The sequence below is a fragment of the Ornithodoros turicata genome, chromosome 2 (genome assembly GCF_037126465.1).
Source record: "Ornithodoros turicata isolate Travis chromosome 2, ASM3712646v1, whole genome shotgun sequence".
Classification (NCBI taxonomy): domain Eukaryota; kingdom Metazoa; phylum Arthropoda; class Arachnida; order Ixodida; family Argasidae; genus Ornithodoros; species Ornithodoros turicata.
This window is the reverse complement of record NC_088202.1, coordinates 5,049,806-5,121,894: the sequence shown is the minus strand read 5'-3', so window position 1 is coordinate 5,121,894 and position 72,089 is coordinate 5,049,806. Positions and strand designations below refer to the sequence as shown.

Genomic DNA, 72,089 nt, shown 5'->3' with positions numbered 1-72,089 from the left:
CCGTGTCGTGGCATCTATTTATATTTATTTGAGTTATAGCGTCATGTTTTGACCATAGCTGACAACACTGTGTACTGAATCATTCATAGGAATGAAGAAAAGTAAACTTGTAGTCCTACAGTCAAAATCCACGCCGTGACACGAGTGTTCACTGTGACGGTTATGCCGGCGTGACGGCAGTTCCTCGTACGAAATGGCCTGTGACGAGTTGGCCTCCTTGACGAGTTCACCTATGACCAATTGGCCTGTGACGACCGGGCTTGTGACGAGTTCTCCTAAACCCCTTCTGAGGAAGATAAGGAAAAGCTCCGGGTCACTGGGGATTCTCCGCTGAACTAGTGTCTACGCTGAACGAAAGGTCTGGTGTAATGTGAAGTACCCTGTAAAAACCAAGGAGTGTCTAAAAATATAGCACTGAATTTTCCGGGTAATAATCAGCGCAATTATGAAACGGAAATCGTGCTCAGAGACCTCGTGCGCGTGAAGTTCCTTTCATTTTATCTTGTTCATTTATACATAAAGATGGAGTTCAAGGAGTTTTAGGAGCTTCCTCCTTCTCCTTTTTTTCTTTTTCCATTTTTTTAAATAGCTGTTGCTAAATGTAATGCATTTATTTAGGCTGATTGGGCCTATCAAAAGACAAAAAAAATCATAACGCCGGACTGTCAGAAGGCTGAAAATGGAAAGGCCACAGAGACACAGGGTGAGCACTCCAGTGAATGACCACTGAATGGGATGGTGTAGATTATGAAAAAGTTTTGTGGCTATTATATTAGAAATCAAATAACTGGAATGCATAGCATTTGGTGCTCGCAAATAGACTAGCCAGCGAAGATGAAAAACAATAATCTACATCATGTGTACTACGAAAAGAAAGCGTGTGGTGGGTAAAGTGAGGATAAATGTGTATTAAAAGTCCCTGAAATATAGATGCAAGTAAGAACTGAAATCTAGACAGCCGATGAGGCACATCACAGCCGACCGAGTGTTATCGTTCGCTTTCCGGATTTCTTGAAATTGGGAGGCATAGGGTTCTTTTTATTTTTTTTTGTGTTAATAATCAGTAGTTAAATCTACATTCCATTCAACAAGCAACATAAAATAGATATACAGGGTGTTCAAAATTAAGCTCTCACTAGCACTTTATAAATAGGCGAACAAAACAAAACTGGTGCTATTTTTCTGTTCCTTGAGAAAATAAACAGGTGCTACATAATTAGAAGCACCTGTTTCTTACACAAGTAGCGTAAAATTATCATCCGGTTTCCTGTCATCGCTGTGTTTGCGTAGCGCTCGTGAAAGCGTAATTTCGAACACCCTGTAGTTCGCTGTATTAGTTCGCTAGCGATATCGTTCCCTGGATGCTAGTATTTCTCTACTGTCGGCCAGACACAGGTGTTACAGTTGTCCTTACATCTTTTTCTGGGCCGATGTTTATGGGTTTTAAAAGCTCTACACCCACTTATTCAGGTGTTTCATTGCGGTTTCATTGCATTGAAAATACGGTTCATCAACATAGAAAGTATTAGACAACAACTACAACATCATTGCCTGACCGCCACCAACAACAAAACAGAACTATATATGAAAATACTAGTATTCCGGTTGAGTTGGGAACTACGTCCCACGATATCCACGTTCAACGAGCGTGAAGTCAGAGCCTGAGGATAGTGGACATTTGCGTTTCATTTCCTTGATACGAATACAGAAGGTAATGCGTCATTGCGCTCAGGATTCTGTAGTACTCCCCTTTATAAAAGAACGCGGCTAACATATCTTCCAGAAATAAGTAAAAGGTAGCAGGACCTTTGAAAATCACCAGTGATGAATCATCTCGTGTCATAGTTTATTTGTTGTTGGAGAATCGCTTCCTAATCTTACCGCGTTGTCTGCAATCAGTAAACTTTGCGAGAGAGGAACCGGAAGAACAGATGTAATCGGCACAATGCAAGCGGCGCAGTAGGTGTAACCGCAGTTATGTTCCTTGTTCAATGGTTTTACTGTGCATTAGCATGCATGTTAATTAAAAAAATTCCGTCTCCCAATTTAAACAAATAATGTGATAGCGCTTGATCGGCTATGATCCGTTCCCTCAGCTGCTCACAACAGCGCTCCTGTAATTTCCGGGATACGGAAAAATCGTCCCCGGTGGGAACCTGGATTAGAGCCGGGTCCTAGGTTAGTTTTCAGGGTTAGGTTAGTTTAGGCTTGTTTTTGACAGTTCACCGTCCACAGACCATCGCATCGTCCTCATCACATTATAACTGGATATTCCGAAATCCTAAGCTGATTGGAGAGGTCATTTGCAGACCTTTGTCATTCACGAACACTGCCGTTTTCCTGTTCGTGCTTACTCAGTCAACTGTCTCATCAGGCGAACGAGAATCTCTCGTATTTACGGTTAGTGGAAGGCCAACTTCACAAACATTCCAGTAACGTTCAACAGGACTTCCCTGTAATGTTCGTAAGTCCGTAATGTTGAAACAGCAAGCAAGCGGATTACACGCAGATAAATGTGTCTTAGGATACGGCTCTTAGAGCTGCAGCTTTATTTCTTCTTTCTCTTTCTTTCTTTTATTGATCGATCTATTTTTATTTTTATCTTTATTATTTTATTTCATTTTTTTTTTCATGAACGCTCCACGTGAACCAATAAGAAAAATCGATCAAGCGGCCGCTGCACAATTATTTCCGCCCACGCAATGAGCAACAGTCTTTTCCGAAACCCAAATTCACGTTCGCGAAGCAAGGAAAACCAACGACAACCAACGACAGCGACATGGGAGGGGGATATATTTACTAGACAAAAAGGAAAAAAAAAAAAAAAACACGGGCTATAAGTCAGCCAAACGGGACGTCGGCTTGCTATTCCGGAAATACATAAATAAATGAATAAATAAAATTAACAAATAAGAGATAAATGAACCGGACGCGACGGAACAGCACGTTTGTTAGTTGATTATTGGATTAGTAAAAGTTCGGTGTTTGCCTTTTCATGTTCAGGTTAGTCCAAAGTGGGCTTTGGTAGTTTCCGCGCAGGAATAGCCAGATAACATTTATTTACAGTAGTTTATTTTTCAACGGGGACTTCGATCACGTTATTTTGAGATACGGCCAATAGGTACCGGTTCCCTGGATTTTCCATCTTTGGACAATCCTTGCTAGTTGCACGTTGGTGACTCAAAACCTGTACCCGTCTGTCTTTGCATGGCGAACAAAGGGAGGCCTCCTGAGGAAGATAAGGAATTACAACAAATTTATTTTGGCTTTGAAGAGTGGGGAGGTTCTCTACTCTACCCCATTGCTGGTGGGAATGTGGGGAATAAAATAACGAGCCCCGTCACAATAACGATCGAAGTCCGATGGTGTCCAGAAATGTCAGAAGAGCTTTGAGCGCAGAGCGTTGCTGGGCTCGATTAGGCCAGGGACCAAGCAATTTCGATAGGGAGAAGGGGCAAGAGTCCAGCTGACGAAGAGGCTCTTGAGAGTGTGGTTCGGGAAGGTTGGTAGTGGGAGCAGTGAAATATGCTCTAGATCCTCAAGCACACCACAGTGGCAGCAGGTGGGAGAGCCAACTTGTCTCAAGCGGTAACGCCACTGAGCTCTAAAGGCCATATCGAGACGCATTCGGTGGATTAATGCAGCATCTTGACGAGAGGTGTTTCGTGGCATGCGGAAGGCGAGCGTTGGATGAACTCTGCTCAACATAGCGGGGGGAACAATGTCGGTTGTCCATTGGCGGGAAGCCAGGGGTGTCACCAGGCGTCGGAGAATTGAACGCCGGTCTCCTCTCAGCAGAACAATACTGGTCCGTTTCCGATACGAGAGTGCTGCTTCTGCGGCGCTCTCGGCCTGCTCGTTCCCCACGACACCACAATGGGCTGGAACCCACTGGAGAACTAGCCTGTGGCCTGCTGCGTAGATAGTGTGGTACGCCATTAACACATCTGTGACTAGGGGTGCGGATGGGCCTCGTATGCCGGAATTTTCAATTGCTTGAAGTGCAGATTTGGAGTCTGCGAAGACTGCCCATTCCCGCTGTGTAAAATCAGCGATGTGTTGTAGAAAGAAAACGATGGCATAGAGTTCCGCAGCTGTGGAGGAGGTTGGATGTGAAAGGCGTCTTCCGTGCACTACTACTTCGGATGGTATGACGAATGCTGAGGCGGACTTGTTGTTTCGGGATGCGCCATCGGTATATGCTGCCGTAAACGTAGAAAACTTCTCGTCTACCAGAGCATGAAAACAAGCTCGCAGGACTTCAGGGGGGACCTGATCTCTTCTTTCCAGAAGGTTTGGAAGGCGTACAAATGTGGGCGGTACCGGAAGAGACCAAGTGGCTTCCGGCGGTAAAGTGTAATTAGTTATGAAGCCAGTGAGAGTCCGGCGTGTCCTCTGCGCTACTCGATAGAAGTCGCTTTCAGTGCGGTATCGAATTTTCCTGAGGAGCGGGTGGCGGGGAATGTGAGCACGCAAACGGAGGAAGTGCCGAGCCGTTTCACGTTCACGGAGAACCTCAATCGGGAGCTCACCAGCTTCAGCCGGTAAGGAAAAGCTCCGAGTCACTGGGGATTCTCCGTTGAACTAGTGTCTACGCTGAACGAAAGGTCTGGTGTAATGTGAAGTACCCTGTGAAAACCAAGGAGTGTCTAAAAATATAGTACTGAAGTGTTCGGGTAATAATGACCGCAATTATGAGACGGAAATCGTGCTCCGAGATCTCGTCGCGCGTCAAGTTCTTTGATTTATCTTGTTCATTTATACGAGTACATAAAGATGGAGTTCAAGGGGTCATTCCGTAATCCTAAGCTGTTTGGAGAAGGCGTTTGATCGAAGACCGCTTGCTCGCAAGCCGTTCGATCGAAAGCCGGTTGATCGATGTCGTTTGTTCGAAAGACGTTTTTTCGAAGGGAGTTCGAAGCTCGCAGCGTGTCCTTAGCACCTCTTTTTCTGTAACTTTTGACTCGAGCATATGGAGCATGAGGAAATCAGTGTTCTCTCCTTTTTGTTTGTTTGTTTCTTGCTTTTTTTTTCGCTAAAGAGGGGAGACCACTGGTTATTTGCAGACCTTTGTCATTCACGAACAGCACAGCCTTCTTGCTTTTTACTCTCTCCATCCGAAAGAAAATAAAATCGAATAAAATTGAATTGATTTGAATACAACAATGCGGAAGTATCCTGCGTAGCAGTAGGACACATACCGAAGAAAATGTCTTTAAGTTGGGAGCAGCCAATAGTCTGTGCTTCCTCTGGGCAACCTTTTCATTGCTGGGATCCGAAATGGGAGAGTGATATGTGCACGAAAGGTACTCGAAGCCTGAATGCTAAGAAGGAAATTTCGCCATAGTATAAAATACAGATATTGTATTAACAGCCATATAAAACTTTAGTTCAATCTTGTATAGAGTATGCATCTGCTCCAAACGAAGCAATAAAAAAATCATCAAACGACCGCTGCCGTTTCGATCAAACGGTGTTCGATCAAATGGCTTTCGACCAAATGTCCCGCGTTCGATCAAACGGCTTTCGTTCTTGCGGAGACGATTTCTCCGGGGGACATTTTACCCTGGGGACGGTTCATCCTGGGGACATTTTTTTTTTCCCGGGGAGGAAAATCCGGCATCTCGGGCGAGCTTTGATTATATGAAACGACTTCTCCTTGATCATTCCTTCATTTGGCAACTAGCGCTCATATTCATCTCTGGAAACCCCAAATTTGTAATTGCATCTGTGTTGCGCTTCAAGAATAGTGATTTTCCTAAACTACGCATAAATTTATTCAGCTTTTCCACGATCGAATTTCACGTTTTCAAGTTTGGAATGAATTAACTGAGACCTCAGCATCCAACACAACGAAATGTGGAGTAAAAATTTACGCTACGGAAGTTCTTCTAAAAAAAGAAAAGAAAGCATATATTATTCTGTCCCACATAATGAGGAGGCCGAACTGCACATACAGTAAGTATGCACTAGTAAAAAATTACGAAGAGTAACTAAAAATTCCATAATCAGTCAGTACCAGCGCCAGTAACTTGTGAAAACAGTACTTGTAGCATAAATATATAACAACAAAATAAAAATAAAGTACTCAAATAGCAATAGGAGATAAGCAAAAAGACGTGAATGTCTCGAATCAAACTGCGAACCTTTTGTGGCAAAGTCCGACACTTTACCTCTAGACAACCAGCGCAGAGGGTGCGGGCAGCCTTATACTCGCGAGTTCAGCCATGCACAATGGAGATTATTTCGGGTGTCGGAGGCGAACGGCGTGATAAGGACGGCGAGCGTGGCGCCATCTAGAATCGGGAAAATCGTGAATCAGAGTTGCTCCCCGACTGGTATGGCCTCTTAAAGGTCAGCTACGCCGATTTCCCGGTGCGTTGAAACGGTTGTGATATTCAGAACGAGCACATCCAACTGCCCCCGAAACGCACCTTCGTTTCTCAATTTTGTCTTCCTATTACGAAAATTAATTCATCAAAGAAACCAAAACAAGCCATGGGCGCAGCCATTTTTGTGACGTAGATGGGATAAACCTGCTCCATCTACGTAGATAGAGAATCGTGCGTCTGATTGGATGAAAGCTGAGGCTTTCTCTGACTTCTCTGGCGTCTTCTCCCGTTTGCGAGGAAATCCAGTTATGGCCGCCGGCTACGATGAGCGTTTCGTCCGAGGTAATCCCGAGAACTATTGAACGATGGAAACAACAACCGCGAACTCACCTCAACATCATGTTCGGCGTGAAATTGTGATTATGTGCTCGAGAACTTCGCAGTTCAACCGTTCAGCTGCCATTCACGTCAACCCGTTTGCTGCTTTCACTACAAGTACAGGAATGGGAGCGATTGAGCAACAACGTGAGACTTTATGATCGTTTGAGCAAATACCTGCAGAGGACTGGTCTTCAAAGAAAGAAAGCCGTATTTCTGCCCATGCACATCGTGCGATTGCCAGGCTTGTTACACGAGATACATATATTGTGCATCATCATAGCGCGACTGCAATGAACGACGTAGGAATGTATCGTCACCACTCGAACTGCACTCGTTGAACCATTCGTCGGTTATATGTAAGTGCTCATTACAGTTGCCCCGCACAAAAAGTGTTGGATGTAGTTTTGTAGTGTGTTGTTTATCTCGTAGAGCGCATCGCGGCATGTAGGACGAGAGCCCTTATACGTATTTTTTGCATGTTTACTTGAGTGTGCGCATTGTTCTATACCACACAGGCCATATTTCATTCATAATAGTTTCGCAAATAAACACGCACGGGTCGATCTCATATTGCTTTTGAGTTAGGCATAGTGTCTTCAGATCAGGGTATGTGTATCCTCTTTGCTGGGCCCAACAGATGTTATTAAGGGTAGTGCAACATTTCCCACTTCTTGAACCATGCTAACATTGCCAGAATAAGGAACATTACACTGTGCTGTGTATTCCACACTCAGTTGTCTCGCGACGTAAACCCCCAATTATTATATTGGGTACTCCACATGTTCAACCAGTCAGTACTTCCCATATCCTATTTTTTTAAACATGTGCTTAAAATTGCACTACTGCACTCAAGTAACTTTGCCACCAAATTAGTATATGTACATATACAAAAGGTATATGTACTTTATCACAAATTTAATAACCTTGGTGGAAATGGTTGATGGTGTCCTCTGCCTTGTACGGTGCACTTCATAGCAAAATACACAGTAGTCCAAATGTTTTCCTTGTCCACAAATGCCCTGTCAAAGCTGAAAGACTCTTATCAAAATGGGGAAGCGGGCTTGTTTGTCCAGAGAAACAAATATGAAACTGCACTGCTCAACGTAAATAACTGCATGCTCAGCAACTAAGGCTGGTGATGCCGAAGACCTGATATTTCTAGGTTAAAAGGAACAAAGGAGAAAAGACCACTGCGTCGTATTAATGTTGTTTCAAAAGTATAACACCACAAAATTTGTGAGAGTCAGTTGGTGTATTTAGTTATGTTGGTCACCTCCTGCGCCAATTTTTAATACGATACAAATGCGTTGCTACCAACCAGGACCTAAGCCTGACCTATGATCTAATAATAATAATAATAACAATAATAGTATCTATCTATGACCTATATGGACCCTCACCACTAGTTTGGTCTAGGTTTCACACGTGGCTTCTAGTTAAATTCGAAGCTGCTCTGTAGAGCTAACAGGAGACTTGCAGAGTAGAGAATTTTTTATTTATACTTTCCATAGAACATGTAAAAAACAATGTGCTGTACCAACTGTATTCAAAGAAATACAAATATACTTTGTTTTAGCTATGTGCATATTAGCAGATTACAGGTGACCGATGACACACAATGGGCATCAAGGGTGAGAACACAAGAATACTACCACTGCAGGCACTGTCCTAAAATTCTAAGTCACCACTTATCGGAAAGCAATGACCACGCGCAGTCTAGAAATCATATTGAGCTCCTTCCATTATCCTTTTTATTGACAGCATGTTGGCTGCCATCCAGTCCATGAAAGTGACCCTTATCGTTGAAAGAACGGTTCAACAGCAAGCGAGCTGGTGATAATGTCCACGATGGCGAGACCTGAAGAGGAGATACAAGAAGGGACATAAACACGCTATGTTGAGACATTGTGTATGTCCCTTCCTATCCCTCATCTCAGGGTTTTTCGCTATGGACCTTCATGATCTTTCCTTCCGGAAACTTGACATATTTTTATGTAGAATTGTGAAGGTACAGCTAGGTGCTGTTAGCAAATCACACAGTACTTTTCTTGAAACAAGAATCCATAGAAGGTACACAATCATCTTCAGCATTGCACACATCTATGGGACATGTTAATCACTTTGGAATGTCACAGACACGTCATGGAGGCCGGCACATGATTAGTGGTGTTGAACAGACAACTATTTGTCATATTTTAGGCACAAAAAGCAGTTTTGGCACCTGCATGGTGAGACAGATGTATCTGTACGTACTTTGCCATGACACAAATATATGAAGCAACAAATGTACTCTCTAGTTCATTATGGTTATTAGTCAACACTGCCAAGAATGTGGGAACACAGTCTTTTACCACCTACACGCTTCAAAATGACCTTCACACACGACACATTGTAGGTCAACGAGACTCCAGAATGATGTCCTCTCCCTACCCATTAGCTGAAAACATTTTTCTACAACCTTGCATAAGGGGAAGCTAGTACAAGAAATGCACACATTCCTTTTTTGAGCAAATCAGTATTCAGAGCGTTACCATACTGTGGTAGGCCTGAAGTGCATTACGTGGTACAGCACACTCTGTAAAAAATTTCACCGTGGAACATGTCCCCCATTCTAATGACAGTCTTCTCCAGTTTTTCAAACTGCCATTTTCCATAGTGCTTTATGGTATGACACAGTATTTCTAAATCTTTACTGTAGTTTACTGGTTGTAGCAGAAAAAAGACATCACTGTTTCCGATCACAGGACGCAAGCCATAAGTGCTATACGGAAACAGTACATGCTGCTCTCTAGCAGTTGTTCGTGTTTAAACATGGTATGGTGCATGCAGGGTAAATTCCATGGTTATAATATCCAAACGTGAACAACTGTTAGATTACATGATGTAGAATGCTCTATAGTACAGTAAGACCTCCAAAAACCTCCCTACCTCGGACAACTCCCCATGATTTCATTGCACGGGCAGGCTCCCATTGAAACTACATGGGGACGAAATTCTCTATGTCGGACACCTCCCTATCTTGGAAGTAGGAGAGGGTTTTCCCTGCAAAGTCGTACAAAACCCTGGCCAAATTACCTCAATATCGGCCCATCTTTGCACCAAAAAGACCCAAAATGAGCCAGTGGCCTTGACTTTTGCCCCCTTTTTTCCCTATACTGGTCACAGCATTTTGTTGCTTTAGTTTTTAGAGTCCAAAAACAAGTGCTGTCAGTCTACATTGTAATTCTTTATGTGAGCACTTGTCTTCAGTTTGTCTAGAGCCTTTGAACGAGCACTGCACCAAAGCTATCAGAAGTGGGCTGACGCTTCAGAGACAAGTCCTTGCTGCTCGAAAAGCTCCAGAGGTAATGCCATTGAGTAGAATCTGAACGGAATTGAATATACTAAAATCAGTAATAATTATCAGTGAAGAGTGGGTAGAGGTACCACTACCAGGCACCACCACCAGGTACCACTAAGGACCTTAAATTGAAGTAGGGGGACATTTCTCACAGCTGTGATCTCTTCCATTTTTTGTTGCCATCATATTCTGTAACTCGGACGCCTCTATAAGTAGGAGACGCTTCGGCTGCACTGCGGGTGTCCAACATAGGAAGGTTTCACTGTATTTATGTTCCGTGTCATGTGACCACAAACAATATATGCTTTTGCTCATGCTGCACAGCACAGGCGAATTGAGCTGCATGTGAGGATAATAACATGAAACCCGAGGCGCGGAGGAAAAGGCATGTCTTTACGGTCTCTGTGTCAGTTGTTTCATGTTGTAATTGCTCACTAGCTGGCCTGTACCTGAGAATAGGTTTGATGCATTGTACACGCACCATTGACATGCAGTATGTGGTGTGTTTTGATAGTAATGCCACTGCTAATTGAAGAATAATGCTCCAGGTGGATTGTTTCGGTACAATCTTGAACTATGCATACCAAGGGGTAGGGCATCTGCGTGACAGGTTTACCTGGAAGTAAGAATGTAAATGGTAGCTGAAGTCATTGAATAATTGACATTATCAATATACTGCTGCAGATGATACAAACAATAGCACACATGATGCTCCGATATGTTCTGCATGTCTCTGTACTCACAATATTAGTACAGCAGCTACAGAAAGGCATAAAACAAGTTTTTGTATACATGATACCACTTGAATGCAACACAAGCTTCTGCTGCACTGCCAGAACACCACGGCGGACAGATTTACCTTACTTCACCTCAGAAAAACTATGTACTGTTGCACACATGATGCTGTTTGAATGTCTCGAAAAACATAATTTATGACCGAAAGACATCAACTGGAAGATTTCGATTTACCTTAGTCAAAACTGAGAAAAAGGGTGTGCTGTTGCACACATGAAACTGCTTGAACTGCCCTTGAGCGCTCTGGAAAAACACCTTATTTGTGACCAAAATACAACAGCTGAGCCAACATTGAATTTATACCTTACTCAAAATACACAAGATTTGCTGCCGTGCATATGATGCGATGATACTGCTTAAATGTACTCTGAAAGCGCTGGCACCTCAGGCATGGTTGCTCTAAGCTAGCGAGCAACAACAAGGATATACGAACACAAGAAGTCGAGCACAAGTGATGGAATGCACTTGATTAATCAGAAAATGAAATATCTCAGTACCAGGTGTCACTGTTCCGTTAACAAAAACAGATGAACTTTGAAGGGGCGTCTGGTTGGCACTGGTGACAGCCTTCAGCTTGAAACCAAGACGGTGATAGTTGAGACGTGGAGTGCAAGCTTTTCGGTGGTGCCAGAATGCCTGCGAAATCATTTAACAAATAAGGCAATTACAAATCTGTACTGAGAATACACCCGCTGGGGCGTAATCTCTAAAGGATGAAGCAGTAACCGACAGATAGCGTATTTTTCTCTCCTACGTGATGCAAATTGCACCGCATGACTGACTTGTCTAACATTACGAGTCTTACCTTTATCTGCTGCCTAGTCCTGCATGTGTGCGTGTGTAGGAATGTGTGTGTGTGTGCTTAGAATGGTTTGATGTTGGTTTTCTGCTTTGGTTCAAGTGTTTCTCTGCACTTTTGTTCCCCTTGTTGTCTGACAAACAAGCGATTCTTCCTGACGTGTCCTGACATGTCCAGACCTGTTCAGTCATGCTTTCCTTCTACATGTAGTTCTGCTTTTCTTTTGGAAAAGGAACATCCTTGTCTTGACGATAGTGCTGCCCTGAATGGCAGTATTTTCTGCAATAGTTTTTCTGCTTCTTATGCAATCATTATAGAAAAATAAAGGAAATAATCTTGGGATAGTGATTCATTAAGTAACAGGTCCCCTGTCTAAAGCGTACGCGCATTTGAACCGTACAGATGCAGTCTTGGGTGATGACGTCATGCTGCGGCTCTATTGTTTCAGGTGGACCTTGTCCAGTTGAGCATTAGTGGAAAAAACAGCGTAGCCCTGAGACAATAGGCTGACGTCACGACCAATGCCTGCAGAGGGCGCTAAGATTCACTTGTCTCTTGGATATTAGCGGGTGGGGATGCATTAATTTTGTTCCTAGCAATTGCGTTGGCCATTAGTTGAAAAGCGTAGCCTCGGTGGGATTCAGTTTACCTCTGACGGGGTACGGATGTATGGTTCGTCACTGGCGTATGGTGAGTGACGATTCTCGTGGATTTCGTGTCGAGGGGATGAACAATGACGGAATGCAGTGTACGTGAATGTCCAATGATGATGTGTGTCTTTTTCACTCTGTCCACGTGTTTTTCTGCATTTGCTTTCCTCTGTTGCCAGGCAGTCGTGTGATTTTTCCTCCTTTAACAGCGCTCCTGACATGACCTGCATGCTTTCCTCTGTTGACACTCTGTATTTTCTTTTCTTTTATGGACACGAAAGGTTCATGTTGATCGTTCTTGTCTTGACGATGACGCTAGTGCTGCTGCACCCTTGATTTAAATAGGAATAATGGCAGAACGATTCTTAATAATGTTGCGATTAAGTAAGTTCAGAAAGTAACCACAAGACGGACAGATGCGTGAATCTATAGAGTAGAAAAAAGCATTACGATTCAGTACCGTGCCTGGCTGTCGGACGGAGTAGACACATCGTTCTGCGCTCCTTGTTACCCATACTCTGTGTTGATTTGTTGAGTGCCTAGTCCTCTTATTAGCCATTGATGGAGATAGATGCTAGGATATTTTGTTCTTTTGCAAGTCTCATTTAGTAAGACTGGAATTCCTACGATCAGTTTTCATGCATGGTGCTCTAGGTGCTCAGTAGGTTTTCTATTTTTATGGAATCATTATAGTTGTAAAAATGAAAGAATCTTGGGATGCTGATTCAATAAATAATAGGTCTCCTGTATAGAGCGTACGCGCCCTTGAATCACGTAGCAACATGCTTGAGTGATGATGTCATGCCATCGCTTCATTGCATGGGGATCTTGTTCCAAGGAGTTGCATTGGCTGCTAATGAAAAAAAAAAAACACTGTAGGCTTGGGACAATGGGATGACGTCATGACCAATGAGCAAGGCCAGATGAGGGAGCAGGGGTCCAGTTCTCTCGTAGCCTCTCGCAGGTGCCGCTAAGTTTTGCACAGAGGGCGCTTCAAGCGTGCGCGCATGCGTAGCATCCTTAGAGTGGTGCCTGCGTCAGTCGGCCGCTGGCTCTCGCAGGGAGAAGATGTGCGGTCCGTCGCTCCGTCGTGTCCACTCTGCGTCACTTGATCGCTGGCTGTCTTCGGGATCGGACGCTCCGTCGCCGCGGGGGAAAAGGTGGGTGATTTGCCGATGTTTGCGTATTGTTTTACTGCGCTCGTGTTAAGCCTTTTCTCGCATGTTCGCCGTAACGAATATTCCCTGTACGCGCATGTTTAGACTTGTTTACCGGTGACCCGTAGCGGCCTTTTGTTCATGTTGTCGCATGTTTAGCGTTGTGTGACTAGTATTTTTGTGGTTCTTGTCTTGTGTTAGCCATTGAATTCTGTAGGTGATGTCACTGTGGTTGTTGCTGTTGTACCTGTAAGGGCATCCCTGCCATTTTCTATCTTGTGCAAAAGCTGCCTTGGGAAAGAGAGGAGCGCTGTCATGATTCTGAATAATTTTGCCATGAAATTAGTTGAGAAAGTAGGCGCTAGGGGGTGCAGATGCGGGACTTTATAGAGGAGAAAAAAGCATTACGAGTCAGTTCTCTGCCTGGCTGTCGGATGGAGCAGTCGCATTGTTCTGCACTCCCCGTGACTGCTGTTGTGGTGGGCTGCTTTGCTTCTGTGTCTGATTGTTTTTGTTGTTAGCTATTGATGGTTAGCATATTTACTCTTGCTTTCACAGCCTTCGTATTATGAGTGTTTTTCTCCTTGCATGTTCAGAGCTGTCCTATCCTGCCCAGACATGCCATGATGACGTCACAGATGACGTCACAGGATGTCCAATGCCTGTGGTCACAGCTGAAGATGCTTCGGAACCTGCCTCTGTGCTCCGTCGCCCAGCGATGGTCAGCGCCCGTTCCGGATCGCTTTCTTCGAGATGGCGTCGTTGATCTTCAACTAAACTCCTTTTCTCCACTCTATCTCTATCTATTTTTTTCTTTTCTACCTATTTTTTTTATCAGCTCAAGTAGTCGGCAACTCACACAGCGGTCTTGACACGTCTTAGATGCTCCCCAATTAGTGTAGTGACTCACTGAATGATCCTAATTACTGTGGGAGGGTCCCAAATTGCTCTAATTGCTAATTAATGGCGTCCAGGTCACTGTGCAGGTCCAGGTGTGAGTTGCCGTCTTCTTGAGCTGGTCATATACTACTGAAAAACATATCTACTGTTACCAGATGATAAATCAATATAGAAGTAAGCAGCAGTCTCTTTGAATGTTTTCTAATGTAGCAGTACTGACACGATACATGAATAACTGATTTTCATTGGTCTGTTCTGCTGTGGCATGCTGAAATAAGTAAAACACACATTTCCGTTTCATCTATGCTTGCATGTGAATCCAGGGGAAATGGGGACCTCGTTTGCTTTTGCTCCGGTATTTTCATAATCTGGGAACGTAAAATCTGCTCAGATTTCGTGTTCAGTGTAGTGCAACAACATGCAATATATCCGTGCCTAGATAGTATCCACACAACAGCCGCAAGACGCTAATGCACTTTATGATCAGTCCTATTGCACTGTTAAATGTCTCTGGAGATTAGACATGCTGCGAAGAGATGACAGATACTGGGATGGTTGATAAACATGCCCGCCCCTCAATATCTCCATCGAGGCTCGCAGCAACAATCTAGCATGTCAGTGCTCTTACTGTACAATGACGGGGGCGTTTACAATGTGTATCACAGGAGATAACGCACATAATAAGCACCAGCACTAGTTATACTTTGTTTTTGAACATGCACATCGACGTTTGGCCATTCGCAAGCTCTCTCGGTCCCTTGGATTGGTATGTGGATTTTGTCCAGTGGCACATGTCGATGCCACTCTCTTTTACCACACTTTGACGGTGCTTTTTTACGTTTGTCATGCAAAAGTTCACAATAGCGCCTTCTAAAAACAACTGCCGCATTTCGTACCCCCGGTCAAGCGTTACGCCGTTTTCTTTACTAACCGTGCATTTAAAACGATTCTGCTTAGTATTTACTAGTTAACTTCGAATTAGTGCAATATCACCTGCCGCAACCACTTTTCAACACGCACGTTCACAGTAGTTGCAGTGTACTTAGACCGGCGTTAAACTAGCCCCTCTCCTAGTTTAAAGTACGTCCCATTCAAATGCATAGGGCTTAAACCACCAGTTTAAGTAGCTTGGGTGGATGATGGAAATGGAACATTTGAGGCAAATATTCGTCCCATTGTGATCAAATCCGTCTCCTGGGCGCATCTCGTAACTATATCAATCAAAACTTACCCAAGATTTGATGAAAAATTCTTCGTGAACCGGGGATTATGCCTACCGGTCACCGTCGCTTCTGGCAGACTCTGGTGAAGTGCGCATATGCTGTGCAGGAAGCTCGCTATGTGCGGTGCCATAGGCTTCACAGCAGCAGGTGGTAGAGCATGGGGTAGTGATCTAGGATTGGCGAACGAAAGTCTCACGTGATCGATTTAAACCCGATTGCCCGTATTCACCAGTCCCACTTAGCCACTGGTTTAGTGACGTCCGGTTTAAGTTGACCACGTGACTACTTCGTCCGCCAATCACGAACAACCACCCCGCTGGTCTAACCGGGCTATGGTAGCTAGAAAGGGTGGTACTCCGACCGGCGAGAGAAGCGCACGCTCCCGCAGGAAGAAAGTCGCAGAGGGCGCTGCGAGCCGGAGGTATGCTCTCTTTCCCCAGGTGGCGGTTCGCATTTCGAGGAGTTTCGCCAATAATCGCGTTCGGAAGCATTTTCTTGCGAGTTTAATTTTAGCTAAGACACTACGAACAGGGCCTACGTATATTCCTGAACAAATGCAGGGCTTTCACATGAAAAAACAACAATCAGCAAGACACGCAATTTGTACAGCCGATAGCAGCCGACAGATTGTAGCGCGCGCAAAAAGCTGGCGCGGCTGCTCAAACTTACATGTTATACCTTTTAGTTATCCGCCCTTTCCTCAGGAATAACGGCACTTTACTGCACAAACAGGATACATTTATGACTATTTATGACTAGTACAATGTTACAGTTCTGCCCAGAACTTCTGGCCACTAGCACAGCAGCTAGCGCAACGGAAATAAAATAAATATTAAATAAATAATAAATGAAGCTGGTCTAAATAAATAATTAATAAATAAAAGCCCTTGGCCTGGACTTCCTGCATGCTACATTAGTTTACTCGAGACTGTTTGGACATATTCCTTCGTACTCTTCTCTGCTGTCTGTCTAGGTTTACGCCCTTTACATAAAAATAAAGCCTAGTAATCAAATAAAACTTGCACACAGCACCTGTTAGTTCATTTCTGTGGCGCTCACAACCAACTTGGTGTGTTGAGGCTCTAGCACTGGTGGTCAACTCATGGAGGCTGTCAGGATGTAATTTGTACATACTGAAAAACCTAGTGAAAGCTGCTTCAAGGGAAGACACTAGTTTAAACATGTCGTCAGTCACGTACAGCAAACCTCCACGGCTGAGACACTTTGTGAACTGCGAGGGGTGGCCAGCACTAGCATTAGCAGCATCACACAAGCACTGTTCTCTGCACTGTTCGCATCTAACCTTCACCAGGCACTTTCTGGCAACATAGCCCGCGACATAGTATGTCAAACGCGAGTCACTGTTCTTCACAGTACAGCTTTCGTGATCGGTTTCAACGAGTTCAGCGAACTCTTCCAATCTGCCTTCATCAATCATGTTATCGAAATCAGAGTCTGTAGGTGCACAACTTGTGCTATTGCTGGCAGACAACAAAGAGCTTACTACTCCTTCACCAGTTGTTCCTCCAGCTGGAGCCTTCGCGAGATTGTAATAGGCTAGACAGTTCACAATTGTCAGAAACTGGCTTGGTGTGGGATGGTCATTGGCGCCTGCCGACTGTCGGATAATCCCAAATAACCTCTCTAAACAGTCCTGGCTCAAGCGAGCAGTCATCAGGTAGCTAAATCCAACTGAAGAGAGGTACTCCAGGAGACTCAGAGTGGTTCCAATCGTCACCCTCAGGCCCTCGGATGTGCTCTTGCTGAGGTAGCCTGCACTCCCTGCAAATGCCTCCCACTCATCCAGAAACTGCAGGAACTCATGAAGGAATGCGACCTCTGGTGAACCCATCCTGCAACATGTGACAGAAACAAAATTAGCTGCCTCACATCCTTCTGATATTCGACACATGCACTTCTGTGAAACCTACCTCAAGGCAGTAGAGGAGTGCCGTGAAGTCATGATCTTTATGAGGCTGTTTATTTTGTTGACGAAACTAAGAGTTGCTGCAGAGTTGCCATACTGAGACTCCACGCTCTCTCTATACAAGCTTATGCCGCGAAGAACTTCATCACTGAAGAGATGGAATGCGAGGTTCACTCTCATTTTTTCGAAGGCATTGGGGAACAAATTCGCATGTGATATGTGCGGCATCGCTTTCAGTGTGAGCGCATCGGCATCGCATTTCCATGCCGCTACAATGTGTTCCTTCATGACCTGTAAAGGACATATAATTAATGGACACAACACAAAGTAACAACGTCTTCCAAGAGATGTATATGTGTATTACCCTCCCACCTGGTGTGTTGAAGCCTGTTTTCAGGAACATATTCCGAAGACATTTCAGGATGTGGGGGAAATCCGACACAAAGTGAAGATATCTTTGTGGGTCCACCGGGTGAGCAGCACGACAGACTGTGTTCTCAGCTGTTGCCTACGAAAGCGAGTCACTGTCATAAGCAACGCTGCGTGAAGGTGTACCACAATACAGAGATTAAGGAGAAAGACCACATATACCTTGATGTTAAACAGCTTCCACATACTCCGATTCCATGCTGCCGCATCAGAGCATATGTAGTCTACGTGTAAGCCCGATTGCTCACATAGGATTACTGCTTCAACGAGCACTTTCGCAAGAACGTCTGCCTTAACGTTTCCCCGAGCAGCAAAAACACCTGCAGAACATACGTGTTTCAAGCAAGGAAAACAAGAACTTGGACTCACACCTATAATTTGGGTCCATTTTCCCATAAAGGGTTGAAACAGGACCACGAGGCCATGGTCTGCAGGGACAGTCTTGTCGTCTGTTTGGGTGTACCTTCCGAGATCCACGAATCCTTCCAACCTCCCTCCCGCCTCAACACTTATGTGCTCTGCGAGCTTCATCTCGTCGACGACTAATCCTCCATGGCATTCACATTTTGTCATCTCGTCTGTCTTTTTCTTGAGAACCTCAAAAGTCTTCTCATTAAAACCGAAGCCGCTTTTGTACAATTTCAGGTACTTCCGTATTGTGGTAGTTCCAGGCAAGGCAAGGATGTTATTGGTCCTGATGTGTTCGTAGAGTTTGGGACCCTTCATTCTAAAATGCAAGAAATAAGTCATAATCTGCCATTATCTCGCGTTATGGATTACCTCATCAGGATGCACTCCAGGATCCACTCTTTGGAGTAGTGCATTCCTTTGCTTGACTTCCTTTTGGCAGCCTCAAAGCATTGCCTCACACTCAGCTGCTGCTTTGCCGTCAAGTTCTTGATCTGTTGTTAGCAAGTTTCTTATAGTCACTGTTCTCATTCTTGCAATTTCATTGTGTGCCGTATCAATAATGCAGTTACCTTTTCTTCGAGTACCGAAGCGTCCGTGGCTGCAATGCGCTCTTGTAACTGTCCCAAAGTTGTCATCAGGACCTCGGTCTTTTTTGTCCGGCGCTTCAGCTTCTCTCGCAGTGATTTCATTACAGTTGGTTTCCCTTTGTTTGGCTTCTCTTTCTTGTGCTTTGCCTTAGATCGTCGTGTCAACAGAAGCTTTCGAACATACTTGCAGTGCAAGCATGATGCACCTGTAAAGATGCATGTGACTAGCTATGATGCAGGAACTGTGTAACTGTTTCAAACTTGCTCGAAATTTTCACGTGCACGTTAACAGTAGTAGGTAGCAACATATATTAGCTATATTTACCTTCTGAGATCACTGTCATGGTGCAGTTGGGGCTGCTGACATATCCACCACGAAGCTTCAAGAATCAAGTGTTTACTCTAAGAGGTGCAAAATCACCCTCTGACCCAGAACCAACACAAATGTAAAGGTTGTCGACGCGCTTCAGCAGTTCATCAAGTTCGTGGGATGACCTAACTTCTTTCTTCTCAAGCACAGCGCCGTTTATACAAACTGTGCAAGTTCCTCCTTCACCAGAACTTCCACGAACGACCACAAGCTTCGTAGCCGTTACATCAGCCTCTGAACCAGAAAGGGACAGCAACGCAAACCCTGTACACTTGTTTACTTCGAAGCGAACCCACTGTGAAGACGGCGGGCAGACAGATGCCGATATGTCCGTGGGCGCATTATGGTTCTGTCCGCTATCTGTGTCCTTCTGTGCCGACGTACCCCCGACGTCTACAGCTTCATCATCCATGTCAGGATCAGATGTATTCCTTATCCTTTTGCAAGGCACTGGCCAGTCCACATTGCGGTCCCTACTCTTGCGCTGAGCGGGCAATTTCTTGGTTAAATACTTCGGTAGTTCTGGGAATATTGTGGGTACCGCATCATCTTTCAGGGTAGGCCGGTCACGCTTCATCGGCTCGACCTTGCCGTTCACGACTGGTGCGTTGGCGTAAAAGCGCACAATATAACGCTCGTCGAAGTGTCTTTCGCAAACGGCCGAATGCGCTTGGAGAGGCATGTCTGCTCTTGGTATACGCTGGTTCCATTCCTGAAACCTTTCTGGGTCCTGCGGAACGGCAAAGAGCCCGAACTTTCCAGTTGCAGAACGGTATCCAGAGTTGCAGCCAGGCACAAAACAGTGTTTGGCACGCTGCTTACGTTGCCCAGTCATTCAGGTGTCGTCCCTGTGCGCTGAGAGAACCAAGTCGTCACTTGTCGAGAGACACAAAACGCTAAAAAGGCAAAAAAATAGACGCGCGGGCCGGAGACGCAAGCAAAACTTACGGGCGAAGCGGCGAACTTAGCATACCTCAGACTCCCAGCGCCCGCTGGCGGCGTCTTCCAGCGGCGGCGTGCTCCGATGTACGGGAGAAGCGGCGCGGTCGGGGTACCACCCTTTCTAGCTACCATAACCGGGCTGCAGTGAGGCCCATGGCGGCCTCCATGGAGTTTGTGTGCACAGCGCATAGGCCTAATCTACGCTTCGTCGGAAATTTTTCGGCGAAATACAGGTAAGTTTTGACTTGTAAAGCTACTAGAAGCGTTCGTAAGGCGAATGTTGTTGTACTACAATCAATATTTGCACTCAACGTCTCATTTCGTTCGCCATTCACACGACGTAAACCCGGCGCTCTACCGATGGTCTAACTCACATGTATTTGCATAGGACTGGTTTAAACTAGGGGTGGGGGTAGTTTAAAGGCGGTCTACCGCGAAGCAGCTGTGAATGAGCCTTTCGAGAAACAACCCAAAAATAGTTTTTGCTGGACTCTGTTGCCTAGTTTGCAAGTCGAAATTGCACAAATTAAGCATAAACAACGTTGTGAGGAACCCGTGAGCGAAGTAATTAACTGAAGGAATAAACCCACCGCCGATAAAAAGTTAACGATCGGTATGAAGTGGAATTTTGAAATCCGCTCTCCTAATTTAGGACCAACATCGCCAAAGTTAGTGATGTCAACCTTGGCAGCTAGACACAAGTCACTTTCCGATCCAAAGCTGACAGGAGGTCGTGCACAAACAGCTGTTACCTCCAGCAACAAAAACGATGCTGATTGTGCGTGGTACTTTTAATACAGCCCCTAGTGCCTCTGTTATACACCACTAACAATAGTTCGTGATCGCCGGTACTTGTGAACGAGCTTTGTGTTCCTAGATTACTGTTAAGTGTTTCCTGTTAAAAATGCACCCATCATGTTTGTCTTCTAAACTAAACTGAGGTCTCAAGAGGGAGGGGGGTTCCATGGAGCAGTTATACCTCCATGTGCCTTGCAGCTATACAGCGGAGTATGGTACATGTTACCCAGCATGTAAAGGCACAAATGTCAAACACGTTGCTCGCCTTTGAAATGTGCGTGTGACATTCCAAAATAGTAGCATTGAGAGGGTACCTGGAGTTATATGTTGGATGTCCCAGTGCATTAACAAGGTGCAATATTTCAGATCTGACTCTGGAAAGGGCACCATATGGATGAAGCTCTAGATCCCCTTGGAAGCTTGACTTGCTTGCTCAGAAAGATGCAAGCCCCATAGGAAAGCACTATTGCGTTCTGTCATTATGAAAGCACTAATGTTTTTTTTTGGAAATCGCTATGAGCATGTTTCTTGGCACAATTTTGTGCTGGTGAGATCTGGCTATGCTTATCGGCTTCAACGCAGGGTGCTGCTGTATATGTCGACTGGGAGAAATTTTGACAAAACAGCGTGTCTTTAGGATATCAGACTTGGTTATTCGATAAAAGTACAGGTAGAAATATCCCGCAGAGGCATACAAAGAAATATTGCGAGCAGTGTTTTGTGTCAACGAATTTGTATGGACAAATGAGAGCCTTCACGGGGGCATATAAACACAACACTAGAGTGTCAAGCAGCCTATGTAGTCATGATGTCGATACCACTGTCAGGAGTGTGCAGATGCTGTTGTGTGTGCTGATGCGGATGCAAAATTGTGAGCAGGTTTCACCTTGTCGGTTCAGGAGAAAATCCACAGAGAAGTGAAGGTCTTAAAATTTTATAAGGACGCACATGTAAGTACATGTGTAGCAAAAATGTGTGCTCTACCGCTTCCAGCACACGACACCAGAAGGGGAGGGCAAATATGCCAACAACGAACATTTCTGCAATGATGATGTAACGTAATATTAGAAAATATTCAAGGTGACAGCTACTTCCTTTTATGCTCACATTTATCATCTGCTAACAGTAGATGTGGATTTGTAGACTGCCAACGCAAGACACAAAACACAAGAAACCTGGCTGCAGACTTTATCAAAGCAACATATTTCTGGGATGCGATTACTGCCAATACAAGCCCATGACCATGATTCACACAGTATTCCCCTTTATTGTGTGATCAGCACTGTGCATGCCCAACACTTTGTTTCTTTTCTTCCTAATTATCTGTTATGGGCACAGCAGTGCCTGTACCTCATGCTTTTGAGTTGTTTCTTTGCATTAAATCAATAAAACGTGTTACGCATTTCCACAAGGACTATTATTATTAAGGATATCAACTATTAGTTGTGAAGTACAGATGTTTGTCCCATGCCACATGCTAATGAAAAGAAATATTTACTACATTGTGCATGGAGACACAACTCCAATGCATTGATAGTGCAACAGAGCGGAATTCTATTGGGCAGTTTAGCATGAAAAGCAGAACCACTAGCTGACACTCTTACTGGCACAGGAAGTACCAACACTGAACAGTTGAAACTACTGCTGTACATTGGACATGAAGAGTGATTGAATATGGGAAATGCTGTCTGTTACATATAACACAAAGAGAACCAGTAACAGAATTACCAGTACCGTGGAATATGTGTAGATCACAGGGACCTGTTCTTATTGGTAATGCTATGTTTCCACCTTGTACTGCGGCGCACAAGTACATCAATCTGTCTGAAACGCAGCTATGCTGAGGACAGTCACCACGTGGCAGATTGACATTTGTATCGTCTGTGCTAAATCATGGGTATCATTATGGTGTGACTGCAGATGTATAACAGATCACGTGATCTGAGAACACAGGCATGCGCATTTTTTTGCAAGATTTCCTGGCAAATCTCACATGCTATGCATTGTTGACAGCTGTCATGACACTGATGTAATGACATGGTGGCGACTCGGATGTCAACGACACTCCAGCTTAATACTGGTGTGATCTGTGCACTTGTTGTGTAGCCTCATACGCTGTAAGGCAAATATTGAAGAATAGAAAAACACGTTCCTGTGTAATCAGGTCACAAGATTTATTATATACATCTGCATTCACATCCACATTGCATCCATGCCTCTATTTATCATGAATGTCCAAATGCTTGTAATTTCGTTCTGTTGTGTCTGTCTTCAATGTGTTCTAAATAGCTGAGTTCGAGTAATAAGTATAGAATAGTAGAAATTGTAGTAATACTGCATGAACCAAACCAATGGCCACTTCTAATATACACTTCACTTCACTGTACTTTCAATTATGCTGCAACTTTGTTCTCCTTACACCAGTACAGGTACGTGCTAAGTGCCCACGGTTCTTCCTTTTTGACATGTCCTCTATATTACCTGATAGGAACAGGTACTCCCATTTCGTACTAGCTCACCTCTGCCTTGACTCACACTCCACCCTAAATGCACACCAGTGAATGAAGTATGAACGCAATATGGGCGTAGTAGCGTCACAAAAATCTGATGTAATTAAGAGTGTTGTTATCAGCATCATTACAAATGATTCTAATATGTATGAATCTGTCACTCGAAAGCCCACAGGAAAGAGTGACTAGGTGCTGTTACAATGCAAGACACCACGGCACTCATTTACATTTGGGAAGATTGAAGCTTCCTTCCTTCACGTCATCACCAGGAGAATATGTGGCACCTCAAGCGTACTAGTTTTACTGCATAACTGACACAAAATGACTGTGACATATGATACACCTTCTTATTTAGTTTGTTTCAGGAAAGCAGTTCTTCAATGGAATACGTGAAGAAAACTAATTGTCGTACAGATATGTGGCTGGAACGTGGCTAACCCTGCTTAAATGCAAACATGTCATTGTAAGAGTAGAAACCATTGCTTCAGGAATATTGTGGTTGTGTGTGCGGCATTTTTTCTTTCTTCTAAACAGGAATTTCGCACTACCTCTACCTCTGTTTCTTTTTGTAACCCTGCCCACTCCCACTTTTTTTAATGCACCCATATGGGTACATAAAGTTCAATAAAGTGTAATGAAATAACTATATGCTCTTCATGTGTGCCAACATAGATGTGTTTGCCCAAAATTTGTGAAGCTGTTGTTGCGGTTGGGTGCTGTTAACTTGCAAACCATCCCCCCTCCCCATACGTAAGGCATTAAATAAGGGGGAGGGTTACACCAATAGAGGGCAATTGCACAGTAACACAGTAACAAAGGCAATAAGAGAACAAAAAACAAACATCCTTTCATACTTACAACCTATTTCGAGAAATAACACAACATACTTATTTGTACGCACATGCGTAAATACATTAAAAGAGATACAGCTCCTCGCACATGTTAACAAATCGTGTTTGTCCGCCGCCTTGGAAAACGTCTGACGGAAGCATGTTCCAATCCCGTACACCTGACAACAGGGGCGAGTTTTGTGATACTCCGTCCGTGATAGGGGAACAAACAATGTATGGGGATGGCGTGTACGTTCAGAATAGGGCAGTGCCGCAGAAAGATAATCAGAATTTATATCGTAAAGATTGTAAATTATTTGTAGACGGTGAATCTTTCTCCTATTTGCAAGCAAGGGAATTTCTTTTTGTCGTTTAAACTCCGTTATACTGGATTCGCGATCATATGTATTAAATATAAAGCGGACCGCCTTCGATTGCACAGATTCCAACTTTTGGACGAGATAATTTCGCCATGGGCTCCAAATCGACGAGGCATACTCTAATTTTGATCGTACGAATGAGGTATAAGCCAAAAATTTGACTTCGGAAGATGCAAGATACACCGCCGGTTGCACCGTTCTCGGCTTAAGACGCCGCTCCCGGGAAACCGGCTTAGCGCTTGAGTTCCCTCAAACCAGGTTCAGCGGGGGGAAGCCCTCAACTTTGCGTTGCACCAAACCTCACGCTCATTTATGCCCGTCACTTTACGAAACCTAGTTTAGGCTAGGGAATTCTAGGGAATTTGTTCGTCTGCTTCTAGGGCCACGTGTTATTGGCTTTTCGAGGTCACATGACTATGCAATACACCGACACACCTTGCGACGGACCCAACACGCTCGTTTGTTTCCGTGACAGCAGACGACAGTTTGTTTTCTTCGCTGTAACTGAACTTAATTTGCGTTTCTAATTTTGAAACAAGGCGAAATAAAGCTCTTTTCCAGCCGAACTGTGTCGTTTGCATGACTCACTTCATTCTGCAAATGCTGTCGTCTGCTACGCTGTCGTCTGCTTTGTTACAGGATCGCGCCTGCCGTGTTATCATGTCGTCGAGAGGCGGTGTCCAAATTTCACACCGAGAGAGCAACATAAACTTCTAGATATTACAGAATATTACATAGGTATAATTGAAAACAAACGAACAAATGCGGTGACAGTCATGCAAAAAAACGAAGCATAGGAAACCATCGCCCGCCGTTTCAATTCGGCACCAGACACAACCTTCCGGGAGCCACGGAAGCTCAAAAAGTGTTACTAAAATCTAAAAAAAAAAAAAAGAAGCAGGAGGCTGATAGCACACAACAGAATTCAAACTATGCTGACAGGCGGGGGAGAAAGGGACTTGCCAACTGGTGAAGGAAGCGAGCAGCTGACGACGACCCCAGCAGTTCAGGAGGTAGAGACGGCAGAGAGAGCTGCCGCTGTACTGGCGGAACAGTTTGCACCAAACGAAAATGCGTTCGACTCCGACGCTCCTTTGTACGGTAAGGCTAACTCAAATAGCATTTTCATACCCCACCTGCGAAGCTGTATCAATGAAAAGCTCTCTCTTTAAAAACTACCTTAGGGATATTTGCTAAATCACGTATTACAGCGTAGCGTAAATTTTGCATGAAAAATATATATACATGCTATCTAAAAAAAGGTAAAGCCATCCACGTAGAATATGGTGCCCTCATACTTTCTGTGCATTTTCACAGGTACGCTTGTGAACGCTGACATAGAACGAACCAGTGTCGTGCTGGAAGTAATGGCTGCCCCACCATCTGCCACTGGCCCAGCACATCTTGAGGAACTGTGAGGATATATTATAGTTTTGTTTTTTGCAGTGGGACGCTGTTAGTGAACTCATATAGTACTTGTGTCTCAAAAAATCCTTGTAGTTACTTCAGTTATAAGATACGTTTCTAAAATGGGATATTGGGATCAAACAGGTATTTGTCGACGACTATCATATCTTTTTCCCACCGACATGTCGCATTGCCTGCTTTTGACTTATGGTAACAGGTCCATTCCATGGCACTTTTTTAAACATCTTGTAAAAACTGAAATGCTCCCCATACAATGCCTTCATGCTAGGCTCTCCTATCCACTGTAATATCTTTTGCTGACGCCACTATTCCAGGTTGAAGCTTCTACCGTGACACAAAACGAAAGCCATAATGTCATGCCTACAGCAGCATCACGTATGGCGGGGCAAGCTGCTAGAGCATCCACCAGCCAGCGTGCCCTGGACACATATGCTGGAGTTGCTGATGCCAGAAAAGCATACTTTGAGGAAAAGCTGAAGATTCTGAAGGAGCAACACGAAATGAAAATGAGGGTGCTCCTCTGCGACGCAGATCTGACAGAGACACAGCTGGCTAAAGCAAAGCTAGAATTACAGAGACTGAAACAGTTGACTCACATTTAGCATATGCTGCCTTTGTTTATGAAATATACTATATTTGCAGTACAAAGTGTATGACCCCTGCATTAAACTAAAAGTTACTTGTAAATAAAGCACTTTTCTTGTTCGCTGTGTCTATCCTAGTCTTCTTAAAAAATGACCTTGGAAAAGACGCCCCTCAGAAAAAGATGCATGTCCTGAAGGTCTTGGAAGTCACTGTTGTGCGCCAAGAATTCAGACTTAAGTTCCGGCATTTTGTCTCACGACGATATACTGGCAGACGACACCTTTGTAATTTTTCGGTGTCTGCGATAGCATCGCAAAGCGAAGGTAAAAAAATATCACGGAAAAAATCTCAATAGCTGCAAAGAACAACCGTGTGAAAAGGAAACAAAAAAGAATGTTAATAGAAAAGGAGTTGCCATAACATTTTGTAGATTGATTTATGGTTCTATTTATTACAAGGGGCCGCAGCAAATTGAGCTGCGCTTCAAACATCTTTGGCGAATGCAACGCGTTTCACTCAAGGTAGATGTGTTCACATAAAACGACTTCACAAGTAAATACGAGTCACAGCTATGATATGGAAAAACCCATAGAAAACTAGATGTGTGTGTAGATGGGTAGAAATCCAGCGAACCGGTAGAGATGTAGGAAGGGAGTTGCCTCAGGACAGAAGCCGCCGATATTTCGAACAGAGACTGTTCTTCTTCTGGGCACCGCCCTCATCATTGGCATGGTATTTAAAGGGTTAGGTGTGACGTGTTTAAAGGTTCATGCGAACTGTGGGTCAACAGCCCGGAGGGAAGAAAGGGTCCGTACGGGCTTCTACGGCCGGAGTGAATGGCTGCTTTGTTAGAGTGTGGAGGGGATTATGTGAACGTAGTGATCTACGCTACAGACCGGTTACAGAAAAATGGAAGGTTCACGAACACGTGGACGAAACGGGACAACAGGCAAGAATTGGCAAGCATAACGAAAGATAAGGAGGTACTCTGCAGTACACTTGCCCAAAGGGACTATCCAGACTCCCTCCTAACCGAATTCCGTCGCAAGGCACTCACACTCGATCGAAACGAGGTTCTGGAAAACCGAAAAAATCCCGACGCGTGCCAAATAAGCTTCATCACAAGATATTCCAACGCACTTCCAAACATCAAAGCCATTCTACAGAAGCACGAGCCCCTCCTCCACAGCACTGACCGACTTAGCAACTTATTCACAAATCCCATACTGGTGACATACCGACGCGCAAGAAACCTGGCAGACTCCTTGGTCAATGCCAAAATCAGCAAAACGAGTGCCCCGTACACGGGAACACGACCCAGCAACCTCCCGCGCTGCAAAACATGCAAGCACGTTCAACACGCTAACTCCATCAAAAGCACTGCGAGCAATTACACCCACCCCGTTAACCACGCATTCACATGCACAAGCTCCAATGTCATATACTGCATTGAATGCGGCGACTGCTCTATGCAATACATTGGTGAAACCGGCCAACAAATGAACAACCGCCTTACCGGACACAGAACCGACACGTCCAACAAACTCCCCAAAGCAGTCGCCGAACACTTTAACGTTCCTGGTCACAATTTTGACAACATTAAACTATATATTCTAGAAACCGGGTTTAGATCCACACGTGACAGACGTGATAGGGAGTCTTATCTCATATACAAGTTCAACGCTCTTCACCCCGTCCGGTATCAACAAATCACAAGGTACCCTAGAAACACTTCACAAATAAAATATGCTTTTCCCTTCTACCTTCATTATCATCTGTTATGTTCTGCATGGCCACTGCTTTCTGCTCTCTTTATTGCATGCCACAACTTTGTATTACAAATATATAATTTAAAAAAAAATCCCTTGCTCGTTCTGGAATTTTTCCCCACGTAACCACTAACCTCCTTATCTTTCGCTATGCTTGCCAATTGTTGCCTGTTGTCCCGTTTCGTCCACGTGTTCGTGAACCTTCCATTTTTCTGTAACCGGTCTGTAGCCTAGATCACTACGTTCACATAATCCCCTCCACACTCTAACAAAGCAGCCATTCACTCCGGCCGTAGAAGCCCGTACGGACCCTTTCTTCCCTCCGGGCTGTTGACCCACAATTCGCATGAACCTTTAAACATGTCACACCTAACCCTTTAAATACCATGCCAATGATGAGGACGGTGCCCAGAAGAAGAACAGTCTCTGTTCGAAATATCGGCGGCTTCTGTCCTGAGGCAACTCCCTTCCTAGATGTGTGTGTGTTCTTTACTTCATTCAACATTGAAATGGAGTAGCTGGCTCTCTTCATAAGAGCCACACTCTCCATTTTATTACACCAAGCCGAACCTGGTAGTACAACCCTCGTACTTTCATTTCAATTAAGAGACACTGTTCAACTTCAGAACACCCAAGAAAGAAGTGTGTTCACTGCAGCAGAGACAAGTGCCGCACAACCAAACACAACTTCTGAATTTGTGAGCATATGCTGCACTTGTGCAAGGATGTTTACACTATGTGCTGCCCTTATATACTAAACTATTGCTTCAGGATGAAACTTCTGCAGAAGCCAGCAGGGTAAATCAAAACGAGAGGTCCACAACACATCCACGCACAGGAGGGCCCTCCAACCGGCGTGCCTTCCACAAGTATGCTGCAGTGGCTGATCCGAGGAAGGCATATTTGGATGCAAAGTTAAAAATATTGGAGGAGCGGCATGAGGCTGGGATGAGAGTGCTTTGTATCAAGACAGAAGCTTGAAACCAAGTGAAAAAGATGAATTTAGATCTGCAAATCTTGCAAGAGCAGGTAAACAACCAGTGAATTATGTTTCTAATAATGCACATCCAACATGTGCTCCATTTATGTGTACGTACATGAAATATGCAAAGCAAGCACAACCCTTTCAAGGGGGAAAAATTTGCTGTGCAAATAGTCGTTCTTTACACACGCTTTGTCCTCATCACTCTTAAAAAAAAGCCTCGGATGAGCTGTTGTCGCGTTCTGCTTCCGGTCGAAGTGTCCAATCCGGGGAGAGGTTCCACTTCAGGATGAACAGGACGTGGATCATCACAATCTGCACCTGGAAAAGGATCACCAGTTGCAGAGACAATGTTATCTAACACTGTCATAGCAACAATAGCCTCAAGTGCTGTACTAAGCTTGATGCGAAGCCCGTACCTGAGAGCAGCGCAGCGCCGCTTCCAAACGCCAAACATTCTCTCTACAGTGTTACGGGTACGTATATGGGATGCGTTATATCTTCGTTCGGATGTTGTATGTGCTGCTCGAAGGGGTGTCATCAGGTGTGGCCGACAGGCGTATCCGCCAAGCAGAAGTGACCGGCCATATGTGCTCCGTTCGAACTCCCCTTGCAGCAAACCATTATTGAAAATCGTACTGTCATGGACACTCCCCGGCCATCTGGCAGCAATATTTGTGATTTGCAGGTGTGCATTACACACAACCTGCACATTCAGAGAGAAATATCCTTTCCGGTTTCTGTACAGCTCTGCTAGTCGACCACCTGGAGACTGAGTTGCAATGTGCGTGCAGTCCAGAGCACCGACAACAAACGGGAAGTTTGATATGTTATAGAATTCTTCCGTGGTGGTAGCCCGCTCTGTTGCTGTTGTCGGAAATTTAATCACGTCCTTTGACAGAGATGCCAGTACACGTGACACTTTTTTAACAATGCGGCATACTGTAGACTTATGAATGAAAGAAAGGTCCCCAAGAACAACCTGAAATGTGCCTGTCGCATAGAAGCGCAGCGTTATCAACAGTTGGTTGAGTGGCAACACTGGGTTGTTTCTGTTGCTTGCGTGTGAAAGTTGTGCCTCAAACAGTCCAAGAACGCGCAGAGTCGCAATTTTCGCCAAGCGGAACCTTTGCCTAAATGCCTCATCATCCAACCTGCTATTTGGGTCATCTCGTGGGCACATCTGCCTTGGCATTGCTTCCCTTGGCAGAAGAAGAACGTCCTGTAGATCTTGAATATCACTGTCCTCAGACAAGAACCCAGACAAAAGTGCAGTCATTTTGTTGACCAACAATAAGTCTCAAGACGACCTCCAACTGTTTTGTCGTCTGCAATCGCAGCTGAAGCTAATTCGACAGCATGAACGAGACCGCGATTGATGAAAATTTCGTTTCTACATTACAAAAAGAAAAACGTCCAGGAAGCAAGTGTGGAAGACTACAGCTATTTATTACATGAGGACTGTACAATACATCGCTGTTGGTCTGCGTTCGTCTGTCTGCGTAACGTCGTCTGCGAAGAATCCCGGGTTACAGAAGTGAACAACTTTCGAAAGCAAAAAGCCAGTGTCAGAGTAATTAAACACTAATTACGCAACAAAAGTTAATTTAGCAAGGGCTACCGTATGTTTGGGCAAACACTGGCGACGCAGAGATCGTTCCGTTGCCACTTCTCTCATCCGGGCCCAAATCACAGCATTTATGAACCGTGCACTGATTGTATTTCACTTGTATCGATGAGCTGGGCCGTGTACCCCAGGTGAAAAAATTCCCTAAGTAGATCCGCTTGCAAGTCGGTTATGGAACCAGGAATTGATTGCTAGCTTGGAATGTATTTCCACCTAGGAATGGATTCCAGTTAGGAATTGCTTTCCAGCTAGAAACACGTTTCCGTTTTCAAATGGATCCACTTGCAAGGCGGTTATGGAACCAGGAATCGATTCCGAGGTTCCTTCGGAACCTCGGAGTTTATTACCAAGTAGTTTATTGAAGCCGAGCCAGGTTTCAGCATCAGTTTCTATTCTGAACTGCTGTTGCGGCTCTGCAGGAGAGCCAGCCTGTGCTGCTAGCCTGGAATATGTACAGAAGCGAGGAAGGAAGATGTGATATTTCCTCCTCTTTCTTTTCACAAAGCTGCTGCCAGTACGTGGCCTGTTCATTAGCCTTCTTTACTTCAGCAGCTGATTCAGAGTCTGGAACGTCCGACTCGGAGAAGTATTCGCTGTCGCGGTGTGTTTTTCTTCCCACCTAGATGCAAAATGAATAAACGTAAATATACCGTGAGCACATAAAATATGGACGAATTTACATCAGTTCTGGGTGCCCCATGGGCTTCGGCGGCGTTCTTTTTTGCGTTCTGTAGATTGCACTGAACAGATTTTTTGGCATCTCAGAAAAATACATGTCACGAATTGGTACTAATAGACATCAATGCTACTGCACCTGAAGATGACTTAGACTCACCAACTGTCAGCAATCCTGTCCATCCCAAAGCTGCAACATAAGACAAAAACGATAAATGAATAGGACTGCTGCTTTTTCACTTGTCGTCCGTGTCCTGTGTTACTGCTTTGAGATGAATAATCAACTCCAAGTTCCCCACATTCCTATTTTAGTATCTACAATCCTATTTTGTGCACTTCACAACATTATATCTGCTTGATAGCCAGTACAAAGTGCTGCTGTCCATACCAGGTTGTGAATGAACTGGAAATTCTGTGGGAACTGTGTAGCGTAGCGGCTTTGCTGATTTTTGCCAGGCCCTCAGTGTTCATGTATTTTTGCATGAGTAAACAAAGACAATAGTAATAATAATTCAGTTTCATTGAAAAAAAACATAGAAAAACATGTTGTAAAAGTACACGTAATGCCATGCATAAAATTGTAAATGTTTTCCTGCAACACTCACGCAGCGTTTCTCACTTCAGTCGCGCTGGCCCTTATTCCGCACGATTCATAGTATCTTGCAAGCGTCCTCCATTTTTATGACGAACTGCCAGCTAAAAGACAAGACACATAACAAAGTCAGTTACAAGCCTGAGCAGCGGCTCTTAGAGTTCCCCCATTAGCTAGCGTGCACTTACGCTATTTTAAATAACAGTAACAGGGAGTAGATCTACACATTCAGATAAACGTGCATAAATATCAAATCATAAACTACTCACCATCGTAATTGCAGTCATATGCATCGCCCGTAATTTTTCGCGATTTAGCTGGTGCAGAATTTGTAGAGACAAAGAAACTATGCAAAATGCAGCACTTGACTATAGAGATTCAAAAACATTTACGTTTTTTCCCCGTCCTGATGAGTTGAAAGACGGGAACTGCTACCACCCGCCTACCGCTCGCGACATTTCAAAACACGTACTGATGCAGATGGCGCTTAGTCTGCTCCACTTGTCGACAACGAGGCCGTTAAAGTTTCGGTTTCAAACTAAAGTGAAAATTACGCAAAAGTTCGATTTCGGTACTCTGCGAGAATGTTTCTGGTATATTTACCGACAAAAAGTAACTCTGGCGAATTGCGGTAGGGCCATAAACAATTGGTGTATTATGGAATGTAAATGGAGATCATCATTTATCTTGCAAAAACGCCCGGTGCACGTCTGCTGTATGTACCTGAAAGGAATGCAGAGCGTTTTCAATTCACCCCGATGAAGGTTTGCAAATATTTCTAGGGCAGGTGTCAAAATTACAGTGGACCAGGGATAAGTTCACTTGCCAGCGAAGATAATACAACATCCACTTCGCACTCTTGAGCTAGATGGTAGGCACATCCAGTTAAACTGAAGCATGGGTTAAACCAGTTGGAAACCACTTGGCAGTCAAGTGGAACCAGATGGAAGCGCATCCAGTTCAACTGCAGCCTGAATGATACCAGTTGGAAACCATTTGGCAGTCAAGTGGAACCAGATGGCAGGCAGATCCAGTTCAACTGCAGACTGGGTAAAGCCAGTTGGAAACCACTTGGCAATCAAGTGGAACCACTTCACTCTGAACAGGAAACAGTTTGTTCCACTTTAAACCACTTTGGCATGCAAATGGATCCACTTCAGATTCCAGTTCAGATTTTCACCTGGGACAGCACTTCGTAAACCACCACATTCACATACGAGCACAGGCAGCCAACACGGCTGCTCCCATATGTTTAGCTACCAAATCTGCGGCATTATTTTCCACAATCTGTGCTCATAAAACTTGATCGCGCGCGCACACACACAGGCACCTCACAACAGTCAACATGGCCGCTTACACGAAACCGTTCCGAGGACTTGAAAATCCGCCCATCCTTCTTGTCAGATGCAACTGTATCAACAGAAGAACCGTTGACACTATTCTTCCTGGTTGTAATGACAGAAATCCATTTGTTGTCGCCTCCGCACGACTATATCAACAAATAATCGAGCAAACAGCTGACGGCATGAGCGCGGCTCCTCGCACTGAGCCACCGACGAGGGCGGTTCCTCTGAGTGGAGATTTGATAGCAGTTTAAGGGCGGCGCTAGTGCTGAGCTCGTTTGGTGCAGCACTCGGAAACTGGAACCGAGCTCAACTAGCTCTGCGAACTCGGTTCTGCGTTAAGCGTCGTTGGTGCAACCGGGGGATAGTGTGGAACGCAAAAAGCCAAGCGTCCTCAAGGCGGCACAACAAGTCTGTTCAATATGATATTTCCAAGAAAGATCATTACATATATGCACACCTAAGTATTTATACACAGTAACCCGATCTAGCTGTATACCCTCAACGGTATAATCACTTGTTATGATTATTTTCGACCTTGTAAGACTCATACATTTAGTTTTAGATACATTTAACTCCATTTGCCATCTGTTGCACCAATCGCACAAAGAAAGCAAATCATTTTGAAGAATAACAGAATCGTCTAAACAAGTGATTTGCCGATACAATGCCATATCCTCAGCATAAAGCCGCACAGTACTATGAATGTTTAAATGAATGTCATTGACATAAATGAGAAACAAAAGAGGGCCCACGACAGATCCCTGTGGGACACCTGACAAAACCTTCGAGACGGGGGATAGTGTGCCATTCCATTTAACACATTGTGTTCTATCAGTTAGAAAACATGAAAACAACTCTGTGATATTTTTGTCCATGCCCTGATGTCTCACATTACTTAGAAGTCGTTTATGCGGGACTCTGTCGAATGCTTTTTTAAAATCGATAAAAGCTGCATCAACTTGTTTCCCGTTATTTATACATTCAAGGACATCAGTGACGAACTCGAACAACTGTGATTCTCATGAACGATATTTTCTAAACCCGTGTTGATTTCTAAACAGAATTTCATTTATGTCTAAGAACTTTCTGACATGTGAGCATATAATATGCTCCATAACTTTGCAACAGATACACGTTAACGAAATGGGCCTATATTGAGAGATGTCAGTGGGTTTCTCAGTTTTCGGAATAGGAGTAACAATAGCATGCTTCCAGTCTGAGGGCAATTCTACATTGTCCAGTGATTGTTGAAATATTATCTGGAGTATCTTTGACGACGAGTTTTTAGTAATTCTTAATAGTTTAGAAGAAATGTGGTCACAACTAGGAGAACTAGATAGTGGCAAGAAATCTATTACTTTAGAGATGCCCTCAGCTGTAAAGACAACTGGTCTGTAGTCATTCACATGTGTAACATTTTCATCATCGAACATCAGTACACGTGGGAGAATGTCCGATCCTTGAACAAACACAGAGGAAAAATAATTATTCAAGGCAACAGAGCACTCCTCCTTGGTCATAACTTCCCCAGTATCGTGGAACAAGGGTCTATTTACATTTTGCCCAGCTTGGCACCTAACTGTGTTCCAAAATTTTTTACGGTTGTTTCGTAGCATTTCCGACAGGTCATCCCTGTAGAATTTCTTTTTGAAATTTTTGTTCTGTTTATACTCTGAAGCGAGAAAATGATAACGTTCCCACGCATCATGTGCGTTACTATTTCGGGCCTGCGGGTAAAGTCTTTTCTTTTTTCTTGACAAGCGTCTCAGCTCGCAAATGTACCAAGGACAATTATAACGATAATTGATTGTGATACAAGAGACATACATGTCCGCGCAGCATAAGATCGTATTTTTAAACGACAACCAATTTGAATTTACAGATCGATCACGCCATGAAGATGCAAACTCTGAAGCATAGTTTTCCATAAACGACTGAATGCCTGCCAAGTCCGCATTTTTATAATCAAAAATACGTTTAGCCGTTTTACTCTGTGACACATAATGAATGTCCATTGAAATCGAAACCGCCTTATGACCACTGATCTCGTCAAGATAATCAACCTGCAGGACGCGTTCAGGTCTATTAGTTAACTACAGATCTAAGACAGCGCTTCCACGCGTGAAACAAATGACTACCTGCTGTAACAGAAATTCGCTGCAAATATAAAGAAATCCGACTAACTGCTCTATTCCGACTGTCATGGGCCACCTCAACTAAACTCCAATACAGAAAGCTAGCAGGCAATGGTCAGTGCTGCTGTTTGCTTTGATATTCCACGGTGTTGTTTCTCAAGAAATAGCACAATCTCTCAGCACACAGCTGTGCAATTTATGACTGCGTAACTACGCAGTGCACAAATGCATGGGGCACATGCACAAATTTTTCAGAGCTTTACCATCTATATTTCAGGTTGTCTGCAACACAGGACAGTGTAGAAAACTGGGAACAGTGAGAGACCTATAGCATGACTTAAAATCTAAAAAAGAAAATTCTCAAGAACGCTGTATAGAGCTGCTGATGTAATTGCGCAATACCTTAATTTGCACAATTGGACAGTGGCAGTTCTCAGAGCAGCCTTGCCAAAGGAGAAGCAGAGGTCACACGGGCCTCTCATATGATTTTTCTGTCAAGTTCAGCTATCTGTGTCAATGTGAAGTGGTAACTGCAACTGCATCACCATAAAAATTCTTTTTGAACAAAAAGCCTAAATTAAAAGCCTCAGCTGGCATATTATAGCATGGCATCAGCTGTGGGGAGCTTTTAGGCATTGGCGGTGGTGATTGTTTGGCATGTAATGGTGCAATGATAATGGAAGTGAGGTTGTTTACAATGCCAGTATGAAGTCAAGAGAGGGGCTTATAAAGAATGAGCGCAGAAAAATACATAAGTCCCTGACCAGGTATGTAAAAGGGTTTCCTCAATAATATATGACACTGAACCAGGGCCGGTGGTAGGGTGCGCGGGGCCTGAGGCAAAGGCGCATCGCGGGGCGTGTTTCACACCAGCAGGAATGAAAAGATAAGAAATGGTAAGGTTTTCGCAGTAGGAGATTTTAGCCGTAGGGGAAATGGCAGCAGGAGAGAAGGGTGCGAAATCCTCGGTATAGCTTGCAGGGCTGGCGGATTTTTCTTAAAAGTGGGACTTTTTCTCATCACATGACAAAATGGCACATAACGCATTCTTCTCTCATTTCTGTTTTAGTCGAACATCGCGCCTGCGATTAAGTGCATAGTTGATATTAAAAAAAAAGTAATCTCTGGTTGAGGGCTTTGCGCGCGGGGCCTAAGGCGGTCGCCTTACTCGCCTTGCCCTATCGCCGGCCCTGCTCTGAACAAGCAAGCACAATGCAAATAGCAGCACGGATTTGCTTGTAGCTGATGTTGCAGCTGTTGTTGTGTGTTTGCCTTTGTCCATTGTATGTTCGCTCCACCCTTGCAACACCATTACTGAGACAAATAACACCTTCTGTACAAGATATTTGATCCATTTTAACAGCAAAGAGAAGGTTGTTTGTATTTTGTGTATGTGGTCTCAATAAACAACAAACTCTGAATGACTCGGATCTATCGTAACGACACTAAAGTGTGCCCTTTTATTCTTGCAGATATGGCGTCTGTGATGTCAAGTGCGCTCAATATATGACTGTAGGAGAACCCAGCAAACCACGAACGTCTAATGGACATCTAGAGGCTGGTACACCGTGGATATTTTGGATATCTAGTAGACATCCGGATATGTCCAGCTAACGTGGAATGGATGTACTATGGATCGTCAGAAGCTCATCCATAACTGTATACATGGATATCTTCTGGATGTAACAGCTGGACATTTGCACATCCAATGGACGTGCTTGTGAGGCATTGCGACGTCTAATATACGTCCTATCGATGTTCCTACTGGATTAACGACAATATATAGACCAGATTGCAAATCTACTTTTTCTGCAATTTTGCGCGCATGAACAGCGCAAATGACGTAGCCGTGGCCGTAACCCTACCTGACATGGCTTGGGCATTTCTCAGTAGCCTCTATTGGCGTACTGGATGGAACATATACTAAAGTACCAATAGTCGCGGGGACTATCCTTGACTTTGCTGACCAAGAGCGAGGGAGGCTCCGCCCCCAAAAGGCGCGCCAATAGGACGACTCGGGAAGCGGAGCGATGTGGCCTCTGCTCTTGCCTAGTAGATGGCGCATCGGTAGCGCTCGGTTCGGGATATGTGAGCCGCTGTCGTCTGCTTCTTCCGGTAGAGCTACGACCTTGAAGCCTCTGCTCTCGCGTAATAGATGGCGCAACATTGGGGCTCGGTAAGGGCATGTGTGGTCGCCATAACTTTGAGCCTCGACCTTGAGACTGGCCGGTAACCTAAATTTCGATGACGTGGCGATAGCGTGCGTAGTTTTGACGATTATGCTTCATGGATGTGTCATTACATTACCAAATTTGTGGCCAGTTCGACGTTTCGCTCCGCTCTTATGCGTGAACATTGTCTCAGCTCATGAAAAAGGAAATGAATGTTGCTGCTTTTGTTCTACTCCTCGCACTTAAATAAATCATTTAAAAAATTGTACTGTGTGTTTCTTTTCTTTTTGTAAGTAGTTACGAAAGTATGTAAAAAGGAAAGAAATGTTCTGTTGTTCTACTCCTCACACTGAACTAAATCCTTTGAAATAATTATACTCTGTTTCTTTTTTTCCCTTTTTGTAAGTAGTTACCGAAGAAAATAATTGTACTGTGTGTGTGTGTGTGTGTGTGTGTGTGTGTGTGTGTGTGTGTGTGTGTGTGTGTGTGTGTGTGTGTGTGTGTGTGTGTGTTTCGTTTTCGTAAGTACAGAAGTACGTAAAAAGGAAAGAAATGTTGCTGATTGTTCAACTCTTTGCACTGAAATAAATCATTTGAAATAATTGTACTGTGTGTGTCCTTTTCGTTTTGTAATTCGTTACGGAAGAAACTGTTTCGTTTTTGTAAGGGATTCCGGGACATTTGATCGAACGTCGTTTGGTCGAAAGCTGTTTGATCGAACGCGGGACATTTGGATGAACGCCATTTGATCGAACACCGGTTGATCGAAACGGCCGCGGTCATGAAACAAAACACACAGACAACGTGACAAGACTAAGAAGCAATTCCACAAGGCCCTGATACCTTCTGCATATTTCCGGCAGATATGTTGGAAAAACGCAGCGAACCACATGTCTCACGTTAGCGTGGGCGTAGGAAAAACTTGTCCCAGTTTGCGGAGCATTTTACTAAATGAAATGTTTGCGCGTACTTTTAGCAATACGCTGCGGCAGTATCAGCCACGAGGACATGAGAGTGAAGGTAAACGTCTAATTTTACTTTCAAAGCTCCTGCAAGCGGAGTTTCAGCACTTAAGGGGGGATGGTAGGGTTTTTACCACACGTCGTTAAAAGCATTGTAACTCAGAAATAAGTGAAATTATAGTTATAAAAGTTTGCATGGTCATTAAGGATGCCCATAGGCTTGAGCTGACAAGTTTTGTAGCCAAATGCTTTATCACACTCCTATCTGTCAGCGACGAAATTTTTAGGTGTGTTTCAAAATTTAATGTACCTTTTCTCGAAAACCAAAAGGAATAGTTTCATGATATTTGGCAGTTTTATTCAATGCAATAGTGCCTTACACCTGAACCTAAAAAATAACAAACACTCTGAAAATTTTGGCTAGGAAAAATAAAAATCTCAACTCATACCCCTCTGTACCCAGGGGACTTTTGCAATTCTTGCTCGAATTACAAATATTGTGCAAGATTTCCAGTATATTTTAGGTTCACTATATTTCTGGATAACTATAACACATCCCAGCAATTTTTTTTCGCAATTCGTTCAGTGGTTTTCGAGAAAAGGTACATTGAATTTGAGAGATTTACCAAAATTGCAATTTGAGAAAAACGCACTTTTATATACATGCGTTCTTTATCGGTACCTAGAATGCTCCAGGCGCATACATTTTCCCTTTGGGCTGTTCACAGGCCTCTCTGAAGCCTTTGTTTGGCATTTCTCTTTTCACTTCGTCTTTCTTTGCTTTGACTGAGCTACGAAACTCTGCCTTCTCAATGCGTTCATTGTCTAGCCGGTTCAGAGCCACAGTACAGAACACTCCAGGAGTTAACAAAAAGGGCTACGAGAACAGCTTTCCGGGCTGCATTTTCATCATTGTAGTAGGCAAAAGCATCGTGGGTTGCAATCTTGACAATAGCTGACCCGACAAACGTTGTCCTGGGCGCGACACTTATGAGAATTGTACAATCCGCTCCTCTTTTCGATGCTTTCTTCTAACTGCACTTCACCTTCTCTGCAGATACTGCACACAACAGTGTCTCGGAAGATGTCCATAAGAAAGTTCCAAATCAATTAGACGGTAACCAATTGCACTGGCCCCATCCACATTGAAACTGTGGTGCCAGTCTCACCGATATTCTTGAAGCTAGAGCTTCGTTGTGCTGGCTGCTTCGTTTCTCGCTATTCGTCTTTTTTCATGAACTGATTTCCCTTGAAATACCTTTTTTCCCCCACAACTTCGACGATCTAGGCATATCTATGTCGAGAGAAAAGCGAGGAGCTACACAAGAAAGTTCACAAATGACAACAAAGAGACACGCAACCTGGTACAACAGCACCCCTACTGGGCACATTTGTGAGAAATAAAATACGGAAATAGTTGTCAATCGAATTCATAAGCACTGTTCTTTGTCACAAGAAACAGTGACAAGAAGAAAATAAAAAAAAACAACATAGAAAGAGGCGTAAACTCAATTGAACTGTGCGTAAACGAACGTCGCATCCGCCATATTTAATTGCCAGGGGGCGCGGCGCGCTTTGGCGCGGGATTTAAAGGGCTTGGAGCGCGCGCTCGGCTTCGCCGACGCGCATGCTTGTTCCTCGAAGTGCGCTCTATTTTTCTATGACAAAATTGAATATTCGAAGAATCGATCAAACGACCGCTGCTGTCTCGATCAAACTGTGTTTGATCAAATGCCTTTCGACCAAACGACGTTCGATCAAATGTCCCGGAATCCTTACAAAAAGGAAACACGCACAGTACAATTATTTTCTTCCGTAACTACTTACAAAAAGAGAAAAAAAGAAATAGAGTATAATTATTTCAAATGATTTAGTTCAGTGTGAGTAGAACAAGCAGCAACATTTCTTTCCTTTTTACATACTTCCGTTACTTACAAAAAGGAAAAGAAAAAGACACGCAAACAGTACAATTGTAAATGATTTATTTCAGTGCGAGGAGTAGAGCAAGCAGCAACATTTCTGTCCTTTTTACATACTTGCGTAACTACTTACAAAAAGAAAAAAAAGAAACACACAGTACACTTATTTTAAATGATTTATTTCAGTGCGAGGAGTAGAACAACAGCAGCAACATTTATTTCCTTTTTCATGAGCTGAGACAATGTTCACGCATAAGAGCGGAGCGAAACGTCGAACTGGCCAAAAATTTGGTAATGTAATGACACATCCATGAAGCATAATCATCAAAACGGAAGCCTGTCAGAAGGCCGAAAATCATAATGAGTCAGAGCTGATGATAGGGAAGTGGTTTTAGGAATGACCGAGCCTGAAGCCGTTGTTGAAAATGGAATGAGAATGGGAAATATCATCGCATAGCTCGTAATTTTTCATTTTAACTTATTGCCATTGTGTAAAATAAACACATACAATAACACAGTGGTACATATGACTTTTCCTTTTTTTGTTTTCCCCTAAGTGATTGAAAGTACGTTATTAACGCGAAGTTCGGTGAAATAATTTATTTGCTGTATTAATTCACAGCAAGTCTATCCTACTTAATTTGTAGAGCTAATTGTGTATCGCAGTTGGAATAAAAGTTTTCGTATCCTGGGTTCCTTATATTTCGGCCTTTCGATAATTCGGCTGTCTGACTTTTCGGCCTTCTGATAGTTCGGTTTTCTGAATTTTCGGCCTTCTGATTGTTCGGTGTTTTGATTTTTCGGTCTTCTGGTTTTCGGCTTCGTGATTTTTCGGCCTTTTGATTTTCGGCCTTCTGATAATTCCGCCTTATGAGTTTCGGCCTTATGATTGCCACCCCGTCAAAACTACGCAGTATACTTGCGTAACTACTTACGAAAAGAAAAAAAAAGAAAAAAGAAACACACAGTACAATTATTTCAAATTATTTATTTCAGTGCAAGGAGTAGAACAAAAGCAGCAACATTTCGTTCCTTTTTCATGAGCTGAGACAATGTTCACGCATAAGAGCGGAGCGAAACGTCGAACTGGCCAAAAATTTGGTAATGTAATGACACATCCATGAAGCATAACCGTCAAAACTACGCAGTATACTTGCGTAACTACTTACAAAAAGAAAAGAAAAAAGAAACACACAGTACAATTGAACCTCTATATGCAATAACGGGATAAGTCGACTTATCCTCTTTTTACTATTTTTGTTGCAATGACACCTACATACCAGTATGCACCTGCCAATGAAAACTTAGGACCTTATTGCGATTTGTTGGCCCGCTACAGCATGGTAAAACACGGGAAATGCATGTGTGTCAATGGGCCCCTTTTTCTTTCTCAGGCCTCTTTTCTCATTTTGGGATTTTTCGACTTATCTCCGTATTGCATACAGAGGTTCAATTATTTTAAATGATTTATTTCAGTGCGAGGAGTAGACACATCCATGAAGCATAATCGTCAAAACTATACGCACTATGGTTTGCTATCGCCGCGTCATCGGACTTTAGGTTACCGGCCAGTCTCAAGGTCGAGGCTCAAAGTTATGGCGACCACACGTGCCCTTACCAGGTCCCCCAAGGTCGCCATTTTCCCATGTATTTGTTCCTATCCCGATGCGTGTAATGCCGGAGGCCGCCCTTAGATACCCCATTGTTACCAGACGTTGGCTTGCGTTTGATTGTAGCGCACTAAAGATCCAGTTGAAGCACAATCCAAGCCAGGCCAAGTCACCGAAGGAAAAATGGACGACTGCGTCTGCGGCGCCACTGGCGGCGCCTGGTACGACAGGTACGCTATGTGATGCACGCAGCCGTGCACTAGATCCTTCCGATCGCTCAACACGTTTAAAACCGCGACCAAAAAGTGAAACACGACACAGAAAGTTGTTATACGCATTTTATTTGGACATATAAAGACTATATTCATTCGCAGAAAGAACAAAAATATTTTGCCGCTAAACTTAGCGCGCTGAAGTGATCCGGAACGGCAACAGTGGGGTATCTACTGGCGGCCTTCTTCGTTGCACGCTTTTCCGAGGTGAGTTTGGGGGACCTGGCCCTTACCGAGCGCCAATGTTGCGCCATCTCTTACGCGAGAGCAGAGGCTTCAAGGTCATAGCTCTACCGGAAGAAGCAGACGACAGCGGCTCACACATCCCGAGCCGAGCGCTACCGATGCGCCATCTATTAGGCAAGAGCAGAGGCCGCATCTCTCCGCCTCCCGAGTCCTCCTATTGGCGCGCAATTTGGGGGCGGAGCCTCCCTCGCTGTTGGTCAGCAAAGTCAAGGATAGTCCAGTTGTGCACTCTGTCTCAAAACACAAGTACATACTCTCAGCTTGCTGTGAGTCACTTTCTCACATAAATGTATCGGCATATAATGCAGAAAACAAAAAATTATATTCCAAAAGCCAGGAGAGCTCATGACTAAGAAATGAGAGCAAATCTAAACAGTGGCTTAACACAACAATAAGCAGCAATTTACTACAGACTTTGCGTTTTCCATACGGGAGATATCATCAGTGTGAAACAGAACTAGTGGCGGATACATTTAGCAGATTATTTAAGCTCATCAGTGAACACCTCTGGGAGAGGGCCGTGGTTTGCGTTGCATGATCAGGGGTTGCCTCGGTTGTGCCACGATTCGAGCAATTTTCTAGGACCCGGGAAAGAATGTGCCATTGCCCAACAATGTTGGACAACGGTAAATTCTTTCGATTTTGTCAACGCAGTGACCCTGACGAGAGGACAAAGATGGTGTCCTAGAAAACCGCTCGAATCGTGGCACATCCGAGGCAACCCATCATCACACAACGCAAACCGCGGCCCTCTTCCCGAGGTGTTCGATGACCAGCCTAAATAATCAGCTGATTGTGTTCGCCTCTCATTCTGTTTCGCACTGATGATGTCTCCCGTATGGGCAACAGAACGACTGAAGTAAATTGTTACTTATTGTTGTGGTAAGGCAGTGCTTAGATATTCTCGTTTTTTAGTCATACAATACAGATGCAATCATGCCCAATCTCCCGTTACAGTCACCCTGCTCCGATAAGCGCCCGAATCACAGTGAACACCGCAATCAGTATCAGGTCTGACCAATGTGATTTCGAGGTGTGCCAGGATGTTGACATGCTGTCACTTGTCGTCAGCACGTGTGAAAACAGACTTAAAAAAGAAGACAATCTTCGGCAATCCTCAGGACGACCTTTCAGAATGTTTTTCACATGCGTTATTAAAACATTGTTTTTATCCATCATGGTGGCCACCCTCAAAATTGTACTCCCCAAGAATGAAGCAGCAGCTGCAGTACACACGGTGCTTAGCTGCAGTCTGTAGAGCATGTTGAGATTAGAAAAAGGCAGCTGTATACAGAGTAGAACTGTGTACGCACTGGCTTCTGTCAACCAGCCATCACAGTGTAAGAGGGGAACAGGGGGACTAGGCTGCACAGAAAGTTAAACTGAAGAATTTACAGTGATTGCAACTTGCAACCAATCTTCTGTGCTGTTCGATAAGCCCCTGACTGGCGGCAAACATCGCAGTCAGTACTAGGTCTGGCCCATCTTACTTCGATGGATGGCAGGATGTTGACATACTGTTGCTCATCCAGTTTTTCTGGGACGGCAACCTGTAACATGTATGACACCATTGTCAAAACGTGTTGAATTCAGTAGCATTATTGTCATCCTTATACACAAATAGCTTTCAATAAATGAAGCTGTGGATCGGCTTGTGTTCATGCTCGATCTTTTAGTATAAATCCAGTTTGTTGCACTATTTGCTCCATATTTGCACTGGTTCCTAGAAATGCTAAATATTTTCAAATAATTTCATAATGAACTTCCTATATAGGCGTTGGGGTAACGTGGGTACCTCCACGTGAAATGATCCGGGGTTCCTGCTGGACCATAAGCAATGTTTAGGGGGAAAAAATGGGTGTTCCTTAACCAGCACAGTGACACATTGCAGAAAATTTTAGTCGAAATCCGTGGCGTTCGGGTGACAGACTGTTCTGAAGTTCGCCTTTCCTGTTAAACCACCATCGGCTTGACAGTCAGCTGAGACGCTTCCGGACAACCTAGAAACACGCTATTTGTGTCTCGTGGCAGAAGAAATAGTTTAGATCTTGGTCAAAATTCCAGTCCACTGTCTTTAATGGATGCAAAAATGCAGAATCCATAGTAACCATAATATTTTCTTAGTTTTGCAGTTTTTTTACACATAACTGAGTCCTCCAATTCAAACAAGAATTTTTCATGAACAAGCCGATACAGAATATTCCAGAAAGAACAATTTTGAGGTCTGCATGTCCAACAGTTATTCCAGAAAAATAGGCAAAATCAGCGTTTTTTTAAAGAAATAGTTCATATTGAGACAAACATTATGCAATGAAGAGGTTGAATTAGACTAGTGATAATGGAAGTCTTATGAAACTAGCATTGCTTAGTAACATACAAAGAAATCTTCTAGGGTATTTTTTCATACACTCCAGAATTTTTTTGTGCGTGTGAGCCACTTGTCAACGATTCCAGGATTCCATGTGCTCCAGTATGTGTTGTGCTTCCTCCTTCTCTCTCCCCCTCACACTTTTTCATTCTAAATATGACTGACTGTATAAAAAATAGCGTAAATACAGGCTCTTGCATTGCAGTATCAGTCCCTTGCATGAAAGGGCAAAGCATTCAGTCTCACAAGCAGACAAAACAAACAAAACAGTGGAAGATGTGTGCGACACTACCTAATATTACTAAGCACCAATGTATTTCTGTCCCATTAAAATTTTGACAGTCTCTTTTAAAGTCACGTTTTTCCTTATTCAGTCCTTTCGTATCGTATTTCACTGGTCAATTGAAAAAAACTGTTCCGCATTCATGGGATAGAGATTTTTTCAGTACACCGTTATGGGCAGACGATAGGGAAACATTTCATGACGTTCGAAAAGATGTCTGTGCAGTTGTCACTTTGCAATGGCTCTCAGGTTGAAACCTTCTCTCTTTGGGAAACGGCTATGGCGCGGCTGTAACGCTCTCAGAGCCTATTTTTTCCAGCTGTATCACTTATGGCGGAATTATATTATCTTCTGCGTTGAGCAACGTTACACATTCTGCTAAGCAGCTCACTCTCGCGCGCATTGTATGCATCTTAGTCTGCTTAGAAAACAGCCCGCTTTGCCCTTTCGTGCACGCTGCAACAAAACAAAGTGACGAGTGGTTGCTCCGCATTGAACCCTGGAAATGTCGATTAACCACCCACATGTTTTTCTTCGGTATATGAAAACATATCAGGGTACTTTTATATGTTAGTAAGGAATGCCAGTTCCATAAGACGACACCATTTTTGCTCGTCTAATCCTACCTCTTCATTGCACAATGTCTGTCTCACTATGCAATATTTAACAAAAAATAAAAAAAATTGCTTTGCCTATTTTACTGTGAAATAACTCTTTGACTTTCAGCCCAAAACATTGTTCTTTCTGAAACATTCTGTATGGGAAAGAAATCTCGTGAAAATTGGAGCGCCTACTTCTGTGTAAAAAAATACTGAAAGTAAGAAAATGTTATGGTTATTATGGATAATCATTATGCATATGGTTCCAGTTTTGCATCCCTTTAGGCAAGTGGACCGGAATTTCAACCAAGCTCTAAAATATTATTTCTTCTGCCAGGAGACAGAAATTGTCTGTTTGTAGGACGTCCCTATGCCCTGCAGCTGACCGTCAAGCAGAAAGTGGTTTTAGCAGGAAAGGCACACTTCAGGGCCGCTTAGAACCCGAAGTCACAAATTTCGACTGAAATATCCTACAATATGTCGTTGTTCTGGTTAAGGAACACCCACATTTATTTTCCCAAACATTGCTGATGGTCAATAGGGACCTTGGAAGGTCTCACGCCAGTTCACACATGACCTGTTACTATACTAGAGACCTGGAAGTCCACAATGCTTCCAGCATCAGCGTAGCGGGACGAAGGGTTACGGGAGAGGGTAGCACGTGCTTAGCAACAGCCTGTGTATAGCAGTCTGTAGGAGACGAAAGACGGTGGCAAGGATTATCTTGGCATTCCCTCTCCCCCATAAAGCTATGGTATGCTATGGTAGCTAGCGTAGCTAACACCGGAGAGACCCAGCTCTCCCATAAGCGATTGCTGGTGGTCCGATCACTTCATACTGTCAAGGTTCTCAAGAATTTTATTGAGGAGCGCGTGCTGTCTGCTCATTATGCCACCCAGTCGGTGCAGTTGAACGTGACATTGCGCGTATCTACAACAGCAACCAAATGAAGTCAAAGCAAACGAGCTATTTCCAATAATACACTGGTATTTACACCCTCTTTTGTAGCGTCCGTCATTAGCGTCGGTTGCAAGATAACGTGCAGCGCACGATTTCTGTTGGATAGCACTGACGTACGATAGCCCTCCTGTAGCGATACCCCTTGCAAAATGATGAAATTAGCGATGACCACCCATATCGTTATGTGTGGGTTTCACTGTACAATGCACTGCCAACACATAAAGTTCTCACTGAGAGCTGATACGCACAAGAGTAACCGTATGGTGCATCACCTACTTTGTGGGACGTCGCAGATCACTTAGCTTCTCACGAAGGAATTTCTTCACATTCGTCTTTACCAGCGGGTGAGCTTCCTCAGGTGCAAGTCGTTTCACTGCTGTCAGCAAGTGGAAGTATGCACCTGTAACAGTTTTGTATATGGGTGTACACATAGGGTTCGTCACTTTTGGTTTAAACCCATTTTTTCACGATAATACCCCCTCCCAGAACAGGTGACAACCTATTTGTCTTCCGTTTATAATCCCCTCCTGCAGGAGTCAAAGACGAGCTTTTGTAGAGCTCTGGCTACTGTTTGAATACCCCGGCCATTCACTGCCCCAGTTCCGAGCAGAAATATAAAGATTCTTGTTTCTCATCCCAGTGTCGCGGTAGTGGCTTGTTTCATATGCTGTTCATTTCACCCGAAAGTTCCCCTATGACGCATGAAGCTGAGATCGTAGCGCCCCATCCCCCCCCCCCCAATTCTTGTGTGTAAATAGCAAACGATCTGTCCCTCCCAAATTTCAAAAATCACAAAACCAGAGAGCGAAAGAGCCCTAAGTATACATATAGCTGTACACATGTTAACAGAGTTATGTAATACCCTTATGAGAGAAGAAACTGAATTGCATCTTCAGCGAATGGCATTTAATGAAAGTGGTGTCGGGGCTGTGAATGATTGAGAACCATGTTCCCATTCCGCTCTTGCACCAACTGTACACCCTCGACAGCAGACGCACCAAGAAACGACATTAAGCACGAGAAAGAAAAGCAATGCAAATGAAAATAAACTGTCAGATAGTTTCTGTAGTGTTTCTTTATTTATGGAAGTAAATAAGGAATATTTCATGAAGTTTCCAATAGCTACACTTGTTCCCATTCTTGTTGGGGTTAAGACATATTTTTCCCCATATCTGCACTCGCGACCCAATTTTCTGAGATTCGGACATAATGCGATTTCTCTGTGAATCCTGAGAGGTCTTTCGTCGTCATATACCTTCACAGTAGTGTCATGAAAGGGATGAATGATGTAATCCATATCTTAATCACATCATCCGTAAGCACCCAAGAAAAGCACCACCTGACTGTCCTGTCAGTTGGTCACAGCCTAAGTAATACTGTAGTAGAGCTGTTTTTGAAATGTATCACAATTCATATGTTTATCCCCGCAATCACTGTTGCGGCTTGATTCACGCGATTTTCTTTTGAAACTCCAAAGAGTGTAAAAGCATGTGATAGAACACCCTCAATCTTGCACACATTTATTTTTAAGAAATCACCAAACTTTTTACCTCACAAATTTCAAAGAACAATATGACCACAAAACAAAGTGCCCTTGCATAATCAGTATTATCAGCTGCTCCCCGATGCAATAGTCAGTTAGCAGGACGCTAGCATTTACAAGATAGCGGCAAGCATGGCAACCACATTAGCAAATCTTTCTCTTTCTGCCCTATTGAGGAGGAGGGAAACATGCAAGGAGGCACCGTTATAGCTAAAACCGATACCTGGGGCCGTAGGTGGTAGAGGTAGTGGTTGAGTGATGGTGGCCTCTTGCGGACTGCTCTTGACAGAGGCTAAAAGAGAAGCAGGAAATTCTCACGTCTGTATAGTACAAGGCACTCCACACCTATATGACATTTGCAGCCATGGGTAACAGTAGCTTGTGAACTTTGGATCATTTCGCTATTCATTTACTAATTCTAAGTGTCCACACCCGAAATCATGAGGGAGATTAAATGTTTATTGCTATACGTACAAATTATTTCCCTTCTCTGGTAATGAGATATGGGCATTTTCATTTCAATGAAGGCAGGACCTTACCTTTTCGGTCTTCAGTTTCAGTACTTATTTGTTTTAACAATGTTCATGCCCCACCTGAAGGATTAACATTGGTGTTGCGAGCACTTTCCAAAACGGTGTGGTTTGAGAGATATATATTACGAGCATAGGTAGTTCCGAACACAAGTATCGTTAACATACATTTTCCTGCTACTCTGAAAGCTCTACTATGGCTGTACGGCTCAAGCACACGCACAGGCTGTAAGTCTGTACAGTTCTTGTCCCCACGTTATAGCACATTTTCATTTTAAAAAATGCGGAACGTTGCCCATGAAATTTCTGTTTTTTTTTTCTCTTCCTGTTTGTGCAGGTCATCATGACAGCACAGTAATACACACAAAACGACACGTTAACACTTCTACTAGTAGACAGCACATGCTCCTCTGAGTTATCATGCTTGGAAAAATTTGTCAAAGGGCATATACCACGAAAAGGCATATGCAAAAAGGCTAGATGGCTTTAGCTTAATTTCAATAGAAAACTTACATCTGGTTAACCAGTCTCGTGATGCAGACATACAAACGTAAACAATAAGAGCTAACGTGGCATTTCAGTTCGGCAAACATGGCACACTAGGAAAGATACTAACTGCCGTAAATCAACTTGGGAGTAGTTATGGGGGCTAAACTTTACGGCAAAATCAAGCAACATAATTCAACATGAATCAGAATTTTTCATTTAAAAGATTCCCTTTTCTGTGTATGCCCTTTATGAACATTGCCAAAATTCCCCATACACATGTCAACTCCTACGCAAATTCCTAGAGAACAGTGCCAGAGAGGGGCTTGTGCCGTGTACAATTAAAAAGAGGAGGCAGTAAGGTTTTCGTTTCGAACGTATTCACTGTCATGACAAAGACTGTGTGATACTGAACGGGAAACAGTTTCCATGTTTTTCATAAAGTGTTCTGCTGGTGAGACGCAACGCATAGACAGGTTTATAGCCTATGGCAGGGAAATTACACAGTGGGAAAATTCTGGAAGGAGCAGTCTAAGACCAAGGGAAAAAAAGTCTTTGATCATGGTGGAATGTCGCGTCACTAAATAGAGTTTTCACGCAATAAATATGAACATAGCAGAAAAATGCAGCGGGCTAGTTCCATCTCAAATCGAACAATCCGGTAGACTTGATGTCTTGAATGAACGTGAAAAAAATATGTTGAAGCCGTCGGTGAGCTTGGAGAAATAAACGCTTTCCGAATTCTCTGCGCTGCGCGGTTTGGGAAATAGGAGAGGAGGAAAAAACTGCCCCTCATAGGACGATGTCATCGCGGGCAGGTTTGAGCGTCCTCTACAAGGCTATTTCTTGTCGCATTGTAGTAATTTCAGGCCACTTAGGACACAATAGGATACTGCGTTGGCAATGATGTGTCGGTTTCTGTGTGTGTCTGCAAAAAATATCAGTTGACTCAAACCGCCGAAAAGCACCATTTTCACTGCAAATTTACGGACGATGTAAAAAACGGATAAGACTGAGCTTTATGCCGTTTAATTTGTCATTGATGGGGCTATCGAATGATGTAAAATTTGAATCCGAATGATGTAGTAATCGGTAGGCACACTGTGAATTTTTTGCCAGCCCAATACGCGGAGCGCATTCAAGCGGTGGCACAGTGTCCCACTTGTTGCAAAATCGAATTTTCCAAAGGGTGTTTCAACTTCTGTCTTCACATAAAAACTAATTGCTATCGTTTGAAACCGTTCTGAGCGTTGGTGTTCATAACAGTGTTGTAATCGCAGAATGTAAATTGTGGAGCAACGAGATGTGCTCACATTTTTTGCGGGATGACACACATACGAGGGGCGTTCAAGTCAAACCGGGACTTTTCATTTTTCGCAAAAGTAAAATGAACTTACAGGCGAGAAATTAGTTTTATTTTTCAACGTAATCTCCAGCTGCACTAATGCACTTGTCCCAGCATCTCACGAGAGATTGGATGCCAGCAGCGTAGAAATCCTTACCGGCGTGTAGCAGCCATGATCGGACCGCATTCTTGACCTCGTCGTCGCAGCTGAAGTGGCGGTCCCCAAGGAACGCCTTCAGTGGCCCGAAGAGATGAAAATCGCTGGGAGCGAGGTCTGGACTGTAAGGGGGATGTGGCAGCAACTCCCAGCCAAGCTCCTGTAAGGTGCGTGTCCTGAGATGCGCAGTATGCGGGCGGGCATTGTCCTGTAGGAGGAGGACCCCTTTGGTGATGAGGCCCGGCCGCTTTTGCTTCAGCGCATAATGCACATCCCTGAGAACCTGGTAGTAATATGCACTATTGATCGCACTATATGCACTATTGATATCCAGACATGCTATCCGTCGGCCTTGAGGATCAGGCGCTCCACAAGTTGGATGTTCTCAGGAACTCTGGCACTGGGCTCTGAGCCGCCCTGGCCGGGATCGCCCAACACTGATGTACCGTACCCAGCACTGATGTCTCGGAACCATTTGCGCCACTCAAACGCTTTGCTGCGGCTAAGTGTAGCGTGGCCATACTGAGCCCGAAGTTTTCTGTGAATTTCAGGTGACTTTACGCCTTCATTCACGAGAAACTTCATGACAATTCGCTGTTGAATGTGCGCACTCACCTTGTTGTCGGCTATCTTGTCCAGGACGTGTCTTCTGTTTTACACAAACTTTGGACCACCCGTGGTGAACGCGGAGGCCTGCCGGGTGTGAAAATGACGAGAACGAAGTAGCGCGAGCCATTTGTACACTCAGGAGACGGAAAGTCCCGGTTTGACTTGAACACCCCTCGTACATTGAAAGTGCTGGGGACCCGTGAAGAACAGAATGCTTTAGAATACTTTTGAGTCTTTATAAGAGGTATATTTGTCCACGGTGATCATATCGAAGCATATTTACACACCCCGAATAAAAACAACTTGACAGCGAAGAAGACAAAGTAACGTAAGTTATGCAGAGCATTCCGGGTGGATGAGAATGCTTGTGTCATGAACTGCTTTAGGCTGTTGTTGGATCCACTTGCGTTAATGTTACTTTTGATGGCAGGTTCTTTTTCATATTTTTTTGCTAGGCTCTTCTCACGTTACATGCTAACTCGCTGCAATCCTGGTAGTTACCCCTGAATGTTCCTGGCAAGGCAACACGGAAAGTAGCCTCCAATTTATGGCCTGTCTTTCTGCCCATTTCTTCACGTATTTCGGAGTGTTTCCGCTGTGCATATGCCCCCACCGACTTCCTTCTTTACTTAAGCGGTGTGACATTAATGACTTCAAGTGATATAAGTAGTATACATATACTCATTGATTTCTTCGATCACGTCAGGCTGGTGCACAAACGGCTCACCGTGTGAGCTTCCTTCAAATGTGGTTGACATTGCTGCGTGCTGTGATTCAGCCACCTTTGCTGCATGAGGCAGTTGTCAGCGCAATACATACGGTCAGCGCTGTACAACGAAGTGGCAATTGAGGTAGGTGTGATGCCAGGACGACACACTACAGTAATGGAGATGTCTTCACACACTCTGTATAAGGGCACCCCGTGCACTTCTGTAGCCGGGGATGATGCGAAACTTTGCGCAAGGTGTCTTCCGGGAGTTAAACCGATTACGACCTTCCCAAGGTCGCAGCATGTCGAACCTAGAGTCACTAGTCGAACCGAAGAACATATTAGAAAGCGGCGCCAGCCGAGCTGTTTTGGCAAGGTTCATAAAAGGCACCATGAATTACACTTGACTGTGTGGGTAAGACACGACACAACAACACTTTCGATTTCCGTCGTCATTTCGTGCGATTTCCGCCGTCCGAGGTCATGGGGCCGCAGGAAAGATAATGTTTTAGAGAATACTGGAAGTCACTGTGTCTCTCCTGACATAATGTGTACAGCAAATAGGCTTGTTTAGAGTAACCCTGAACAGATATACACCTCTTACAAAGATGTAAAAGCATTATGTTCTTCACAGGCTCCAGCACTTGCAATGCATATGCGACATCCACGCAAAAAAAAGAAAAAAGCGAGCACATCTGGTTGCTCCAGAATCTAGAATCAGCGATTACGATACTATTATGAACATAAACGCTCAGAACGGCTTCAAACGATAGTAATTACTTTTCATGTGAAGACAGAAGTCTCGTTGGAAAATTTGATTCTGCAAGACGCGGCACACGGTGCCACCAATTGAATGCACTCCTCGTATAGGGCCGCCAAAAAAATCACAGTGCGCCTACCGATCAAGTCCGAATTCTGATTTTTCTTCAGTGTGTAGTCTAAGGGACTACCTACGACATATAAAAGTTTCGAAGCATGTTTTTGGTGGGGGTTTCAGATACAGACTTCCGAAATTCGTCATTTTTCGGAGGTATGATGCTACTTAAAGAAGCATCACTTACGTTCCTGGCAGAGTAAAGTAACAAATTATATATGATTCGATAGCCTCATGAATGTAAATTAAACGGCATAAAGCTCAATCTTATCCGTTTTGTACATTGTCCGTAAAGCAGCAGTGAATATGGTGCTTTTCGGCACTTTGAGTCAACTTTAATATTTGTTTTTTTTTGCAGACAAATAAAAACTGACACAGCACTGCCAACTCAAATTCATATTGTGCCCTAAGTGGTCTAAAGCCAGATCAAGAAATTACTACAATGCGACAAGAAATAGCCTTGTAGAGGACGCTCAAACCTGCGCACGACGACATCGTCCTATGAGAGGCAGTTTTTTCCCTACTCTCCCATTTCCCAAACCGCGCAGCGCAGATAATTCGTAAAGCGTTTATTTCTCCTAGCTCACCGACGGCTTCAACATGTTTTCAACGCGCTGCATGTTTTTTATTCGTTCACTCGAGACATCAAGCGTACCGGATTGTTCGATTTGTGATGGAACTAGCCAGAGGTCGAGTGCTTCTCACGAGCACAGAGAGCTCACTGCTGCTCTTGTGGAAGACACGTGAGACATGACGGATGAGCGTGTGAATAGAACTGGTGTTCCTACTACCTACGCTCATAATCTTGCATCTCTTGAACCACACAGTTTTGGAAAGTCTCACCAACAGAATGTTCATGCCAAAGGTGTTGATATCATACAAAAAATAACTGAAACCCCAAACCCTGACTTAAATGAAATTGCCCACACAGAATTTATGATTGCTTTTGTTGATTCTCTCTATTAGTTAGTAACATTTTTGCGACGGTCCAACGGTGACGGAGGTCAATGCACCTGGTTACAGTAGTAGGGGAGGACTTTGCGGACTTGACGGTGATAAGGAAAAAAGAAAGAAAAAGAACCATAATGATGCAGTAATTCTATGGCGATGGTCATGGTTTTCAATGGGAGCCCGAAATATCACAGAATAATAATCAGCATCCGAAGAATCAGTCGGCTACTGTGAAACTGAACTGCATGGGATACACGTCTCAAAGGCATGAAATATACCTCCAGGGTGTAACAGTATTCCCTCCTCCGCAGGCTTATGGGGGCCACCGCATTCTGGGGTATAGTAAGCAAAGTACTATTAACACGAAGTACAAAACAACTGTAACAGAAAGCTTGAAATGTGTGTTTTTTTAATGGAAGTGTAAAAACTGATACTGTACTAGAGGGACAGACACAAGATGCAACAATACACTGCAGCATTTTCTCTATAAGCTTCTCACTGTTCATAAAAATGAAATGGGTTAAATGGATCCTTTGAGCAAAGGTTAAGTCGTTTCCCAAAGTGTGCACTTCTGCGAGTGAAAACAATGCAATGCAAACAGAATGAAAAAAAAAAAAAGGAACTTACCCGTGGCTTGCAATGATGCATCGTCGTCAAGGTTATCACTCTGTTTCCCGGTCTGTTCTAGAAATGCAATACATAGCTTTAACTAAAGGACGTGTTATGCCAGCCATACCAGTAAGTCCCATTCACGCGAATGCATTTGTACAGTCTGCAGTAACTCACATTCTGATACTATGCAGGGCGCAGAAAAGGACAACACACACACAACCACCTTATTTGTATGTCGCATTCGTGTCCCCTCCCATGCCATAAATACTGCCAGAAATAACCAATTCATTCATACCAATGTTTGTTTGTAACTGACTTTGCTATTTTCTGTGCAAGATCAGGCTACAATGTGTCTATTATCTGTTGAGGTTGCCTAGTCTACCTTGGTGGACAATGCTTCCAACCTCCAAAGTGTACCATAGTGCAATGCTTCTGTGCATAGCCACTGCTGTCAAAGTGCACAATGTGGTAGAGACCTGCGTTTGGAGCCAAAAACTTGCTGCCCATAGCACCTGGGGCCTTAATTGCTTGCACACATGTACCATCTAACAAGGCTCAACAAAGGCTAAAGTGCTCAACAAAGAAAAAATTACCATGAACAGGGGCAGATAGAGGTAGCACATCTCCCTTGCACATTACTGTTTTTGCGGACCCCACTGCTACACGTGACGACGAGTATGAAGTCACATGCACAGCACCTATAGCAAGAATGTCTGCAGACTCAGAACTGTACGAATCGTGAGCTCTGTTTTGATGGGAAGCATACCATGGACAGGGGTGGACACATGTAGGTTGTCCTGTCACAAGATACTGACTCCGTGGGCTCCGTTGCTACATGAGGAAGAACAAAGCAAGGAATACGAGGGGGGGATATACGTTTATTTCGGAAAGGTCAGCCTGACCGGAGGTCGGCTTGCTATTCCTAAATCAAAATATATCACAAAGATGAAGTAAAAACAAATATAAGATGATGAGGGTGGCGTGATGTGTAGATGACATGAAAGGTCAACTCATAATTTGTTCATGAGGTCTGTCGTGTGGAGAAAGTCGAGGAAAGCTCGAGTGACGCACCACTGACGGGAGTGTCGGACAGGGCCAAGTAATACAGGAAGGTCCATGTGTGTGTGTCCCAGAGCAGTCAGGCGTCCTTTGAGGGTGTCGCGTGCAGTGTCCTAATGTCTGCAGTGCAGTAGTAGATGCGCTGTGTCTGCTTCCACCCTGCACGTTGCGCATGCTGAGGAGTTCAGTTGGCCCATCTTGTATAGCAGTGACGGTGTTCGGGCTACGTTTAACCGTAAACGGTGTACGATAGTTTCTTCCCTTCGGGTGAGCCACAGAGTGGTCGATGGAGTGTAGGAAAGTGTTTCAGGCACAGCATTTTCTATGAAGTGTAGTGTATTGCGGGCGCAGAGCCGCCTCACCTGAATTCTGCTGGCGGACGACGACATCGGTACTGATGCAATTACCTCACCTTCCTCATGAGCGCGGCGCGCAGCGTCATCAGCATATGCGTTCCCGTGCAGGCCAATATGGCCTGGCACCCACTGGAACCAGACACTGTGGCCTGAGGCGAGTAACTCATTGTAACGCTTTGCGATCCTTGTGCAGATGTCGTTAATCGTATTTGCACAGTATGAGGCTATCATCTGTAATGCTGACCTGCTGTCAGTGAGAATGGTCCAATTGTCCGCTGATGAACGCGATATGTATGACAATGCTGCGTAGATGGCGTAGAGCTCTGCCTCTGTGGAAGATGTTTCATGAGGAAGCTTAAGTCCTTGCTGGATGTTACAACTCGCCACGTAGAATGCGGCCGTTGAACTGCCTGGTACCACAGATCCGTCAGTGTACACTTCCCTTCGTTGGTGGTGCGCAGTAGCTAAATGTTCCAGCGCAAGTTGGCGCGCGGTGATAGGGGGCACGTTACTCTTCTTTGCTAGGCCAGGGATGTCCGTGTGGACTGTAGGGGTACAAAGGGTCCGCATAGGTGGAGCATATGAGAAATGTGCAGTGGACGATGGTACGCAGCTCTTTAGACGGGAGACTGCAGCTCCGAACGTAGACGAGGGGCAGTTCGACTCGATAGACTAGAGGTAATGTGATTGGTGTCGGGTGAGAAATCGCGTGTAGGTACGGAGTGTCTCTCTGTCTCGCAGGACATGCGCCGGTGGTTCCTTCGCCTCAGCTAAGACGGAGTATGTCTCAGTGGTCCTAGGAACTCCTAGGCATACTGGGAGACTACGTGCTTGGATCCGTAGGAGTTCCATCTCTCCGTTTCTACTGAGGCCGTGTAGGGCCGGCAAGCTGTACCTTAGGGTTCCTATTATGAGGGAGCAGTGTAGCTGGCGCAGGTCAGCACACGTCAACCTCCAAGATGCTCCAGCGACGCGTCGTAGCACGTTGGTATAGTTGTTGGTTTTGGTGAAAATTGACTTGAGGTGTTTCGACCATGTCAACCCTCTGTCTATGATGATGCCCAAGTATTTATAATGCGTACAAACTTACGGTAGACCCCCAACATGTAAAGGGTACTTGCTGAAAGAGCGGTGCGTAAAAGCCATGGCTACCGTTTTGCTTGGTGAGATCGAGAGCCCGCGGTCGGCGAGGTAGGATACGATAGTGTCTAGACTCTAGAGCGGTCTGGAGACGTTGTTGGATCGTATCGCGGCGGAAAGCTGAGGTCCAGATGCATACGTCGTCTGCATACATTGTTATGTGGATGTGTTCACGTAACTGTAAGGGGAGTGAAGCCATAATGATGTTGAAGAGCAGTGGACTGAGTACGCTTCCTTGTGGAACGCCACGGTGAACGGGATATGTGGTCGTATCTAAGTCGTAGTAGTATCTAGGTCGTAATTGCGCACAAATAGGAACCGATCAGAGAGGAAATCTTGGATCCATGATAGCGGCCGGCCCCCTATCCCAGCCTCTTGGAGTGTGGCGACGATGACGCTGTGGAGCACGCTGTCGTACGCTTTCATCACGTCGAGGAAAACACCAGCTGTTAGCTGTCCTTCAGTCCGAGCTTGCTGGACGCTGGAGACAATGTCTATGACATTATCTATCGCCGATCTTCCTTGGCGAAATCCTGCCATGACTTCTGGGAAATGGGCCCTGGTTTCAAAATACCAGTTTAAGCGTGAGTGGATCATGCGCTCCATGATTTTGCCTATGCAGCTGGTAAGGGCTATTGGGCGAAACGAGTCGAGGTTGTGCGGCGACTTTCCTGGTTTTAAGATGGGAATTACCATGGCGGGTTTCCATGGACTCGGAACAGTTTTCGTGCACCAAGATTGGTTGATTATATTGAGGAGTGTTTGTCGTCCACTCATTGGAAGGTTTTGAATGGCTTTATATGTGACCTGATCTGCCCCCGGGGAAGTGTGCATTCCGGAGTGTTGTACTGCAGAGTCAAGCTCTTTGATCGAGAAGGGAACGTGTACAGACAGAAGGAATACGAATGGTCTCATGCAACAAATGAACAGGCAACCCCCAATCGAACAAACCAGAACATGCAAAGGCCATCGCTCAGTGCTGCTTTCAGTGGTGAGTTCACGCCGAATCAGGCAGTCTTTTTGTGAAGGGTGTGTATCGAAAATACGTAGATTCGACAGTGCGCATCCCATATATTCCTACTTGTGACGTCGCTCATATTACTCACCAACGTTCTTCATGACGACTCAAACCAGCACATAAAAAAATTTGCTTCAGAGATGGTCGAAGTTACATTGCGAACGACGTTGTGTTACGAACCTAACTTCGTCCATGTCAGGAGCAATTTTTTTTTTATGTGCTGGTTTGAGTCGTCATGAAGAACGTTGGTGTGTAATATGAGCGACGTGACGAGTGGGAATATATGGGATGCGCGCTGTCGAATCTACGCATTTTCGATAGACACCCTTCACAAAAAGACTGTTGGGTGCGTTGCCCCAAGTCACATAACAGTGTACTCGCTATAAGAAGAAAGGGCATTTCGAGACGAACACAATGATGTATATTACTTTTGAGTATCGCAATTGGGAGACAACGAGGGACTTTCTCAAAACGTACCATATTTTAAAATTGAGGCAACTTTACGTTTTTTTCTCCTCAAAGGCAAACCATAGAATCTTCGAAACTTGCAATGCTATCCACCCCTAACAATATGTAAAAAAATCACCTGAACATGTCAAATGGTTATGAAGATACGTAGCGTCAAACTTCGTAGGAAGCGCAACGGTCGAAATGCACGCATCTGAATGATAATTAATTAAAAAATAACCACCAATTATTTTTACCTACTTTCAGTGCCAATATGCCTCCTAGGGTCAAGGCTTTAATATATGTAAAAGAAAGAAAAATATTGGAGAGGTCGACCAGACCGTCCTGCCTGATTCGGCGTGAAATCACCCTACTGTGAATAGTGAACACCAACGGGAGAAGCTTACTCCCCTTAGAGAAGCTTATAGCTGAACACAATCTAAAGGTACAAAACAAAAATGCTGCCTAGGGGTACATCTAGAAACAGTACTGTTCCCAACAGGCGTTCACGAGAGACACACGGTCCATGTCTAGTTTAGCGGCGCCACTCGATTTCAAACTTCTAATTTACATACCTGGATGGAATTTTGCATGGTGCATCGTAATCCAGAATAATCAAGCGGCGGTCGGTTCCACAAATTCCTTCAGAGATCAGTTTCCCCTGGAAAGTTTCGGCAGCGGCGACCATGTCATCTCCATACGCCCATTGTTTACCTATGACAGCTTACGCACACCTCGCACTCTTCCCAGCATGCCTTTCGCCCGTTCGTTGCTAAGACGCACAGCAACTCCGCTATCAGACGACAGTCTGCCTCCTCCTCACGCAATTGCTTCTGCCAGCACAGTCTCGAACAACTGCGGGAGGGGGGGGGGGCAGCAAAAAATAAAAAAACATACATATACACGCTTGTGAAACACAGTCACGCTAACGAAAGCAGACGAGCGCACTGAAAAGAAAAAAGCGGGAAGAACCGGTTCGCGCCGGACGGCGTTGAGTGACTATATCATACATTCCGAAACGGAGAACACCTGCGCCACGCAGGAAAATAAGACAGAAACATTTTTCGGTGTGCACACAGATTGGAGCGGCTTGCGGCAACATGTGAGCGACGACAGGGTAAAAAAGCTTCAGTTAATACATCTGTAGCTCGGAAATATGTGCGTTTTGTGCCGCACCAGGTTTTTGAAATGGCGGATAGTGGCGTTGAAAATATTGCGGTCATCGAATAAGCAGGATAGCGGCGTTCCTGCCTTCATTCTTCACTTACGGGACATTTAGGAGTTTGTGTACACGCGAAGATTCCGTCACTCAAGCCGTTTTTTCAGTGACTTTACGACGTGGAAGCATCAGTCGGAAGACACGAATGCCGTTGCCTTGTTAGTGGGATGGAACCCAGGAAACGCTACCGCCAGTATTTTGAACCGAGAAGCAGTGCAGGCATCCCAAGACAAACCCGCTACAATCATCGGCGTAACCTATCAGAAAACGTTTCGGAAGTAAGTAAGCGCGATAATCACTTTTGAACTCTTGTGTACCGAGGGCAACTTAAGGGAACACTTAATGGAATGGGACCACATCATGCAGTACGTCATACAAACGCGGTTGATAATCCAAAATGTTATGTACCCAGGCAAAAATCTGGAGTGGGACCACTTGAAAGTGGTTTATTGGACAGGTCCCACTTTGAGTGTGGGACCACTTAGTGACTGGGATCAGTTGAAAGTGGAACCAGTTACACGATGGTCCCACTTGAAGTGGAACCAGCGGAATTGATCCAGTGGTCCCCTCTGCTAAGTGGTCCGGGATCCGGCCACTTAGCAGCTGGGACCACTGAATGCATGACCGGAAATAATGCGTAGAAATGCACATATTGCTCAAGTAAATACCGTTTATTCTGCTAAAAGCATACACTGAGCAGAAAGAAATAATCAATACATCTCTACATGTACATACTACGTGGTATAAGTCTGATCACTCACTGTGTCTAGACAAGGCATATGCCTGACTGTGCGATGCACTCACGGACCACAGGAGCTTTCGTTTTGTTGGCTACCTCACATCTTGTATTTTCGAGATGATGACACATGGCACTCCTATTTTCCATGCAGGTCGCTATATACACCCCTCTTCCTCTTCACAGTACGTTCGAAATCTTCTTATCCTGTTTCTCTTCAAGTTCTTCCTAAGTTTCTGAAATGAAACATCTAATTAATAGTAATCAAAACGTGACGGTCACCACTCATACCTGCGAACATCCGCGACGTGCAGTCCGAATGGCGTTTCATCGTCCGTTCTTGCCCCTACGCCGTTTACGTGTTCTTAGCGTCAAAACTCTTCCGGGAAATCGACAGTGTGTTGCACAGGAACCATTGTCATCGCATTGTCTTAGAAAGCGCACTAAAACACACGCAAATACTGCACAGAAGATGCACCATCCTTGCAATGGCAACCGAAGACAAAACCAACTTTCTGCGACGCGTCCAAGTTCCAACTGCTGCCACTCTCGCCTCTCGCTCTCTCCCTCTCGGCACTCTCGGCTCTCGCTGTTTGAAGTTTGAATTTGTAAGCGCCGTGGCGTCTGCACATTGCATCAGCCTCTGCAATTACCTTTTCTTCGTTTTCTCGTTTTCTTTCTTCTAGTTATTTAGCTTAGTTTTTTGTCGTTTGTTGAGATGTATTTCTTTACATTTCTCTGGTACTTAACATCTTGTGATGATATTCACCCGAGAATATGTGCACGAATTGAACTTACAAGAATACAGCATATATTTGATCGCAAACGCGCGCACCTGGATGAAAAACAATAAAAAGTGATCATGCATGTGCTAAAATAGATCAGACTAATAGATCAAACAAAACCAGAAGGATGTATGGCAAGTGTGGACAAGGTGGAATCTCAAAGGGGGAAGCTGGGAAGCTGCCCAACATGGAACCTCAAGCGACCATTCTGGGAACAAAATGGTACCTGTGAGGCTCCAGCTGGAACTTCTGGAACCATCTGAGACCAGAGTGGTACCACTGATGTCACCAAAGTGGAACCAGCCACCCCACTTGGGAATCCAGCTTGGACTATCCACATTCAACTGGAACCATTCCGGTTCCATCAAACATCCAACTGCAACCAGTCCAAGTTCAACTGGAACCATTCTGGGACCAGTCCAGATTTTCGGCTGGGTATTGATCAGCGAGGCAATGTTCGCGATCGTGGAGTGTGAATTTCTAATAGCCCTTTCGCTAATGTTATCGTGAGTGCTCTCCTCCCGACAAATGGTAGCTACTAAATGGCCTTACGGTTCGACTCTCAATCATTATGTGGAAATGTGCGCTCATGCATAGCCCCACTTGCACTATATTCACCATGTAAATGTGGCTAAAACCAAGTTTTGGTAGGCAATCACTTACGTACATTGCTCACACAATAAAGAGAGGATGAGGTCTTATAATTTTACCATTTATAATTTTACTATTTAGCAGATTAGGTGACATTATGCGCGGGAGTACATGTTCCAAGCACTGTCTTTTGATTTTCCTTTTGGGGGCTGCATACTGTTGCTACTGACCCAGGTTGTGGCACGCCTCTCGACAGCGACACTCAAGCTGACGCAGACCATACTGGCTATTTGTCACCTGTAAGCTCTTGCAGTGGAGAGGACTGGAATGCTGAAGACGAGCCAAACACAGCTCTGGAAACATCAATGCTGAGGCACATGATCATGGTGACACACACACTGATGAAAACGAATGTGAGAGTGATGAAAGTAGCGACTGTGCTGAAGTGGATGGGACTGAAGACATAATTGATTTGGATGGGACTTTGCCAAATCTGAGCTCAAACAACAAAAGCTCAAGCAGTGCTCCTAATTCTTGCTTATGCAGTGTCCTCGGGCCTGACGTGGACACAGTTGGATGGCCTCCTCAAATTGATAAATGCTCTATTTGGAGAGCAGGTCCTAGTGTTCTGGACTTCCATTACTTTTGTGGAGAATGTCAAACCTACCTGAAAAAGCTAAGAGGAAGAAGAAAACATGGCAACCTGCAGTGTGCGCAGTGCGAAAGAAACTATGCAGTAGAAGCTCTCACACGTGCTGGTAACTTCTTCATAACCTTTGACATACACACACAACTGAAGGACATATTTAAAGGTGCAAGTAACATGCTTTACACATCACTACAGAAGCTTCGACAACTAGGCACACGCAGTGGTTTCTCCGACATCACAGATGGTGCACTGTGTTGCAGGCTTCGTGAAAAACTAAACATGTCTTGGTCTGATATAACATTAACACTGAACACTGATGGGTCCCCCCGTTTTCAACTCAAGCAAATTTTCAATATGGCCTGTTGAGATGATGGTGAACGAGCTACCACCGCTTTATTGATGGAAGCACGTTCTCGTGTCTGCTTTATGGTTCGCGAAAGAACACCCCCCAATGCACCTTTTTCTGGATGCTTTTGTGAGCGAACTATCTAAAATTAAAACTGTATTCTGGAGGCATGGAAATGAAGTTGTGAAGAGCAATGTGTATCCACTCTGCTGGTGTGTCGACTCCCCTGCAAGAGCTGCCATATTAAATCAGAAACAGTTCAACGGATACTATGGATGTACGTGGTGCTTACACGAGGGAGTCCTAGTGAATGGTAATACCATATTTTAAACATTTTGTGTGCGTAGTCAATATCATGAATATACTGTACTGTCATTATGAATGGCGTTTCTTTTTCATACTTTTAATGGAGGTATGACAACTGCAATGCAGTTTTCTCAGGAAAGTTCTTTGGTTATTAAACCTGTGCGGAAATATTTTGTTGCTTTAGTTTGCACAGTGAATTAAAATTTAATAAGTAGCTTCTTAAATACTAATGCTGTTCAAAAGATTCTGAAATAGCTCAATTGCAGGCAATCCTTTTGCGTGTGCTCTGTAGGTGAATTTCGTACTCTCTAAATCCTGTGCATGTCAGTAGCACTCGATTTCACCCTGAATTCCATATTGAAAAAATAGTGCTCGATCCACCCATGAGTGGGAAAGACATTTAATCCACAAAAGTCAGACCCTATGTAGTAAGCACTTAATTGCTTAAAAAATGTTCTACTGATCCATTTATTCATGCAACAGACTGCTTGTAATGATGTTTAACTGTGTATAAGGTATGGGCATTTTTGTATTAATGTGTTGTTATCTTTGTTAGTATCTGGGGTTTCATGGAATATGAATAATAAATTCCCATACTGATCGTTGACGAGTTTTTTGCGGCAGTTTCTCCTCCTGTGTTCTTCTTGGTGAGTGCGCTTTCATAATGTTTGTAGGAGTATAGATGGTTTCTGAATGCATGTGCATGTTGTACAGACAGTTGAATAAACCAACATACCTCTACAAATTAAGTGGTTATGATTGTCCCAAAATTGATACCTGTGGTTATTGTGTGCTGATGTGTCTGGCACTTGCACAAAATATGCTTTTCAAAAATCAAATGTTAGCATGTCCCCTAGAGTTCGAGGAGTATCTTACAACACGCGGACAAAGGACAAACATCAAAAGCAATGCAGTCTGTCTGTATCATTCTTACGATTCACTCTTTGTCCCTGTCTTGTACTTCTCAAACTCAAGGCGATGCTAAAATTTGGTCATACACACCAGCTTGCTTGCCTCCTGCTCCTACGTTTATGTGCATGTGAAAACTGCGTATACTAAACTGACAAGGTTATGATCGTGCTGTGACACTATTCCTGGCATTAGATTTTGTTCATTTGTATGATCCTAGTCATTCAGTTAGTTCACATTCTTGTGAGCCAGTTGTGCCAGAACATGAGTCGTGTAGTATTGGTTTGATCGGTTGATTAGCCTGCCCAGGTATTGTGTTTTACATCAAGCTTCATGATATGAGAAGGTGAACTAGCTGAGTTGTCCCTTGGTGGCGACTTTTTGCACGGCAAATTGGAGCCTTGTAAGAGTCATTTGCCAATTTTGCATTGATGGCAGTCCAGATGCTTCTTTACCAAAACATGTTGCTTCATTCGTGTATGGCACTGCTGCAACTGCAGTCGTTTTCCAGTGTACTCAACCCAATTTGCCCTTTTTTTTTTTTTCTTGTTGGCTTTCTGAATGAGGTCCACGTTTTTGGAGGCTCTCATTTTTGTTTTCAATTTGTACTCCTAAGTAGATATACGACGGGGTGTAAGCTCCATATGTAGGTCATGGTCTAAGACGTATATTTTGCTGATCCATAAATCGGTGCTACGATACCTCTAGCCACATACAGACAGTCCCCACAAAAGATAGTCCCCACTTTAGTCACAAATCCGATCCACATGTTTTCTCTGCACGTCTTTGTCTCCAGGGCTTTCATTTGGTGGCTTCGGTATAAAGCGAGTGCAGTCTCTCGGCTGCGCGGCTGAGACTGCATGGTGCATACATAGATAATTTGTTGCATACCGATAATTTATTGTATACCATTCGCCTGCTGTTCCTTTTATTTTAATTTGGAACACCCCCCCCCCCCCCTGAATGTTTTGGACAGCTAAGTTGAACTATATGCAATTGGTGTGCTTGCATCACTTGTATTGCTTTGGAAATCTGTGATGGTTGTCGATTTTTTGCGTTTTCTCTGTCTAACTGCTTGATTTTGTTTAAAGTGTGCGTTTCAGATCGATCGTGAAAGTTTGGCTGGAGCTGGAGCTGTACCCGGGGTGGTTCCAGTTTGTCAGACCATTCTGCTAGTTGAGGGGCGTTGGGGTAACCTTCCATTTCTTTTGCAGTGAGCTAAATCTATCCTGGGTTAAGTGGCGTGCTTGCTCTGCAGTAATTACAGGTCACTGCTCCGTTTCTCCTAGGAGGTATGGGGCCCTGCCTTTTTGGTGGGTCCTTCACTAGATGTGTTGGTATGTTGGTGACCCGTCTCACGTTCGCCAGGAGATCTTGATCTTCTAATCTGATGTGTGTTCCTGGGTATCGTTGCGGTACCATTATTAATGGCATTGTGTTTCAGGGGTTGTATAGTATATATCTGGTTGCCTGGGCATACCATGGACTGCTGCAGTCTCCTCGAGTGGTGTTCTGTCACACTTTGTTACAGGGTATTCCAACTTACAAGGTGTGTGCAGGCATCTTCTCTACCAACAAGGAAACTATATATGCAGGCACATCACTGCTACGCAGCGTAGTATGTATCTTGACAGTTTGTCGGACAATTAAGCCTTGAATTCGAAGGTTAGAACGAGATTGGTATTCTTTCTTTTTTTCGTGGGGGGGGGGGGGGGGAGGGGAGACATTTTTAGTCGAAGCGTGCAGTAGGGGACGGGACAGGGAACACTGTAACTTATCTTTTGGGGGCTGGTGAGTGACCCACCCCACTGTCCTGCGTCCGTGAATGGCGAGGGGTTTGCGATGCTCCAGAATGATCTTAATACGTTCATGAGTATTCTGTTAGGTATACATGGTGTTCGTTGAGAAAGTGTCATTAAATTTGTAAAAAAAACGTATACCTGAGATAAAAATGGGAAATCTTACGCACGACACTTGTGAAGGATTTTGCCACCCAAACAGGTGTTTTCTATGAGTGTACCTCATTACTTAGTCTAACCAGCTTATTTGAGCTCAAGAATTTGCCACGAAAAAATAACGTTTTCTGCGTTAATTAGAAAGCCCCCATGCCACAACACACCATTTCAGTCACAAATACAGGATCTTTCACAATATTGTTTCCACAAAAATTTGACACCTGAAAAAACCAAAACAACCACACTCACACACACAATAGAAAGAAAACTTCGCTCGTCAAGGCGCGCCCGTTCAGGTTGTCCCGCCTAATGTATGGGGTGAAGGAAGGTCAACACAGCACTATACAAACAAACAAACATCCGATGTCGTGATTATAAGATGCCTGCGAACAGATAACCTTGCGAAGACAAAATGCGTGATTGGGTGGGTCCCGCTTCCGCCACTTTCTTTACTTTTTTTCGTGCTGTTTTAATGCGCGGTGGGATGTTGGGGGCTCTGCTGATCCCCAATACCAAAGCGCGCTTAGAGACATAGCAATTTTACGGGTGTCAAATAATTTGGGGAATACACAGCGTGCTTGTTTCACCTATAACGTGATAAAAAATTCTAACTTGCGACATACTCGCCGGAGGATTGTGGGACTTTCAGCAATTACCTTCTGGAAACTTTGGCCACCATTAAGGAAGGCTTTGGACAATGTTTAATTGAGGAAATTTATTTTTGTCAATTCAATTAACTTTGAAAATGGCCAAGCGAAACTCACTTTTCTTTACAGAAATATCAAGTCCTTCACGGATAATTAAAGTCCCAACAAAACTATGCAGAACTATTGCAGCAGAAATAGTCGGGGAAAAAAATAGGAAAATTTCTGCTTGAGCCCCACCTGCTCGACTGTCGCAAACGATCGAGAGAGCGCGGGAGGTGCGGGGTGAGGAGGATGTGTTTTTACCTCTTTGGTTTACTTTTTGCTTCCCCGCTTTGACAATTCCATCTTTCCCGCTTTGCTGGTGAGAAACTATAAGGCGGGGTACATTTTCTCCTCTAGACGCACATTTGACACGCGCTTCTGTGCGACAATCAAGGAGGCGGGACTAGCACAATTTTACTAATTTTTTACTATATTTCTATTGCGTAGTTTTTGTTGAGTGTGTTTGTTTTCTGTTGGGGCGATTAATTGTTTGGGTGGCAAAAACTTTCAGGAATGTCATGCAAAATCACAAGTTTTAACACACACATCACAATCACAAAGTGTAGTTTTTATGGAAATTTAGTGACACACTGGACACCGGCGCGCTAGAATAAAAATCTGTTCGTGCACGACATGCAAATTGAGTACATGGGATCTTAAGCGTATAATTGGGCCAATTATATTATTTATAATGTAATCAGCATACAGTCTGGTTCATTTCACCAAGTCAATCTGATAACATAGTCCTTGTGGCGTTATTGGATAATCCTAATGGAATACTGAGGTGCCGCCAGGCTTTCCTAACGGCTCCTAGTGGACGGTTAGATACCCGTAAGTGACCGTTAGGTTGTCCTGGTGGAGAGCCCAATCCCACCAGTGCCCGTCAAACGGCAACGACCGTCTGTCGGTCCGCTAGGAGCCCTGTCTGGCTGTTAGGTGCCTCTAATGGTCCCTCAAGCTCCCATGGCGGTCCGTTAAGGGGCCGTTAGGGTCCGCTAAGGAACGGTCAAGAATTCCTGGCGGACCCTCAAAAACCCTTAGAAATTCCTGATGGAGTTCTGTCAGATTTTTCAAGCGGGCCACGTTGAAAATAGTTCGAGTGATCTCACATGTTTGTGAGCAATTCCTTTATGGTACAGGTGCTGTTGTAACTTCACACTGGAGCTACTGAAGCTCTCACTTCAAGCTATTGTTTTTGCAATCTGTGCAACATTGTACTGCATCTACGTGAAAGCGTTTGAGCGGTTTGAACTAGAGTGGCCGGTGGTTTAATCTGTCGGTTGTGGAACGTGGATGATTTGGATGATTACAGACTGCGCCAATAGAAGGAATGAGGAACTGGCATAATGTGTATCAATGAGAAACTGCTTTCTAATTGGTTTAATGGGATCCGGCATTACCGCCACTACAGTAATTGAGAAGTTAGTTGCAAATGGAACGAGCGTAATGGTGACCAACGGTACATCATTACTCTCAAATTAAGTAATAATATTTGATTAGGAAGAACGCTGTACATTCGTGTTGAGGATGAACTAATTCGAACCAATTCAACCAAATGAAATTCCAGGACACGAACCATACCAAAAACATTGCAAGTGAAATTTGGATCAAAAATTTCAAATTAAAATTTATTCTCAGCAAATCGACTGAGGAGGCGAACAGACCGCCAAGAGGGCGCGTCGTAATACATTTCCATGTCGCACCACATAGTGGCTCGTGCGAGCTAGAAATAATTCGCATTAGTTCAAATGTTTGTGAACATATTATCCTCAAAAGTACATGTACCGTGCTACCTTGGTATTACACCTCTTACTGTAAGCTATTTTTAATGGTTTCCGTACAAGATTCAGTTGATGTATGTGGACGCCTTCTCTGGAACCACCACCAACGGTCAACGGATAAATGAGTCTCTCAGAAAACCTTGGAGCGTTAGGTTGTGCGCGGTCGCTCACAAGCAGTCGGCGTCATTCGTGCTTGATTTCGCGGATTCTATCCGTGTCTAAGGTCAGTAGTCCATTTGTCAAGCATTCCCGTTTTGTCAACGCCGCTTTGCATGTTTTTACCCCTGCTCGCAGGCACTACGGCCGTTGATCGGAGGATAATGTAGTCAGTGTGTTGTCACCCGCGCTGTGTGTGGAATATATTTTGATGCTCACTTACGGTGACATGCTGCGCTGCTCCAGCACCTTTTGCTTTGTCTTTGGAAATGTTATTACTTGAAGGTTACCCTCATACGACACGGCTGGCATAAGGGCGTCGGCATTTGACAGCAGGTGGTCAACACGGAATCTCAACGAAGCTGGATGGCCTTAATTTTCACGCAAGAAAGGCAAGCTGGACAGGGTTAGAAATCTCCTATGAAGCACAGAAGAGCATTATGTGCATTATGTCATCTTTCTTTTTTCTTTTTCTCGGCACTGTTCGGACATAGGGATACATCTTTATGAACTTACTCATTGTGGATTTATGTCGCGCGTGTTGAAGATGGACAGAATGCTTTCACAACATGTAAGTGCAGTATGTTGGCAGTTATTGGACAAGTGTAGCCACACTGGGATTCAGTTTGCCTCTGACGGGGCACCGATGTGTGGCTTGTTACTGGTCGATGGTGTGCGATTTTGTGGACGGATTTACTATGAGGACTGCTTTAGAAGAAGAGGAGTGTGTGTTTTCTACTTTGTTTAAGTGCTTTCTCTGTGCTTGCGTTCCTTTGTTGTCTAGCAGTCGTGCAATTTTTCGTCGTGTGACAGTGCTCGTTGAGCAATGTCCTCATCTGCTCAGATGTGTTCTGTCTTATGATGTATGCTTTCTTTTTGTTGATGCTGTGTATTTTTCTTTTTTGACAAGAAATATTCTTGTTGATCATTCTTGTCTTGACGATGATGATAGTGCTGCCACACCCTTGATCTGGACATGAGTAACACTGGCATGATTCTTAACAATTTTGCGATTAAATTAGTTCGGAAAGTAACCACAAGGAGGATAGATGTGTGACTTTATTCAGGAGGAAGAAAGCGTCATTATTCAGTTCTTTGCCTGACTTTGGAATGACAGATGGAATGACAGATGGAACGGACACATCGTTCTGCGCTCCCCGTGACTGCTGTTGTGGTGGACAGTGGGATGGTTTGTTGTGTACCTAATCCCTGTTATTAGTTACTGATGGTGTTCATGTTAGGATATTTTGTTCTTTCTTGATTTTGGTAAGTCGCATTTAGTAACTCATTGGGATAAAAGTGCTTAAACGCTATGATCAGATTTCATGCATGGTGTTTAGTGCTTTCCTGCAATAGTTTCTTTTTTTTTTGCGATGATTATAGTGGGATAAAGAAAAGAATCTTGGGATAGTGATTCAATAAATAATAGGTCTCCTGTCTAGAGTGCAGCTGTACGCGTTCTTGAACCATGCAGCTGGATGCCTGGGACAGGAAGTAATGACGTCATGTTGTGGTCCCATTGCAGATGGACCTTGTCCCTAGGAGTACGTCGACCGTGTGACAAAAAGGCACTGCAGCCTTGCGACAATGGGATGACGTCACGGCCAATGAGCAAGGCAAGCAGAGGGCGCAGGAATTCACCTCCCTCTTAGCCTCTCACAGGTACGGTCGTGTTACTTCTCACACGTGGTCGCCGCAAGTGGAACTAGGAGCGCGCGCGCGCGCATGCGTAGCACCCGTAGACGAGCCCCTGCGTCAATCGAGCGCTGGCTCTCGCGGGGAGAAGACGTGCGGTCGGTCGCTCCGCCGTCAGCGCGCCGCATCAGTTGAGCCCTGGCTGTCAATGAGAGCGGATGCCCCGTCGCCACGGGGGAAAGGTGAGTGATTTGCCGTAGCGGTTAGGCATTTTCCCTATGTGTCTGCTCTTGACGGACTTCTACATATCTCTTCGCTCGCCTTAAGCCCTTTCCCCACATGACCAGTGTATGCACTGCCACGTGTTTAGAGTTTATTAGCAGTGTCTTGTTGCATTTTTACCAGCAGCTAGTACTTTTTTGTGTTCCAGGTAAACCGACATGAGGCAAAACACTGCGGTTAGGCGTAAGCACCCGGATGCCTAGCTCAGCGCTCATCTTAAGCCATTTCCCTCCCGATGAGCAGCGTTTTGCACGTGATATCACATGTTTAGACTTGTTTAGCAGTGCCTTTCTTGTTGCCATTTTTACCCGCCACTAGTACTCTGTTGTTCTCTCTCTCTCTTTCACGCATACCGACGTGAAGGTGGGGCCGTCTGGTGTGATGCCTGGCAACTTGCTTGTCACCTGTCTCTGCAACCGTCGTGCCCAACGATGTCCAGCCGCCCGCACCGGAGTGATTTTTGCAAGATGGCCTCATTGATTTTCAAATAAATTATTTCTCTCTATCTGCTCCCTCTCTATTATTTTTTTTCTACAACCCGAGTTTTACATAGAAAATCCACGACAAGTATTGCATTGAGTCAGATTTTGCACTGTTTTAAAATCTAAAAACTTTAAAAACAATATGAAGTAATTTTGAAATAATTTAAAGTAATTTTAAAGTAAAAAGTGCAATACTTGCCATGAATTTTATGCGTAAAACTTGGGTAGTATAATTACTAGTCACACTTACTGACTTTTTCAGGTAATTAATGGTTTCGGTTTACATATTTCTGTTTACGAATTACTCAGCGGGGGGTCCTTTGTGAAACACCCGATTTACCAGCGCTTGCGCTTTACAGCAACATCAATAATCATCCGTGATGGACACATTAGACATCATACTGCGTGGTGCTATTCTGTGATAGTATATACTGCTTGTCTC

General features: G+C 44.2%; 1 protein-coding gene and 2 long non-coding RNA genes across 5 annotated transcripts; 1 reads left to right on the top strand and 2 right to left on the bottom strand.

Moving 5' to 3' along the window:
- Positions 1–31,350: 31,350 nt before the first annotated feature.
- LOC135383019 (uncharacterized) lies at positions 31,351–32,927 on the bottom strand. Of its 2 annotated transcripts, XR_010419615.1 has the most exons (5): positions 32,689–32,927; positions 32,216–32,523; positions 31,988–32,017; positions 31,833–31,892; positions 31,351–31,771 (listed from the first exon to the last, which is right to left on the bottom strand). It is a non-coding gene; the product is annotated as an uncharacterized LOC135383019 (long non-coding RNA). The 2 variants fall into 2 exon arrangements; XR_010419614.1 differs by having other exon boundaries at positions 31,351–31,892.
- A 10,987-nt stretch (positions 32,928–43,914) lies between these two features.
- LOC135385157 (uncharacterized) lies at positions 43,915–60,104 on the bottom strand. 2 transcript variants are annotated; one of them, XM_064614334.1, is made up of 6 exons: positions 59,702–60,104; positions 55,122–55,178; positions 54,773–54,826; positions 49,057–49,125; positions 47,567–47,690; positions 43,915–44,630 (listed from the first exon to the last, which is right to left on the bottom strand). In XM_064614334.1, exons 1-6 carry the CDS (start codon positions 59,724–59,726, stop codon positions 44,567–44,569), a joined length of 393 nt encoding a protein of 130 aa, XP_064470404.1. In that variant the 5' UTR covers positions 59,727–60,104; the 3' UTR covers positions 43,915–44,566. The 2 variants fall into 2 exon arrangements, with proteins under 2 accessions (XP_064470404.1, XP_064470405.1); XM_064614335.1 differs by lacking the exon at positions 54,773–54,826.
- Positions 60,105–60,186: 82 nt separating this feature from the next.
- LOC135385156 (uncharacterized) lies at positions 60,187–71,670 on the top strand. Its single transcript, XR_010420325.1, has 3 exons — positions 60,187–60,623; positions 62,692–63,765; positions 70,774–71,670. It is a non-coding gene; the product is annotated as an uncharacterized LOC135385156 (long non-coding RNA).
- Positions 71,671–72,089: the final 419 nt, after the last annotated feature.

What these genes read in the sequence shown, in the direction of transcription:
- LOC135385157 (XM_064614334.1), bottom strand. Translation starts at nt 59,726, where the DNA reads ATGCACCATGCAAAATTCCATCCAG. An exon ending in CCATGCAAAATTCCATCCAG is followed by an intron (nt 55,179 to 59,701) that starts GTATGTAAATTA and finishes TTGCATTTCTAG; the next exon opens with AACAGACCGGGAAACAGAGT. An exon ending in TCTACCACCTACGGCCCCAG is followed by an intron (nt 47,691 to 49,056) that starts GTATCGGTTTTA and finishes AAACTGTTACAG; the next exon opens with GTGCATACTTCCACTTGCTG.